Source organism: Melospiza melodia, chromosome Z (genome assembly GCF_035770615.1).
Source record: "Melospiza melodia melodia isolate bMelMel2 chromosome Z, bMelMel2.pri, whole genome shotgun sequence".
NCBI lineage: Eukaryota > Metazoa > Chordata > Aves > Passeriformes > Passerellidae > Melospiza > Melospiza melodia.
Window position 1 is genome coordinate 18,855,845 of NC_086226.1, and position 61,601 is coordinate 18,917,445.

Consider the following 61,601-nt stretch of genomic DNA (forward strand, 5'->3'; position numbering starts at 1 on the left):
CTAAGAAAGCTGAAGGTCCTGTAACAAAAACAGTGTACCAGAGGCTTGTTCTAATCACATATCTTACAATCTTGACCTAAAAATAATTTAAAATTTATGTTTAGAATACAATACAGCCACATTTAAACCTACTGTTTTCATATAAAGAAGAAAGGTGAAAAGGTTACAGTCTAATTTCATGACCATATATTTACTCTTTATTCCGTCAGCAAAATGTCTAATTGAAAAAAGCAAACTAATACTTACTTATAATAAAAATATTTTCGTCAATACCTAATTTCTTAATATTGATTACTATTTAGACATTTAAAATGTACTCTACAGCAGCATTTGCCATACAATTCTTACCCGTGCTTGTAAGCATTTAATATATCAATTAAAAGCAGTATTTTAAAACACATTTTGTTTAGCCATCTAAAAAATAGAATTTGATTAGCAAGCAATTTAAACACTTAATAGTTACATATGCCATTTAAATACTGCAGATTTCTATTACAAAATACATTTAAACCTAGACTTGATTAGACATTATGAGTTCTGATTTCTCTTTCAGGGACTTATTACCGGAGGGGAAAATGGCCAGGGTTGGTTTTGTTGGGTTTTAAGGTTTTCTTTATTTTGGGGGTTTGGTAGTTTTATTGTTGATTGTTTGTTTGTTTTTCCTTTCAGTGGCAAGGGACATTTGTCTCTTTAAACCCAAATTTAAAAAAAAATACAAAGATTCATTCAATGAAAAGGGTCATTTAGTGTCTCATTTTAAATTACTGGCATCATGCCATATGAAACTCACCTATATTTCATTATGCTCTGTGGTGGGTATTCAGAAATATAAAATCATTAGCTTAGTGAATGAAGGCAAAAATTCAAGCAAGTATGAAACATTGCATTTTTCTATGAGTTTGTGTCTCCCTTATGTAAATATTGGGCTGTATACTATGCACAAACCCTTGGCAAACCAATCTAATGAAGAAATTAAGATAGATATGAGAAAAGATTTTTAATTACGAATTTTCAATAATGACCTCAAAGAGTGGGTATTGAAACAGTAGCTTGAAATACTATCAGACTGGAAGTCTACATGGCTGTGTATCGGTCCTCTTCCTTTTAACTATTCAGCCTATTTTAACTATTGAGCCTATCTTAACTATTCAAGTTGGGTCTTCTCTGTAGGCGTAAAACACACTCTTTCTTTTTTTTCTTCTTTAAAAAAAAGAGACTTCTTCTACAAAATTACAGAAGTACAAATAAGCCCAAAGACAAGGTTTTGGGGAGAATAGGGTGTGCATGGGGGAAGAAAGAGAGAAGGGGAGATTTTTGTTCATGGGCTATTGAGGGTCACTGCATGACTGATAAAATTACATCATCCCATTGGGACATACTCTGCCCAGGGGGAGGAGCCAAGCATTCCTACCTGGATAGAATCTGAGATTTGGAGCACCACAGGCAGCCTTTTCCCACTGAGTTCCCCAGGGATCAGCCTTTTCCCTCTGGATTCCCAGAGGAGCAGATCTTTTTCCCATTGGATTCTCAGAGGAAGACCAGGCCCATCTACTTCACCACTGGACCTTCAGAGGAAAACTACATCCTTTCTAGAGGCTTATTGTTTCAACAGAACCACATCTGTGACTCCAGGAGGACTGCAGCCACTATTGAATTGGACTGCTACCAACGCCCTGACCAACAGGATGTCAGGTCATATTCTGACTCTGTCAGTGTTGTTTTGTGTTATTGCATTTGTATTTTTATTGTATTTTTATTTTTCCCAAGAATGAACTGCTATTCCTACTCCCATATCTTTGCCTGAGAGCCCCTTAATTTCAAAATTATAATAATTTGGAGGGAAGGGGTTTACATTTTTCCATTTCAAGAGAGGCTCCTGCTTTCCCTACCTGTCTTTTCAAACCAAGTTGGAAGGGATCTTAAAGATCATCCAGTTCCAGCTTCATTGTCATGGACAGGGACACATTTTACTAGACCAGGCAACTCAGACCAGCCTTGACAGTTCCAGGGATGGAGCATGCACAGCTTCTCTTCACAACCTGTTCCAGTACCTCAGCCCTCTCAGAGTAAAGAGTTTCTTCCTAACGTCCAACCTTAACCGGTCCTCTTTCAGTTTTAAGCCATTATCCTTTCTCCATAAAAATTTCCTTTCCAATATTCTCTCTCCACCTCTTTGGCTAGGAGCCCCTTTAGGTATTGGAAGGGGTTCTAAGGCCTCAGGCCTTCATCTTCTTCAAGCTGAACAGCCCCAGATCTCTCCAGCTTGTCTCCAAAGCAGTTGTGTTCTAGCCCTGTGATCAATCTTCATGACTCTCCAGAGTTGCACCAACAGGTCAATGTCCTTCCTGTGTTGGAGGCCCTATAGGTCCAAGATCTCCAGGTGGAGTCTCAGCAGAGCAGAGCACTAGAGCAGAATCACCTCTGTCGCCCTACTGGTCATGCTGGTTTTGATGCAGCCTGAGACACAAAGGGCTTTCTGAGTACACACTGCCAGCTCATGTTGACCTTCTCATTCACCAAAACACCCAAATCTTTCTTCTCAGAGCTGCTCTCAATCCATTCTCTATCCAGTCTGTTCTTATGCTTGGAGATTGCTCTGACACAGTGCAGGCCCTTGCATTTGGCCTTATTGAACTCCTATGAGTTTTTCACACACCCAAGTCTCAAGCCTGTCTAGGTCCCTCTAGATGGCATCTCTTCCCTCAGCATGTGACTGCACTACAGCTTGGTTTGGTCAGTAAACTTGCGGAGTGTGCACTCAATCCCACTATCCAGGTCACCAACAAAGATGTTGAAGGGCTGGTCCAAATACCAACTCCTGAGGACAAGCACCACTGGTAGCTACTTGGACATTCAAACCTGACCACAATGCTTTGAGTGTGACCATCCAGCCAATTCCTCACCCACTGAGTAATCTATCTCTCAAATCCATACTTCTCCATTTTAGAGGAAGGGATGTTGTGCAGAACTGTGTCAAATGTTTTGCACAACTCCAGATGTCTCTCTTTCCTCATCCACCTCTGCTGAGGCACCATCACAAAAATTGTCAGCAAATTTGTCAGGCACGTTTTGCTCTTGGTGACGCCATGTCAGCTGTCATCAATCACCTCCTTAATTCTGTGTGCCTTAACATACCTTTCATGAGAGTTTCCTCAAACTGTGTCATTGCTCCCAAGAGTGCAGAGGTCCCTATACTTTCCCTACTGAAGGCATTGAAGACATGATGAAATCTCTGCTCAGTCTTCTGTTCTCCAGCTTGAACAGACCAAGTGACTTCATCCGCTCTTCATATAGTTTCACCTCAAGGTAATTCACCATCCTCATGTCTCTCCTTTGAAAAGTGTCTAAGAGCTTAATTTCTTTGTTATATTGCAGTGCCCAAAACTGGATGCAATGTTCAAGGTGAGGCTGCCCCAGTGCAGAGCAGGATCCCCATCTTGCCCAGATGGTGATGCTGGGCCTGATGCACCCTCAGGAAACACTTGGCCCTCCTGGCTGCCAGGGCACTGCTGGCTCATGTTCAACTTGCCACTGACCATGGCCCTCATATCCGTTTCCATGGCACTGCTTTCCAGCATCTCATTCTCCAGTCTACACACACAACCAGGGCTGTCCTTGTCCCAGTACCATTGGCAAACTTAGTATTCCCTTAAGTCCTCTGTCCAAATTGCTAATGAGGAGCTGAAGTGCACAGGGGTGAGGATGGAGCCCTTTTGGAGCCCCATTAGTGACCAGTCACCAGTCTGACGACACACCATCCACAATAATCATTTGCACCCAATCTCTGACCCACTTGCTTACCATCAATTAGCATGGTTATTGAGGTGATATTTTGTCCAGAAGGAAACTGTGAGAGCAGTTGTGAACCCTGAGATTAGCATAGTTGGTTAAAGTGTGGTATTAAGAATGCCAGGGTTGTGGGTTTGATCCATATTCACTGTAGGATTCAATGATCTTTGTTAGTCCCTTCCAACTCAGAAGATTCTGTGGCGGCAAATTCTGTGATAGATAATTTTCTGTTCTTTTTTCAGCAAGTCAAATGCCTGTACATAGGGTTACAAAAATGTCATCATGTAAGTACTGGGTCTTCAAAGGCCATAGTCATAAAAACCAAGCCTTTTTATGAAAGACACATCTTTAAAAATACATATAAAATGTACATACTTCATAGAAAATACATATATATGTTGCGCAAAGAAGTCTAATGCATATTTAGCAAACATGAATTTTGCTTGCTATGTAATAATACCAACCCAAAAAATTCTAAATGCTTATTCTTATGTATCAAAGTGAAAAGTCATATCACCAGACTAATTTTAATCAGCTAAATATATCTTCAAGTTTTGTCATGGTATCTTATTCTCTCAGATACTTTTATAAATAGGTCCATTTAATTGCATTATATGCAGAACACAAGGAAGATTCACAAATATTCAAACTTTTTTTTCATGTAAAATACAACACAGAGTTGGAAAGGAATTTGTATTCTTTTCAGGATGCCATGCTTTATTTCCAATTCCTGCTCATATGAATTTATGTGTCTCATTATAGAGAATATCCTCAAATACCATCAGAATGACTCTATAATGAATCGTTCTCATGGTATTTGGGAATATTGAACTGCAGTCATTAGTGATTTCTTCAGATGAGACCAACTGTGACCCAAAAATTCAGACTGTAAGTAATAACTTTATTTTTTATATATATTCAATGTTTTATTTACAATAAATTATTCTACTTATCTATTAAATCGATCTTTTTGAATCTGATAATTTTCAAAATATTGACCTAATACTGGTTGTCTAAGTTTGAATAAATCATGTCAAGATCTGAGAAACTTGGCAAATACACCAATGATTTTATATCTGGCCTCCTACACCAACTACATATTGACAGAATGAAAAAATTTTCAATTTATTTACCTTGTCTCATTAGTCATTATGTGGTGATGGATGCATAACCAAGTACATACAGTCTGCAGCTCCCTTGCCAGCTAGAAATCCAAAATTCTCATAAAATTCATTAATTGTTTGCTGCGGTGATGATTATCTTGTGCAAAATTTAATAAGATTATTATCTCTGTTGGAAAGTGTATTTATAAATTACTGTCAGTGAGAATATTGACTTGCACTCTGTCAGCAGAACCTTCTGAAGCAACAGTTAATGTAGGGGTAAACTTAAATTTTTAAAAGCACTATGCCAACCCTAAAATCAAGGCACAGAAGGCAGCAACAGTTATTTTGCCAGTTCTGTGTCCACAGGTGTTTTTCAAGTAGCTGTCAGAAAATGCTGCATACTAAAAAGTCATCTAGTAAATTGAGTTAGATGAATTTGATGTTTCCTTCTAAAGTCATAGAACAAATCTTTTTAGTATAATTAATGACCTAGGGTATTAAATTACTGCAAAGTTAAAGGTTACTTTTTCAGTTGTAAGTCAAAAGGGTTATCATGGATTATTATTTTCAAACTGTAAATTTGAAAATAATTTTTACACATATTGTGTTAGTCAGATAATTTGTAAGCAGAGAGTTCACTGAGATCAATCAATATCTTGGAATGCCTTCCCACAAGTTGAATCATAGAATGGTAAGTGTTTGGAATGGACCTTAAAGATCATCTAGTTTCAACCCCCGCTGCGATGGGCAGGGACAACTCCACATAAACCAGGTTTTCCAGAGTTCAAACCAGCCTGGCTTTGAACTCCAGCACAGATGGGGCATTCACAACCTCCCTGAGCAACCTGCTTCAGTGTCCTGTCTCCCCCATAGTAAAAGATTTCTTCCTGAAGTCTAAACTAAATTTTCCCTCTTTCAGTTTGTACCCATTATTCTTGTCCTATCAATACAGTTCCTAATAAAGAGTCCCACTCCAGCTTTCGAGTAGGCCCTCCTCAGTTGCTGGAAGGTTGCTAGGAGGTCTCTATACAACCTTCTCTTTTCCAGGCTGAACAGCCCTAACTTTCTCAACCTGCCTTCTTAGGAGAGATGCTCCAGTCCTCTTATCAACTTCTTGGCCCTCCTCTGGACTTGCTCCAACAGTTCCACATCCTCCTTCTGTTGGGACACCAGAACTGTACACAGCACTCCAGGTGGGTCCCACAAGAGCCGAGCAGAGGGGCAGAATCATCTCCTTCCTCCTGCTGGCCACGCTCCTTTGGATCCGGCCCAGAGCACGTTTGGCTCGCTGGGCTGTGAGCGCACACTGCCAGCTCATGGTGAACTTTTCATCAACCATCACCACCAAGTCTTTCTCCTCAGGGCTGCTCTCACTCACTTCTCTGCCCAGCCTGTCGGTGTGTTTGGGATTGCCACCACCCAAGTGTAGGACCTTGCACTTTGCTTTGTTGAACTCCGTGAGGTTTGCATGGACCCAGTCTCAAGCAAGGCAAGGTCCCTCTGGATGGCATCGCTTCCTTCCAGCATGTCAGCTGCAACACACGGCTTGGTGTTGCCTGCAAACTTGCTTGGGGTGCACGTGACATTCTGCTAAGATCCATCTGCTAGAGTCACAGTCTAATGTGTTTCAGCTCATAATTCATTAATAACATGCATGAAAGTGCTGTCAACTGGCAGTGGGTGCTTTCCTGGACTCCTGGGAATTTCAGCTCATGCAGAAATTCTGCAATATCAAAGTATGAGACTACTTATTTTCCCTGTTGTTTTACTCATATGATTTCTTCTAACTCAACTCTGTCAGTGATTGCTTACCACTGAAGCTAATAAAATACTGCAGAAGTCTCACATTTTAAACTTCAACAAAATAAACTGCAATGAAAAGATTTTCAAATGAAATCCTTTTGTTCCTTTCCTGTCTCTCCTTTCTGGGCTGAACTGGACAATCACCGAAATATTCTATCCACAGCCATTGCTTAAAAGTAAACTGTCAAACACAATATTAGGTGTTTGTATATAGTCACTTTAGAAAGCAGGTTCAAAATTCATATATCTCTCATGAATGTAATCAGAATGTCTTAATTCAACCAATGGAAAATTTTAAATATTTTTTTTTTAACAAAACGAGTACTGGAAAGAAATCTTAAAAATGTAAGATTCATGAGGAGAAAGAAAATAAGATTTTTAGAATTGTTTTTCTCAAAGACCAACCTTGCACATGGGAGATGCTAAAATACTCAGTGTGGAAATTTCACGTATTTGTGTTTGCTTTGCATTGTTTTCTGTCTGCTGAAAGAAATGGAATTCTGTCAAAGAAGATAATAGGATGTTGCTAAAGACTTAAAAGCATTTTCCCATAGGGAAAAATGGGCCTCCTTCTAGGGGTGAAAGAGAGATAAGAAGCTTGGACATTGTAAAACACAGCCTTATGACGGATTGTGCCTGCCCCAGGCTTTTCTGATATGTGAGGCCAGGAACTGCCTGAGTGCTCTTTGCCCATGCTAAGATAGAATAAGCTTAGTAGTGTATGCGTCCTCCTTTTGCCAGCATGGTAATGGAATAAATCTATTCTTCATATTCAGCCGTGGATTTTGGCCATCTTCATTACCTGTACACATTTCTATTCACACAATAACATATTTGAATCTCTACAGTATGGTGGAATTGCTCCTTTTTCTCTTTTAAATGAAATAACATATGTTTATTAATATATATATAATGTATTAAAAAGTATAATTAGCATTTTTAATCATTAACACTTATTTAATTCCTACCCACCATTAAAAGGAAAAGACAAAAAATAAGCTTTCTTCATGATTCCCATAACAATATAATAAAGTATCCTCTCCCTCAATTTTGAGAGAGAATATTTTTACATGAAAATTAAGGAATAGTTACTTAATTCCTTTTTACTTCCATCTGATAGTAGTATGGGTGGTTTACAGGGCTTTTCATAAGATAACTGATTTTTATTAATGCAATGTCAGAACAAAATCTATCAGTGTATTTAGTGACAATTTCAGGTTAAAGAAAGAAATACTCGGTATGATAAAGGGCAATAACTACTATCAATAATGAGGGAAAAGACAGATTTTTAAACCCTACGTTTAATGTTCTCTAATGCACTTAAGTCAGTCATCAGTATCCAAATCCATTGAGGTCTGTGGGAGCTCAGAGTGCTCAGCAACTTGTATAAGTACAGAATAAATTGCTAGATTAAGCCTTAATCCTACAGACAATGTTATGGGTGAGAGCAAAATCTAATTGCAGCAAGATTTTTTTTCATGTTTATTTACCATATGAGTTCAAAGCAACATCACACCATTAATCTTGAACTATAATACAATCAAATTCAAGAAGGAACTACAAGCTTTGTAGGTCTAATCTTCATAAAAGCCTTTTATGAGTCAAGAAGATACAATGAACATTTACACATCTCTGAGAATTTTAAAAAACATTTTTCAAAATAAACTTGCATAATTGTGATTAGTGAGACCATTGTCACACCCACTAGCTGAATGCAGGAATGGAGTTGGCTAAATTTCCATGATTCACAGGTGTGACCATGCGTCAAGGCTGATTGTAGTCTGTCACACAGATTGAACCCAGCACCTTCATACTGCTTGAGCAGCAAGTTTTCCATGCAGTTTCCCAGACCGGGTCCTACTAAACTGAGTCAGCAGTTGGACAAAACTCATCTGTGCTAGATGTTTTCTTTTGCAACAGTAAAAGTAAGAGGACCTTATTGCTGAATAAAACACACATAATGATGCTCCTAGTTGTGTGTGCTGAAATGAAGCCTGCTCTTAAGACTTTTAGCCTCTTCACTGAAAGAAAGCTTCAAAGAATGTGAAGCAACTTGTCATGGTGCAATTGGATTTTCAAATAATACAAACGTCTGGTAGTTTGCCTAACAGAATGAATGAATTAGACACAAACACAGAGGTTAAAGTACTACTAGAAGGAGCAGAACTTATATATAATTTTTTTTTTTGTTTGGCATGCAAACCGTAACAAATAAACTGAGAGCCTGATTCAGTTACTTTGCTAACCATATGAATACTCCTCTATTATCAAAATCTGAAAAAAAAACCCCATTGAGATGAATATGAAGATAGTGTTCCTTTTTACTAACTTAGCAGCAGTGTAAAATTGTATTACTGAAACTACTAACAGAAGCTTCACTTTGAAATTTGAAGGAATAACACTTTTTGAGGAAAAAAGCAGTCCAAATGGATAATGGCTTTTAAGAACAGATTTTATTTTTTTTAAGTTCTTGCTAGCAAGTCCAAATCCTTACATGAGGCTGAGTCGTTTGCTGGTCCTTGTTTTTTTTTTTTTTAATTTTCTATACATGGCTACATTTTCTTTTCTTCTATAGTATCCCAAATTTTAATGGCATAAACTCGGAATGAACTAGTAATCTATGAAGAAAAATCTCCTTGGAATATAAAACAGTTTTTCTTTTCAGTCTTTGAAGAATTCCATTCAAAGATCCATAGTATGGTTTGGGTTGGAAGGGACCATTTAGTGAGTTCCATCCTCCCCTGCCATGGGCAAGAACACTTTCCACTATACCAGTTTGCCCAAAGCCTCATCCAAACTTGCTTTAACTTAGCACTTCCAGAGAGTGAGCAGCCATATCTTCTCTGGGAAGTCTCTGCCAGTTGATTGAGAACACAGATATTTAAAAATATTAATGTAGACCTGAGAAATGAAATTTAAATGCAAATAAAAAACAACTAGCCAAATTCTACCATAATTTAATAAAACTTGGAGAAGAAAAGCTTCCCTTTTAGTTCACAGTTTGGAAAACATCACATCTCTTCTAAACAAGTACTACGGGATTTAACACGGTAATCTAGTTGGATTTTAAGTTTCTTATTTTCAATGAACTTTCATGCTGACTAGGGTGAAGTATGTCATATGTGATAATCAAAATGAGACTTTCAAAAAGTATCAGTGCTCAGTGACATCCTTCTGACATGTGGCTATTAAAAAGCACCTGAAAAAATTGGAAAACCCAAGATATTCCCAAGTCACTGAAAGCAGCTTATATTTTTTGTAAGCAGGTTTTGTCTACACCATTTTTCAGGGTTTCAGGAATCAAAATATGAATTAAACATGACAATAGGTACTCTCAACCAGCAGGGATGGCCACCAGAGATTTTGCAACCTGTTTCTCAATCCATTTCTCCTGCTTCTAAAAAGCATAAGAGTTATTGCAACAAAAGAGGCAGTAATGTTTCAAAACAAATCCCTTTAGAGACTTTAATCTGAGGAGAAGATATTCAAGGTCTGTTGTCAGCGGTAGGAGATAATCTGGTAGGGTTGCAGGAAAAACTTGCCTGAGCTGTAGATAACAGACTAACTCCTGCTGCAGAACTTCATACAAATGCTGAAGATGCTGAAAAGATGCCAGAGCTCCCGGGTGATGGAGACTGGAGACATGAGGCACACACCGCTGTCCTGCCAAGCAGCAAAGGAAAACAGTCGCAGGATTCGATCAAGCACAGCTACAGCAAGTGTCAGAGAGGACCTTTCCTCTGCAGAACTGTCAGAAAGCCTGGCCATTTGTAGAGAGCCTTCACTACAGTGAAGCCTCCTTTGTTTGTCAAGAGTGAGGATGACTTAGAAGGGGAAGAAATACAGGGAAGGGAAGTAACAAGACAGTATGTGTTTATTTAAAAATCATCTGACTAAAGAGTGAATTTAGCCCATCAAAAATAGTTCTGTAGCCACAGGCCACAGTTCAGTGACTATGTCACCATCAGCTTTGCTCAGAAACATTTACCATAACTGATAGAAAAATAAAGAGGTGTAAAACATCACACATTTAGAGAGCAATGCTGAATGAAGAGGCCACTTACAATTGTCTAATACAGGTAAAAGACAATTATGTATAGTAAATTTGCAGATAAGGAAACAAATAGGTAATAGGAATTGATCAAAAAATGGAAGAAAGTGACAGAGAAATTGTTTTAGTAACAGTTTGCTAGCTTTTTAGATGTTCTGCCCTTTCAACCTTGTGCTAGTCAATGTGCCAGAAAAACAAAAATGGAAGAAAAGCATGGAAAATGTACTAACCTCTAGAAATCTCAGCAGATTCATAGCATTAAGGCCTTGTGCTCCAAATGAATCAAAATAACTGTGAGTTTATTTAAAAAAAAAAAAAGATACCTTTTGAAATAAAGTAAGGCTCAGACTGGCAGTAAAGTTATGCTGGTGAATATAGGGAGATGTTAATTATATTTATCTTCACAGAAAACAAATATGTGCTGATATATTTCATATATGGATGAAATAAACTCTTTTAAAAAATCCCAAAATCCAACCAAAACCAGAAAATACAATGCCTGCCAGCACACAGTCTCATTCAACATCATAGTGCTTAGCAAGGCCAAGCACTAAAATCAATATGTATCTTCCTCTTCTTTATTACTATGCCAGTAGTAATCAACAGTACCTATGGCTCCAGCAAGTGTTTCAGCTTTGTCAGAAACTGCATAGAGAAGCAAAAGATATGATACTGAAATATGCATCAAATATGCATCAAATATGCATGAACATGATATGGAAAAGCTTTTATATAAATTTTAAAATCACATTCAAGTACAATACTGTAAAAGCCATTTAGGCTCAAACACCTCATTGTTTCAAGTCCTAGCAGTGTTCCTGTTGAAACATATTAACTCCACTTGAGCACAAAAAGCCATTCTCTGGGCAGTTCATTAAAACCTACCTTTTTTAAGCTCAAAAGGGACTTCTGACTGTTTAGTTCCCATGGGAAAAATTTACAAAACCAACAAAAAAACAAACAAGCAAACAAACCAAAACAAAAAAGCCTACAGAGAAAAAACATAGCATGTCACAATACTTAATAATAGATACAAATGCAGTAATTTTAAATAGTTTGCATTAGCTTGCTGGGATAAATATTCTGAGGTATTCTACACCCTCAGGGAGAAGTATCACAGTGATAAGTCATAGTATGAAATTGCTATTTGAGTGCTGAATACCAATTATTTTTTATTTATTGTAATTTACTTTTAAACCCAGGAGTTTACCCAAAGCAATCTGTGTATATTTTAAATGATGCATCAAGGACTTGAGATGTGAAATGTCCAGGAGCAGCAAGAGAAACACCCTCAGACAATGTTCTAGTTAATTCCATCCACCATATGTAAAAAAAAGAAAGGGGAAGTATGAAGAAAGAGGCACTGAGCATGATACGTACCCAGATAATTCTGCATCCAGGAAATTGCATTTTTGCAAACTAATAAAACTGCATTAATTATTTTTGAATGAGTTTACACTTGCAAAGAGCTGAAGTGCAGGTGGACTTAGACCCCACTCAGTCATGCTCACTACACGATTGCTGCATATATTCAAGACGATAATTTTTTTCTTGCTAAATGGAGCTGAAAACAGACAGTCTGGTTTTGGGAACAGTCTTATGCTTGGACCTCTTCATGTCATTGCATCATGGCCTTTACCAGCATTCTCATGCATGTGGGCCAACCACTCACCCTCCTCCAATCAACTTCCTGAGCAAGGAACTGCAGCATGGCTGTCTTGCCCAGTCTTTTGGAGAGCAGACATTATCTTGGAGTGGGACACAGTGCACACAGCTTCAGTCACCCGAACATTAAATTATGCCGCCAAAGCTGGCTGCTATAGGCACCCAAAACCATCGGCGATGAGAGAGGGGTATCAGCAAGAAGTGATGCGCTGCAGCTCCTGATTATAAGCTAGAAGAAAATATGCCTTTCTCCATAAATTATGAAGGTGCATCAAGAATTTTGGCGGGTAATCACTTGATATATAGTTGTTTCACTGATTTGAAGTTAATCTAAATCACATGAATCTAAATCGCAATCACGTGCTTCCATGGAGGCAAACCAACTCAAAAAACAAGGTATTACTTATTTAGAATACACATACCTGTTATGTAACAGACTGTATTTGCAAAATTTCTCCATGAAGACATGAATAGTTTAAGGCTAAATCCACACTGCACTCCAAATAGAAATTTCTACCTATGATAAGTCTAAATCTGTTCTGCTCCCATGCTACAAGACAACAAGTTGGAGTCAATCCCTATGTGTCCTTCCAACTTGGCATAATATGAGATTCTGTAAGTCTTACACCTGGTCCTTCATACGATATAGTAATGCCCTTTGCAGGTGTAGATCAAAAGCTACAATATTCCCACCCTACAAGCTTTTGTTCTGGTTGTGGCCCCAAAGTCTTTCTCAATTAAAATTCTCTCATGCACAACTCCGTACGATTTCTGCAACAACTGAGCTAATCAGTATTTTTTCAGTACTGCTTGTCTGCATTGAAAAAGAAAATACTCGCAGAAGTTACCCAACACAGACTTTGTGTTATGAGAAAAGCATCTTTTACCTGATCCATATTGTCAATAATACAAACAACCAGCAAAGCTAACTATAATACCTGCAATACTTATACAGAAGATCCTGAAAGTCTCACAAAGCTTGCTTTCATACCTCACTATTACACATTGGTATCTTCTTTTATTTAGTATGCCACTTGCACAGTCCTGTAAAAATAAATGTCCTCTGAGTGATTTTAAATGCCCAGTGCTGAAAACTAGAGTTATTGTGATGGAAGAACTTCACTTTAACAAGTTCAAGGAGCTCATGCTACATTTTTAAAGTAATGGAAATTTTGAACTGCTAGCCATGAAGCAAAATTATTTAAAAAGAACTTGATGAGTGAGTGAACAAGATGAACCAAGCCATCAATGTGTTGCTGCAAACAAGACCACACATGACAGGGGTTGTCAATCATTGGTGCAGGCTGGCCAGCACAGTGGCAGAGTCACCATCTCTGGAGGGATTTAGGAGGCATGCCGATGTATCACTTGGGAACATGATTTAGTGGTGGGCTTTGCAGTGTTAGCTGGACTCAATGACTTTGCAGGTATTTCCCAACCGGAAAACTCTAATGATTCTATGTATTACTGAGGTAAAGGGAGAGAGAGAGAGGGTGGGAGAGAGAGAGGGAGGGAGGGAGGGAGGGAGGGAAGGATGGATGGATGGATGGATGGATGGATGGATGGATGGATGGATGGATGGATGGATGGATGGATGGATGGATGGATGGATGGATGGATGGAAGATGCATCTGAAACATGGTGTCTTCTTTTGCACTTCCCAAGCACAAGATAGAAACTGACATTTTGGAGAATCCAGGGGGAGGTGACCCACTAAGACAGGGTGCTGGAGTAGAGTGACCATGAGTAAAGGCTAAAGGATCTGAAACAGTTTACCTAAATGTCCTGGTTACAGGAGTAGGGTGCCAGTTTAGCCAGCATTCCATCCCACCCCACCCCTGTCATTTCTGGTGACCTGCCTAGTGCACACCTGACACCTCAGGCAACAAGCTGGGTATTAGATGAGGTAAAGAAAAAGAGGCAACCCTTTGAGGCAGTGTAGACTTTCTTTTTTCTTCACATCAATGACTCAGCTGTGACAACTCTCCTCTGGGGAAGTATAGGCATATTTATACCCAGCCTGAGGAGTCATCTCTGCTAATGGGCCATAATAGAGTCAATGGCAATAGCATGATAGGTAGCTACAATGATTTAGACCATCAAAGATTCCCAAAAATATCCCATGACTCACAGAATTATTACACCATCAACTGTGAAACATCCCACCCAGGGAAAGTACTGAGCAGTCCCACCTGAACCTGAACATGTATAATCTTTGCCTTGGGCATTTCAGGCATCACTACTTGACAGATCCAGAGGAGGACCAGAACTTCAACAAGACTGTGACCACAACTTTCACAAGACCATGAGCACTGCTTTTGCAAGACTGCAACCATCATGTAAACAGGACTGCAATCATCACTCTGACCAACGGGGTGCCAGGTTGTACTCAGTCTTTGTAGGTTAGAACCAGTTTACTCTGTATCATTGTGTTTATTGTAATCTTTCATGTAAATTGTAATTCTACCTGTAATCTCTCTTGAGATAGAGTGGGGTTCATTTCTCGTGACCGTTCACTTTTAAAACAGAACACTGGAGAAGAGAAGGCTTGAGGAGCACCTCTCTGCTATATTCCAAAACCAAAAGTGAGTGACAGAGAAGATAAATCCCAGCCAGAGGTCCACCAAAAGTGGGCAAGAGTCACTAGTCACAAGTTACAAAAGAAGTAATTCAAGTTGTACACAAGAAAAAACCTCTTCCCCTTGTGCTTGGTTAAGCATTACAACAGGTTACCTAAGGTGGCTGGAGATTCTTTGTCCCTGGATAAAATATAATGTGAAAAAACCCTGGTACCTTGGATCTACTGTTGAAATATAAAAGGTGATTGGAATCAATGGCTGAAAGTGATTTGTTTCAAGCTGAACTTTTAAAGTTATTATTTATTTATATTGTCTTTATGTCAAAAAATTAGCACATCTTTGTATCTATCTCCCCTCAGTTCTTACATATATTTTTCAATTTCTAACTAATTTTGTCTAAAACAAAAGGCACATTCCTGTCATCACAAACTTCTCGTGCCCTCTGGTTTCAACATGCCATTAGTATTTCCTCACACTTTGGAATAGAGGACACAAAATTCAGGTTGTGAGAAGAATAATCTTCCTGAACACACTATCCTGCTAGTGAAAGAGGAGAGAACCTGAGGAATCACCATAAGCCTTTTCTGGAGGAACTTCTTTAGCTGCACATAGCAAAATGCCTTTCAAAATGTTATTTTTAGGTTATATAACATTGAAGAGATACAAACAGGATTTTACAATCATTTTCATGTAGCTTTGACTAATTGTAACAGGAATGGTGGAGTAGGAGTTCTTTGGTAGGGCATTTCTAGCTCCTACTGCAACAGTATATGAGATAATAAGTTAATACTTTTCCCCACCAGATTAATATGAAATACCAAAATTAATATTAAAGTTTTATAAATTTCACGAATTCTTTTTGCCTCTTATAGTGGAAACTTGAGGGGATTTTTGATCTACTTCTTTTGATTTATCTACTTCTTTTGATTCAACTAAGAGGCCAGAAGTTCTCCCATTCCACTTTTTTTTTTTATTTTTCTATCCTATGTATGAGCAAATGCATTTTCCCCTACAAAAATCAGAGAATCACAGAATCACAGAATCTACTCAGTTGGAAGTGACTCACAATGATCATTGAGCCCAACTCCAGACCCTGAACAGCACCATCTCCAAAAATCACATGTGCTCATAAGCATTGTCCAAGCACTTCTTGAACTCTTTCAGGCTTGCTGCTGTGACCATTTCCTGGGAAACCTGCTCCAGTGCCCAACCACCCTTTGGATGAAAAACCTTTTCCTAATGTCTAACCTAAACCTTCTCTGACAAAACTTCAGGCCATTCCCTCAAATCCTGTCTCAGATTACCACAGAGAAGAGATCAGTGTCTGCCCTCCTTTTCCACACATGAGGAAGTTCCAGACTGCAATGAGGTCTCCCCTCAGTCTACTCTTCTCCGATATGAGCAGACCAAGTGACCTCAGCTTCCCCTCAAGGGCATTCACTGCCCTCATGGCATTTCTTTGGACAGTCTGTAACAGCCTAATTTCTTTGTTATATTGTGGTGCCCAAAACTGCCCCCAGCACTCGAGGTGAGGCTGCCCCAGAGCAGAGCAGGACAATCCCTCCCTTGCCTGGCTGGCAATGCTGGGCCTGATGCCCCCCAGGACATGCTTGGCCCTCCCGGCTGCCAGGGCACTGCTGGCTCATGGTCAACTTGTCACTGACCAGGACCCCCAGGTCCCTTTCCATGGTGCTGCTTTCCAGCATCTCATTCCCCGTCTGACCATCCATCCAGGGTTGCCCCATCCAAGAAGCAGAATCTGGCACTTTCCCCTGTTGAATGAATTTAATATGGCCAGTGATTGCTCAGTCCTCTAATTTTTCAGGATCCCAATTTTGTATCATCTGTGTACTTGCTTAGTATCCCTTCCAGACCTGTGTCCCATATCCAAGCCATTTATGAAGATGCTGGAGAGCACAGGGCCAAGAATGGAGCCCTGTGGAACCCCGCTTGTGATAGATCACCAGTCTGATGTCACCCCATTCACTATTTGTGCCAAGTCCCTGAGCCAGTTGCCCGCCCATGATGTGTTTATCCAGCTGTGTGCTGCGCATTTTATCCATAAGGATACTATGAGAGAGAGCACTGAAAGCTTTTCTGAAATCCAAAAGGATTACTTCCACTGGCTTCCCTTGATCAGCTAGGTAGGTTAGCTTCTCATAAAAAGAAATCAGGTTTGATAAGCAGGACTGTCCTCTCATGAAGCCGTGCTGGCCATGACTGATGACTGCATTGTCTTTGAGGTGTTTTTCAATACCTCTCTGAATTATCTTCTCCATAAGTTTACCAGGCTCTAAAGTGAGACTGACAGACCTGTAGTTTCCAGGGTCCTCCTGCTTGCCCTTCTTGAAAATTGGGGTAATATTGACCCGCTTCCAATCAGCTGGACATCTCCAGATTTCCAAGATCTATCAAAAAGCAACTAGAGAAGTTTTGCTATGTTAGATAGCTAGATCTGAGGATACTTTGATAAATCCTATCAGGCCTCATAGATTTGTAGAGATGCAGCTGATCCCACACCATTTCAGAGTCGACTGAGCATTTATCAATCTCACAGCCATGGTTCTCCAGCTGAGGAGAACACCCTTGCTTCATCATCTGTGCTGAAGACAGAGGTAAAGACTGCATTGAATACCTTTGCCTTGTCCCTGCCCCTGCTTGTGAGGTGACCATCCTCATCCTGTAATGGGCTGATGCTAGTTTTACACTGCCTTTTGCCATTATAATATTTGAAAAATCTCTTTTTATTTTCCCCTATGGTTCTGGCCAGCTTTAATTTCAGCTGAGCTTTGGGTATATGAACTTCCCCCCTAAAGTGGCAACAGCATCTCTGTATTCCTCCCATTTCACCTGACCTTGCTTCTGCTGGGCATACACCTTTCTTTTTTGCCGTATTTCCAAGAGAATATTTCTCTTCAGCCAAGCTGGCCTTTGCCTCACCTCTAGCTCCTTCACCTCGTGACACAGCTCCTCAGCCACAGCACACCTCCTGCAAACGAACAGCTTGTCAGCGGCAGCCTCCTGAAAAGGCATCAGGCACTCCTGGCAGCTGTTGAGAGGGCCACTCCTGGCACTCTCTGATCAGCAGGTCTGTCTGTCTGTCTGTCTGTCTGTCTGTCTGTCTGTCTGGAGGCCTTTGACTTGACTGGTTCAGTGACCCAGGAAGCTACAGGGCATTGGGTTTTACAGAGTGTCAGCAGCACCGTAACTGATGAAGCTTCTGTAGTACTCTAACAAGACAGCAGCTAACAGGAGCTCTCTTTCTCCTCCTTACCAGCTACTGAGCCTCTCTGTTGCCTCTATTGCATGGTCAGAGATGAGACCTTCCCGCTTGATCCACCTGAAGAAACCCATGACAGCACTGCTGTACCACGCCCCTGTTTGTCGCGCTCCAAGAGGCTCCCTGGAGCTGTTCCATCACCTTCAGCTGCTCCCAGCACTGCGACCTCCTTGCCTGGTTGGCTGCCCAGGGCTTCTGGTACCTGTAATACATAAACTGATCTTCAGCCTGTGAAAATTTCTCTCAATTTTCTCGAAAAAAAATCTAAAATATTTTTAAATGCATTTTTCAAAATTTCAGCACTTTTTCTCATCTTTCCACCTTATTAAAAAGGCCATTTTTATTTTAAAAATGAAATTCAGCTGTAATATCTTCACTGAAATAAGTTATCCAAGAAAGAAAGAAAGAAAGAAAGAAAGAAAGAAAGAGTACTTATTTAAAGAAAAACTTTGTCTTGTAGGACAGAAATATATTTTTTAGGATTTGTCCCTGCTCCAACTGGGTATAAAAATTCAATGCTGTATCAATTAATTAGTCTAGCACCTTCACTACTTGTATCTCTAGAACTCAACAGGTCCAGCCAGTACTCAATTCCTCTTACTCTTTTTGTAGACGATCATATTATATTTTATTATTCCTTTAGAAGAAAAACCAGAAACTCCATGAGACATCCTAATTTTCTCCACTTTGTACAGTCTTCTAGAGTTCACAGTTGCAACATCTCTAGGTCTTAATCTGTGATAACAATTTTTAATGGCAAATTACTCATATTTTTTTAAAAAATGCTCAACTCGTCACATTCAAAGATTTACAATTACCACAAATGGAGTTGATGAAGGGTCTTTTAAATGTTGCTGTGTCACATTCATTAAAAGAAAACACATATTTAGCTGTGTTCGACTTTTGCAAATAACTGTATCACCATTTTCCACAGCATAAGTAACATACTTGCTATAAAAACCTTCTTCTAAGATATTTAAAATCACAGTAAATAAAAAGCTTTAGCTTATTATCTGTTTCTTGTTTATTATCTGTTATTACTGTACCTGTAATGTAAGACTGTTATGTAAGCTGTTATGTTATATAATACCAGTGACATGCATATGAAATCAATATTTTAATTCTCTACTGATGCACTTTAAAATTTCATTAATTTTATTCGAGAACCAATATTCAGTGGTCTATCATGGTTTAGGAATGGTATTCCTCAATTTAATGTTCCCAGTGAAACACTCCAGTTCATGAGCCACTTGCTCCTCTCCATACTTCCTTCCCTCCATCTCTCCATCCCTCCTTTCCTCCTTCCCTCCCTCTTCCCCTGTGGTGGGACGGAGAAGAGAATTGGAATTACAAACAGTAAAGGTCATGGGCTGAGATAAGAGCAATTTATTGGAAACAGCAATGGAATAGGGCAACAAACAGTAATAGCAACAATACTAATGACAGAATGTACAAAAATGTGTACAGAGTGTACATCTTGTACTGAAGCTCCAACATGTTCACCACGGCACCGCTCAGGGATGGTGTGGCTTCATCCAGATCATGATAGCTCACTGTCACTCTCCACTCTCCACTGCACTTACACACTGGCCATAAAGGGCCACTAAAGGGTGAGTGAGCCTTGCTGGCCACTCTCTAGTTCTCCAGAGCCCATCTCATGGCTGGGGTTCACAGTCCTGGCTAACATGGTGCTATCAATGGTGCACTGCTGTGGTGGTGATTGGTACCTGATGTTCTTCAACCCTCAGCAGATTCTTCAGCTCTCCCAGAGTCCCATAGCAGAAGGGTCCTCTGAGAGACCAGGCAAGGCATTCAGCTGTTTAATTTCCTTTTGTCTTCACAGCAGCTCTCCCAAAAGACCAACAGTGTCCTTTCTGGACACTTGAAATACCTGAGATAATCTTTGCCAAGGAAGCACAGGGCCTCTGGGCCAGTCACAGTGGGGGTGTTTTCCATTCGTTCCCAGACAGGGTCACTTCAACTTCCAGTACAGTCAGCTGTCCAGTTCTCCCTATCACCCCAGAAATGGAAATGGATCCTGCCCCTGCGTATCTTGATGGCATAAGGTAAATTGTGCTCTGGGGTCAACTAAAGTTTTACACTCCTGTGGGTCTGGTGTACCAAGCCACTGGATCCACACAGTCCAATAGATTTGATTGTCCCTTTTCTCCACCTGGCTGGAGGCTGGAGGCAGGGCCTCTCTAGTTCTGGTCATGGTATTCATTGATATTTCTTGTAAATATGAACTGGAGATCCTTTCAATTGGACCAGAAGAAATACCAGCCCTTCTATTCTCTCTGAGGACTCACCCACTGGAAACTGGAGCTGCATTTATCCTTGAAGAGCTTCCTCTGATGTTTGTTCTTCCTCCCAGCTCACGTACCTGTGCTGCCAGCACAGAGGTGGGGCTTCCATCCTACTTCCTTACATCCCCTCTGGGGTCACACAGCAAAAGCCACAGGTCACCTTGTGGTTTGTACCCTCTCTCTTGAGCAGGAGGGTACTTGCTCCCACTAGTTTAGACTCTGGTCCGCACTGGAGGGGCATGGGACATTTCCTCTCTAATCTGATGAAGTCTTTTGAGTCTGTCTGCAGTCTTGGACAGTCTTTCCACAGACAAGGTGCAGGTCAGTAGGGAGAAAAAAAGATGATCATCACATGGCTGTAGCTAGGTAATCACGTAAAGCACTTTGTTCCTCCTCCTGTCATGGAGAGTTGGTGTACGATGATCATGTGCTCCGTACAAACTTCTGCCACGTGGATTGTGCACTCTGGACCTCATCCAGATCTACAGGGGACTGCACCTTAACTGAATCCCTAGAGACTACCTCCAGAACACTCATTCTCCCAGGTACTGGATACCTTTCTCCATGGTGCCCCACCTGCCTGGGTGCACTACTAGATCATCCCTGAGAGAGAACCTTTCTCTCACGCTTGAAAGGAGTCACCTCCAAAGGCTGAGAGCTTCTGTCCTCTTCCCAATGCCCTCGTCAGTGCCAGATCCTGGGACAGGGATCCCAGCTCCTCAGCCTCATTACCACCTAGTTTCATATCATGGGCCATGATATGGCAGCGCTGGAGCAGCCAGGTCAGACTGGCAGCTCAAATCTTCTTGCACACCCTGCAGCTCACCCAGGGACAGGGATCAGTGATTATCTCTGGATCTGCCTTTTCCTCCTGCTCCATTGGCATGGGCTGTTCCTGCAGCTCAGCTGCAGCTTGAGTGGCCACAGTGGCTGTTGGTGTGATTTCCTCTTTCTCCCCCTGAAGGTGCTATCAAGTGTCTGATAAACAGTGGCCAAGGCCCAGCTATAGGCCACAGATCATCTAGATCTACTTCTGCTTAGAACATGTGAAATATTGAAATACTTTTTGTTGTACCAGTTGGTTTCATAAAGGAACAATTTCCTTTTTCAGAGTTAACTAAATGATGTGCAAAATACTTACAGAATTTTGATTCCTTTAGAGTTCTTAGTTTCTCCAATTTTTAGCTACCATCTTCTGGTTCTATTTTCCTTTCTAGTATCATGAACTAACAGTTAATGAGGTTACAATTGAAATTCTTTTTGTGAGGATCAAGAGGACTGTTAGACATTAATGCTGATTAGAGGAAAAAGTTGGTAAAAGCCCAGATCTAAGTTTCTCTGCAAGGTTAGCTAAATAATTGACAACTGACATTTAAAACTGATTGATTTAGACTCTCCATGGAATACCACATTGTAAGCAAGTCACTTAGGGGTATTATCATACCCTTAGAAATTGTGGCCATGAAAAAATACTGCAATTGAAGATATATTTTGTAAGACCCTATGTGTACTTCTGAGTCCTCTCAAAGAGGCTGCACTCTAAGCTGGCATATTAAGAAAAGAAAACTCTACATGCCTTGACACTTTAAAGACTTAGTGGTATACATTAGATTATCAGGAACAGGTTTGGTTTTAAATTACAACTAGAAACACAGCAGTGTAACTCTGAAGTCAATGGACAGCAATTTCTGATTTTAAAATCATAAATATTTCAAAGTGATTTATAGCACAGTACTGTAAGATTTAAAAACATAATTCTTAGGAAAATATACTGCTGTACTGAAATTCCACTTACATGATACCCTAGTCTTTAAATGCCACATATCTAAAATTTTACTTTCAGCTCAATAAAAAAACTAGAATGATGATGCACGTTGTCACGAGTGCCACATTTTTCTAAAGCTTAATAGAAATTAATTGTCTTTGTAGCAGTTGTCTTCAACAGCAACTGTGTTGGCACGTTCGTCAACCATCACCTTCAGCATAAGGGATGGGAGTTAGCTCTGAGGGTCTGGACAGGACCTGTCTTGGACATATGGGAGGCATGACTGTCATACAGCTGGCTAGCGTATTCCTACATCCTGTCAAATGTTTAAGGTGAGAAGAAAGAATTGCCAACTTTGTAAATAATTTAAATCCTTGACTCTTTTTTCTGATCCTGTGGAGGGGGAAAGTACATACATGTGTCTGGTATCAATCTGACATGCTCTGTTCTACATAAAGAAAAACAAAGCTCCAACTCACAATTTGGATGCCCTCTGCTGAACCTTCGCACAGATGGTTCCTGATTACCAGTGTTCACTGCACACTTTATTTTTGGGGAAGAATGACAAACCTAACTTAGTAATGGACGAAAGGTCTGTGAACAGCTGATTGTGGTTACTTCTTGCCAAAGGAAAAAGGGGAAAAAAATTGCAGAGCTCTGTTACACAAGCTTGATGCATCATGTTTGGATCAGATTCCGGCACAGAGGTGGCTCTGTAAGTATCACAGTCTGTGTATAATATCTACCGTTAGGATTATATTTTGAAAGTTCTGAAATTCTGACACACAGAGTGGTGACTGGGGGAAGAGAAAAAGGTATATAAATGCAATCTGTGACATGGCTTCCCCTGCCTGCTCATGTCAGAAACCATTCATTCCCGATCTAAGCTAAGGATTCCTTTATTCATATACTGCTACCTCAGAAATGAGTATCAGAGCTACTTTCCTACATTATTGTTTATAAAAACACCTCTGGCCCCAAAAATCTTGAATATCATACTCAGATGAAAAAAAAAAAAACTGAAGAGAAGACAACTCCTTCTTGCATCAAAGGGTAAATGGAGCCTTTTTTTTTTTTTTTTTTCCAGCAGGAGAGATGCAAGTTTTGCCATTCTTGGGTGTGGAGAGTACACTTGCCTTGGGTGAAGGCAAGTGGCGCGTGCTCTAAAAAGACAATTAAATAGGTGGAAAAACTACTCATTATGAACAAATGTAAAGACTGAACTCTGCCATGTTTCCAAAACTAATCCACAAATTTCAGAACACATATACAAAATGTCTTTTAATATGCTTGCTGTGTCTCAAATCCCATCCCTTTCTATGTCAGTCATTCTTTATGAACTTGCTGCAGGTAACTCAAAATTTTAGAATTTACAAGCCTTTCACAGAAGCTTGCTCTACACTCCTGGATTTTACAAAGGCTTGGTCTTGCTCTCCTGTAGAGGCATGAAGAAGTTAAACATTGCAGCTCTTGCTGCTGGGGTATCACAATAAGTCTTTTGGATTTAGTCCAGACACAACATATGTGGAGATGAAGAGTAGCAGTGGATGGCAGAGAGACAAACTATATTGTTGAGACAGGAGGAAATGGAAAAGATGAAGACAAAAGTAATGCTAAGAAAAATACAGAAATACAGTGGCAGCACAGGAAAAAAGCCACAAAGGAAATCCCACTTCAGTAATAAATAAAAGAGAAAAGTGAATGGAAAAAAACAGAAAACTATAAGATAGCAATAAAAATACATAGACACTGAAATGTTTCCCAAGGGACAGTGTGGGTAGAAAACACTACAACCTAAAACAGGGTAAAAAACCCATGTCACCATTCATGGGAAAATCACACTGACAGGTGGAAGAATTGTTGAACATTGTTAGCTGTAAAATAAAAATAACACATACACCAAGAAGGATCCTTTCTTCCATTTCCACTACTAGACCAGGACTGGCAGTGTGAAGCTATATGCATACAAGATGAATCACAGCCTCTTTCTCTGATGAGCTTTCTCTTTAATTAACTTGAAAGAAGCACAACATGACAGAGACAACTGTGGCTAGAAATAAAAAAGTATCTGTTTTCCTGCCTTCTGTAGTGTACTCATACACTTCCATCTCTGCATATTTAAGGCTACTGCTATGGGCTGTACTGAAGTTCCAATCCCTCAATGAGATATTTCTGGTACCTCTTCTCCCTGTCTTCTGAACACTTTTAAATTGAGGAGCCAGCTGCAGTTCTTGTGCAAGAGCCTGCTCAGCAAGGTCTTGTTATTGGAGAAGAATTTTAGATCTTTCCAGATAAAAACTACTGCACCACACTTGCAGCTTGCGAGTTTCAATAATTCAAAAGGAACCTTTTTTAATTTTCTGAGATGCAAAATTATCCTGCATATAGAGGTGACATCCACACCTTAAATTAGGCAAAGCAGCAACCTGATGCTAGAATTCCTTTCATGCTTTCTCTTCTATGACACCATCTAACTCAGCACAATCTCTATGGTACCTCTAACAGGCCTTCAAAAACCTTTTTGTTGGCTTCTCCTCATGAAATGAAGGATATCAGTTTAGGGCAAGGAGTAATGGGTAAAAGACCTTAATGGCAAAAAGACCCTAATCAAAGACCTTTTTGAAATATGTTTCTTATCTTTTATCTGGCTTATAGGTGGCAATTTCTGTTACAAACTCTGTCTTTTATTGAACCTAGACAGCAATAAAAAAATGAATGCACTCAATATATCTCAATATTTTAGCTGATACCTAGTAAATAAATTGTGGAGACATGAAGAGAACTTCAAAAAAACCCAGTTATCGTTGAAACTCAGGTGTGCCATAAACAGCTGTAGCAAATCAGACTTGTTGAGAAAGCATTTGCTTGGAAAAGCAACCTGTTCCTCTGCCTCACAGGAATCATCAGGGATTTCCTTCAGGTAAGGCTCCATAACAGTGCAGCCTGAGAACACATTTAAACTGAAGTGATAACAGTAGGAAGAGTGTCTGAAACCAAAATAAAATAAAAGCTTACAAATCATGAAATGAGTATACAATAACACATCAGAAGTAGCTAAACAAAGGAGAACAGCATGTATAGGAAAGAATCTGAAAAAGTTCTAAATAAATGATTCATACTCCAAGCTTACTATTACTGATATGCAAATAGCAGCACTACTATTACACATTTTCTGAAGGATTCACCCAGAGGTCCTAGCTACCTAACTGCTGCTGCTGACAAATGCCAAACATGGGGCAAGAAGGTTTTGCATATATTAAAAAATATATATATTTTGTCCATTGGAGTTACTGGCTCTTTAGAGCACAGAGCAAGTCAATAACTGTTTCGACAGAACCCTGCAAGCATTGCACTAGAAGGGCAACTGAAAATTGCTTTGCGCTTTGGGCTTTGAGGCACTGTTTGCTCAAAAACTAGAACAGTTTTATTTGCTTTTTCCTTTATATTGTGTCTTCCATTCAAAGGACATAATGGACTTTACAAACACCTGTTTCATTTCAAGTATAGGTCCCACCACAGGTTATTTGCTTTTGCATTTTTATTCTGGCTTCCATGCCACATGTGCTTTGCAAACATGTTTCATTACAACCACAGATTCACTGTCAGTCCTTATTTAGGGTTCATAAAAGTTAAAAAAACACCAAGTAAGCTTGATGTTTTGCCCAGGACTTTTAGTGTCCCTATCATGACAAAAGTAATGTTGACTACAAATATCATGGCCTATAAGAATTTGCTAACTTTTTTGCCAAGCTAATTTCTTGCTCATTTTACATAACTAGAAGACTAGAAAAACTGATAAAATTTTGAAAACCTGATAAAATTTTGCTTTTTGATATCACAGGGCTCCATTTTAATACTGATGCATTTTTCCTATAGAGTCTGTACTGAGAAATCTACTGTAAGCACTTTGAGGTTGCACAAAGGTAACCACCTATTTTCATTGACAACAGTATTTGGAAATTTAATTTCATTCTCTAAATTGCATATCTATGAAATGCCTCTAAAGAACTGAATATCAATGTAATAAAGCTACAGGACAGTCCAATGTAGCAAACAGAATAAATCAAAGTAGCACAGTAAGACCAAGAAAGATTTTTGCCCCATATGGCTTTCTGCAGGGAAATTAGACAAAATGTGCTTTGAGAGAAAAATCTGTGTGTGCACGTGTGTAATTTTCATGGACTCTGATGATAACTAAAAATTTACATGGACTTAGTTTATGAGATCATTAGGGAGGATCTGCAATTAAGGAAGGAACCTTAATGATCATCCAGTCCTAATCTCCCCTGCCAGGACACCTCTCACTAAGCCTCTCACTAGGTTGCTCAAGCCTTATCCAACCTAGCATTGAACACTTCCAGATTTGGGACATTGACAACCTCCGTGAGCAGCGTTTTTCAATGTCTCACCACCACCACAGCAAAAATTTCCAATACACAACCTAAATCTCCCCTATTTCAATTTTTACCCATTACTCCTTGTCCTATCCCTACAGCTCCTATTGAAGAGTCCCTCTTTGGCTTCCCAGCAGGCCCCCTTCAGACGCTGGAAGGTGCTATGAGGCTTCATGCTCCTCAGTAACACTGAAGACTTCTATTGCACCACAGCATTCTGGATATTTGCCTATTTTGGAAAGTCAAGACTTAGAGGCTTCTTTGTTCTCTGTAGAACTTCAGTCTCTCTCAGGAGTGCTGCAGTTTATTGCAGCCCCGAAATATATGAAAAGTGTCTGTTTGAGCCCGCACGTTCGAAGAATGAGTCGGAGTTCTTCAGTTTTTGGTCTCAGAGTTGTTTATTATATCTCATCTATAAAAATTTTTCTCCTGTCCAGCCGAGGTCTAATCAGCAGGACAGCCAGCGGCACTCTGACCGCCCTCGGGGCGGTGTTGTCTCTTTATACTACAAACCACGTATAAAAAGTTTACAATTACTTTCCAATACCTACCGCCTATGTTAGACAGTGAGTTTCTATTCTGAACCAATCCCAAAGTGCCAGCATCACAGCAGAAAATGGAGGTAGAGAAGAAGAAGAAGAAAGGCTGAACATGCCCAAGTTCCTCCCTCTTGTCCCCAAAAACCCCTATTCTAAAAATCCCAAAACCTACTTTTTCACCCAGTGATAATTTTGTTATTACACTACTTAAACTTCTGTGGCTTTCGGGTCTTCATACAAAGCTGGTAATTTGCTCCACGGGTCATAATCAAACCCACACGTGTTCTGGGCTGTGTGTGAGGGTCCCCGAGCCCCCTGGCAGAAGTCCCAGAAACTCTGGGCACTCAGGGGATGAACTGAGTTCTGACAAGTCTCTCTGAGCATTTTAATAAATTTTATCTTAAAACAAGGACTCAAATACCATTAGTTTAATTATTACAGGCCATTTTAATTCTGCTATGGTCTCCTTACTGATACCTTGCAGCAGACAGTTTTGTCACCTACAGTAGACATTTTCTCAATAAAACTCTTTCTTTAACAGGATTGGCACTGGAAAATTCTTTCATAACACTGAAGAGTCATCTAAGAATTTTTTTTCCTTCAATCTCACATTGTAAGTACTATAAATGAAGGGGTTTACATAAACTCACATTCAAACTTCCTTGTTCCACTTAACTTCACACTACCACCCATTTCCAAGAACAGCAATGCTTCATTGGGCCTACAATTCTTCTTTGAGTTTTTGGTACACATCCGTGTTATTTAATCCCTGAATGAATGATGGAATCAGGAAGCTTCTTCTGGTCCTCAGAGAGAAGCGGGCATCTGGATCTTTCCATGCTGCTCTTTACAACCTCTTTAGTACCCACAACTTCTGTCATCATTGTTTGGGTAACAATCTCTAGTGTTATCCTAATTATCCTAAATGGTTTTAGTCTATCTATCTATCTATCTATCTATCTATCTATCTATCTATCTATCTATCTATCTATCTATCCATCCATCCATCCATCCATCCATCCATCCATCCATCCATCCATCCATCCATCCATCATCTCTCCTATATATCCCAGTGTATATCCTCGTCTTCAGGAATTAAAAACTCCCCAAACCTGAGCATTATAATTAATCCATATATCCATGTTTGTTCCCTGGGCTAAAACTCCTAAGATGCTCACTTTCAAATGGCAAGCAAGGTCTTACTATATTTTGTTCAAAATATATCTGCTAGCATTAAAGTTCCTACAGATGTTCTACCAGCTGGCTGATAGTGACTGAGCCAGCTCCTCAGCTGAGGAGCAGCATGACCTCTAGGTATTAAAGGCCACAGCAGCACGAAAGTCTTGCTTTTCACTATGATGGAAGAGGGCACTGGTTTAACCCCCATTGTGCTGGTAAATGGGACTACCATAGATCTACAGAGTCAAGCTGGGAGATACACAACTACCCACTTGTTAAGGTCCAACACATTAATTAATACTTTAACATTTAATTAATTACTTATACTGCCAATACCCAGTGATGGACTAATTAACTTAATGTGTCACTTTCGGGATCAGTTCAAATATTTATGTAATGTGTCACGATTGTACTTTGGGCTGTCTGCTCTGACAGTTTTTTATCTCATATAATTTATTAGAGAAATTATATTTTTTTCTCTCCCCCACAAGTGATTAGAGTGACTCATTCCTCTTGTGGACAGAACCTGGACATAGAAATGAAAAGCCTGATATAGCAGGTACTCAGTCCTGCTCCTGGTTTTGGTTAGGGAACATTCCAGGCAAGACCTGAAATGCAAGGGCATTTTGCACATTTCTTTGTTTTTAACAGAAAAAGGGACCATCCCTAGTATAAACACGAAAGGACCCTAATTACCAATAGCCCTGCTGCTTTCTCCAAAAGTAAAAACAATAGGAGCCCAGAGGCATTTCATCAAGCAGTAAAAAGAGATCTTTCTAAGGATGAACAACATATACAATGAGCTACACAAATAAATTCTGAGGTGCCAATCAATCTCTGCCATGGTGAGGGGGGCAGAGTTGAGTGGAATCCAGCTGGAAGAGGCAATCCTAGTGATGATCCCCCCACATCTAGCTGCTACCAAGTTCCCCACTCAGCTGAGATTGTGCTGAAGGTGCTGCTCTTGGAGGTTACAAGATATTGACCCTTCTGTAAAATACACAGTGAAAGGAGTGAAAGGCTGGGTTTTAAACCAGTCATTTTTTCTACATTTAGAGAAATGCAGACAATGTTTTTAACCCCATCTTTATGACTAGAATGAGATGCATAAAGGGAAGTTCATAGTAGAGAAGAAGATTGCAATTTTGCTGGCAGTGCTGTGTGATAGGAAGGTGTATGCTTTAAAAAAATTAGCAGGAAAAGGCCAGTTAGAAAATGTTTCAAATCTTTCATTGTTCTGGTAATAAATTATTAGGAAACACCAAGATACATGGTTTTGAAGGTTTTGATTTAATAACAGCATCAGATATGCATCAGCTTGGAAAAAAAACAGAGACCACTGTTTCTTCTAGCAGGTTCCATCTTTATTACTTCATTAAAGACAAAACAGCCATACCACCAGGCACCAGCAGAGCAGATCTTTCTGCCCTTATCAATCATTCACTCAAACATGCCACAGCCCAGCGTTCCAGGTAAAGGAAAACATCCACACATGGTGTTTATGGCTGGAGTGCATATCCTTCGGTATGCACCTTTCCCAAGAGAACAGAGAGCTTTTATCAAAGTAGAGATAAACACGACAGGCTGCTGCTCCTACATAGAGCTCTCATCGAGGCTGGGATGGCAGCAGCAGGCTGATGCTTCTGTAGCATTCCTTTTATTTCAGTATAGACTGAAGATGGATGACAGTCAAGAAGACAAAACCAAAAGACTACAGCTGCTGATGCTCACAGTACCAAGCAGTTCAGACAGCAGCAGAAATAAAGATGGAAGTTGGCACAAAGGAAAACCTGGCAGACGATAGCTGCAGCGCCAGAGCTGGGAGATAAAAACCCAACAAAAATGTATCACAAGCCAAAGCAAGAGCACAGCAAGAATGGTAGACATGGCATCAGCCCTATAACTGAAGAGGAAATGACCTTCCATTTATTTCCTACTGTCCAAACAGAGATGCATGTCATGGGGCAGGCATAGGGAATTAAAATAACATATAAATTTGTAAACATACTTTTAGATTTGTCACTTTGAGAAGGGTCTTCCGCTTTTGTTATCTTCCTAAAGATGTTCCTAAAAGATCTTCCTAAAAGGATGTTTACTTTTTTTGCTGAATCAAGGATCATGTTAAAATTTCATCCAAAATTTTCTGTAAATAGAAATGGGTACAATTGTTTTCTGAGTTTTCACTGAGACTTCTTTTCCTTCCCCTCTCTAAAATACACTTGCATAAAACCTTATCATTATGATGATTTAAACATTTTCCTGAAGGATTTTCTCTTACAAACACATAGAGTAAATAAGGTGGACTACAAATAAGCTATCTATTATTACATTTAACAAGCCATGAAAAAATCACAAACATTACATATGAGTTACTTATTTCGGCCTATGAAGAATGAAACTGAAATCTCAAGGTGATACCTTTAGTTACACTGAAACTTACACTTTTGATGGAAGTACCACCATGTATAAAAGTAATAGGCATAGTAAAAGAAACAAATGTATCAATGAGATTTTAAAAATAGCTTCTCTTACTAGCATTCAGGTGCAGGAGACAGGCTAGCAAACAAACATGTTGAATTAGAAACACTAGTTGAGTTTTAGGAATAATGTACCGTATATAATCATAGATTCATTAAGGTTCCACAAGTCCTTTACGACCATCAAGTACAACCGTTAACCAGGTCCAGTATCCTCATATAAAAAAGAACTAATTCAAAGAGCACATCAAGATTTCAATTACCTTCTTTCACTTTATGATTACTGAAAATTACTTTTGGCTCTTATGCTACAGTTCTAGAGAATTGTAAATATCTGACGCTGCACTTTGTATTTTGATGACTATGGACAGGACTTTTAGGCTGCCTTTGTTTATGTGTGTCCTTATCTCATAGCACCTAAATCCTAGAGGAAAATAGAGGATATTTAATAATAGACCATAGAGGATATTTTTAATAGACCATGTTATCTAGTTAATATCAGAATATTTTTAAATGTACTCAATACTTTTTATACAGCTGCTGATTTTATGCCATCTTTTTGAAATCACATGAATACTAGCACACAAAATGAGAATATATCTGCACTGTCTGAAATACATAAAATAGCCACCAGATGGCAATGAATCCCAACTAATGCATGAAACTGTGGCTTCACTCAATATTCAAAATCACTTAATTGTTGCTTTCCATTCTTACAGCCAATGGACATGTTAAAAAAAAAAAGAAAAAACTCACTTTACTCAAGGCCTATTCAAAATTTATAAGTATCTGAAATGAAAATTGACAGTTTTAGCAATATTACCACGTTGCCTCAATATGAATGAGCTCAGTGAAACAGCAGTTTACTACAGCACACCATTGGATGAATGTGGCCTGGAAATTATAAGTATTAGCACAGCTGCCATGAATTGCTATAAAACTTTTCACAGTGTCCCATTTGCACCGTATCCTCATTCATTTTCTTCCTCTGTCATTCTCCTTTAAGTATTTGCTGAAATGTAATTAAATTAATAACACAAATCACTGTGAGCAAAGACCAATTTACATGCTTCTTTTCCCACTATTTTGCAATTTCAGATGCTACCACTATAAGTGTTTGCATTGGGACTTACAAAAAAACTATCTATCATCTGTTTTAACTGCTCTCCCTTAATAACAAGAATGTCATTATTTTAATATATAGTCAAAAAAGCATACAAATTTTTTTTCTCTTTAAAGACAGTTGCTGTTTTTCTCTTTAAAGACAGTTGCTCTTTGTCCCTATTACCGGTAATAACATCAAACATGTTTCATTTTAGTTATTTAGTGGTCTTACTCAGGTACATATGCTAAAATTTATTCTTGGTGCATGTATTGTCATTTATATAAAAAATTTCCTTCAGATTAAAAAGAGGGGAAAAATCCATCTATCAAAAAAAAAAAAAAAAAAAGAGAAAAAAGGCTGGGACAAGAAAAACTTTAGAATTTTCTCAGACTCACTTTATTAAGCCACAATTGCTAACAGAAAGGAACTGAGCTTAAAGCCCCTGCTGAGTGCTCACGGTCCTGTAAAGGCTGTCACTTAACTAACCAATGTCGCTCCAAGTATGAGTCCGAAGGTCACTCGATCCAGGGAAACAGGAACCGGAGCGCAGGATGGCGCCGCATGCAGACACAAATGCCTCAGCCACCGCCACACACCCTCAGTGGAGGGGCTCCTCAAGTCTTCACCCAGCAACCACAGCCAGTGCCCGACTGGACCGGAAAACTTCTGTCACAGTCACATTGCTTGATTCTTCTGTTCATTTACTCCCTACAGGAATTTTTGGACCACCAAGGCCCCAGAAAAGTGCTTTACTGTTGGGGAGATCTTCAAATACCCTTTCAGGACTTTTTGCTCTCCCCAGGGTCATAGATTCTAAAGATGAAATTAAGATTATGGCTTGGACTCCTTTTCCATCTTGTACTGTCCCTCAAAGGACCCCTATCCTCTAATTTATCCCTTTCCCACATATTTTGCCTTCCTCTGTAGATAAATGCAAATGAAGGCTGGGAGGATTTGGCTCTACAGGAGCCCCACAAATATTATGGGTACAAACAATTTCTGATAAATGCCCTACCCATAAATGTACCCTGTCATTATGGGGATAACTGATAACACTTACCAGCATTTTAGGTACTGGAGCTGATGTGACTGTTCTCTCCAGCTAAATGGCCTACCACATGGGCCCTCATAGAGAGACCCTCACTGGGACTGGGGGAAGCAGTCGCAGTTATCAAAGTCACCATCTAATTCTGGTGATGCGACCAGAAGGCCACTGTAACATAACTTCTGTACAGCTGTTTGTTTTACCTCCACCCATTTATGGGGATGAGATGTACTTTCTCAATGGGGTTTCAAGTTCAGTCAGATTTTTGAGAGGAGCCATTGCAGTGCATGACACCCTGAAGTTGACTTGGAAAACTGATACACCTGTCTGGGTGGATCCATGGACCCTGCCACTACCTGAGGTGCGCATTCACTGAACTTGTCCAAGAACAGCTTCAAAAGGAGCATTTAGTCCCCTCCTCCAGTCCTTGGAATTTCTCCGTGTCTGTTATTAAAAAGCCCACAAACCATCCTGAAGACAGAGGAAAGTCCTTTCTTGCTGATGCATAACTGCTGAGTTGATGCAGCAGGGAAATGAATCTGCTTGCTTTGTATCCAAAGCCTGGAAAGGGGAACATTTTAGATAGGCTGGAAAAAAAACAAAGGGCATTTTCTGGCATATCAGGTTTCATGAAAAGATGAATTGCACACACGTTTTATCACACATGTGGAATTGTACAAATATTGCTGCACAAATGACATTTGTTGCAATTTTACTTGTCTCCTGTTGTTATATGATCCTTCTATGACAAGAATCCCACACATATGCAAAAAATACCCCAAAAACCAAAACAAAAAAACAACCCTATGAAACTCTCCAAAGTACTATAAAGACTGGTCTCTTGCTTTTTAAAAACAGAACACTTGAGAGGAACCCAGAAGTAATTTTGTCAACTACAATAGCCTACAGACATATGCATGCATACAGCATGCATACAGCAAGCAAAAATCCCTTCTGTGGACCATACTGTGCATCGCTGCACAGTGATGCCTGAACTCCATGAGCACCCAGCACTCTCCACGGGCTGCCTCCTGAGTGGAAAGCACTGATGAAGTGCTGTCATCTGCCAGACATTTGCTATGAATGCAGCAGAGGAGTAGCCTTGCCCTTCAAACTGTCCCCAGCAGATCTGACACGTGCCCATGGACACTCAAATCATGCAAACAGAATGCCATCAAGGCACGACTGTGATATGTTTTCAACTTCAGTCCCATGAGTTGGTTGGTAGCCAACAAATGATGGTTGGTAGCTGGAATAAGGAAAAAGAATGTTTTGACAAAGGCATATATTGATAGGCTTCAAACTGACATAGGGTAGGTTTAGATTGGATATTAAGAAGAAATTCTTCCATGTGAATGGATAAGGATTTGACACTAAACATTCTTAAAACAGTCAGCAGACCATCTTGCACTGTCCTATTGTGTTTGAGCACCTTCACACCTGCTGTCACTTCTCCTGAAATTTTGGTTTTGGTCTGGGCATGAAGGCTGACTTGAATTAGTGACTACCCTGCATATCACTGCATGCCATGTAAACCACCTCCCACACATCTGCTGAGTGAAGAAAGTGCCCATGTCCTCATCTTTTAACAGCATACACTACCAAAAAGGAGAAAGGCATTGTTTCCACTTGTTTAAGGGAATAGGAATAAAGTGAGAAGCATGGCTATGCCATCTGTATTTCAATCTCTCTTCTTGTTGAAATGCTTACCTCACTAATAAGGCAGGTTAGATGTGCTTATTAGTTCTGCTCAGAAAAAGAAGTAAAACAGATGGCCTGAAACAGAACCCATCTTGCTTCACAGTCACTTTATTTCTAAAATATTGCTCTAATATAGGTGGGAAACCAAGCTAAGGAAGAGTCGGTGTACTGAATGCTGTCCTGTTCTTTTTCCAGACTACAAATTAGTCTAATAAAAGATCTCAGCTCTCCTTGCTTAGTAAAAAGAATAACAGCTTACTTCTGGATATAAAAATCACAGTATATATCTTACCATTTTGAAATATAGCATAAACTAAAGCATAAACCTTTGATAAACTAAAAGAAAGTATAATGAAAAAAATTCTTAGTTTTTTTTTAGAAAACTCTATTTCAAATACTTTAAACCTCTTTCTAGTGTTTTTGCTGGGTCACAGAATGTCAGAATAGTATGAGTTGGAGGGAACGCAGAAGGATAATTGACTCACACTTGTGGATGTGACAGCCTGGTCAGAGAGCAAGAAAACTTCCTAAGTTTTCCCAGAATCAGCCTGGGAGGTTTTAGGGAGTCGGAGATAAACAATTATATCCAATTATTAAAAACAACCCACAGGGGTTGTCTGATTAATATCTGTTTTCTTGTTATTCTCATAAGATTGTTTATAAATAACCATCTTGTTAATTTGCTAATCAGGTGAAACGTATCGATTAAATGACCAATCAGGTCCACCTGTATCGGCTCAGAATATAAAAGAAGCGGTTCTGAGTAAAGATGTGCACTTATGCCACTGAGCCTTCTGACTGACTCTTTGTCATTTCTTACTAATCAGTGACACCAACTCTTAAGTTAATGGCCAATACGAGGATTGAACCCACTATCTTGGCATTATTAGCACCTTACTCTGACTAACAAAGCTAATGTCATGGCATGCTGGAAAGTTCCTGTAACAAAAACACACAAAAAAGGGACTTTATATAGCCATAAATATCACAGGACTTCTTGGCAAACTGCTAGTAAGAAGGAGAGATAAACATGAAAAGAGGGGATACAGAAGCATAATGAGGGCATATTCCTCAGTACCACTGTGAACCAAGCACAATGCCAAGTCCTTCTTCTTCTGGCAGGATATGGTCAAACCTCATCAGAAAAATTGTGTAATATGTTTGCTGCTAGGCTCCCAGTACAGTTTGTGGCCTACTTTATTTTTTAGCTTAATGACTCCTAGGTCATTTGGACTTCCTAATCCTGCATTTTCTCATAACCTTTACAATGGCACTGACCATCCCCCATTTTTAAACGTGACCATGTGCCTGAGCCAGGTATGGAGGCTCTGCAGCTATGCAATGGACCTAAATGCCACCTAGCTTCAAGGCAGGCCTGCCACTGGCCAAGGCCAAGACTATCAGTAATAATAGTGCTGCCTCTGAGATACTGTATTCAAGAAGGGGCAAAACCTGCAATAGCAACTGCAGACAGGGAGAGAAATTAAAATCTGAGCAAGAAACCGCTCTGCAGACACCAAGGTCAGTGAAGAAGTAAAGGTTCTGCCTGCACCTCACACTGGTGCAGAGATTTCCCTCTATCCTTTGATGAAGAGCATTATGAGGCAGACTGCCTCCCCACAGTCCATGGAGGTACACAGCAGAGCAGGGGGATGACCAAAGGAGGCTGTGATCCTGTGGAACACCTGCACTGGAGAAGGCTCCTAGTAGGGCCAGTGGCCCTGTAGAGAAAGGAGCCAAAGCTGGAGCTGCTTTGCTGGAAGGACTTGTGTTTTGGTTTGAAAGACAGGTATCTGCTAAGGAAGGCAGGAGCCTGCCTAGAAATGGAAAATGTAAACCCCACCTCCTCCAAATTATTATAATTGAAATTAAGGGGCTCTCAGATATGGGAGTAGGAATAACAATTCTTTATTAGGAAAAATAAAAATAAAAATGCAGTAATACAAAACAACAATGACAGAATACGACCTGACACCCTGTAGGTCAAGGTGACAGCTGTGGTTCTGTTGAAGCAGTGATCCTGTAGAAGGTTGTAGCTTTCCTCTGAAGGTCCAGTGGTGGTGTAGATGGGCCTGATCTTCCTCTGGGAATCCAGCGGAGAAGAAAGGTGCTCTTCTGGGAATCCAATGGGGAAAAAAAGCCATTCATGGTGTTCCAAATCTCAGATTCTATCCAGGTAGGAATGCTTGGCTCCTCCCCCTGGGTGGAGCACCTCCCAAGGGGATGATGTAATTTTATCAGTCATGAAGTGAGACTCAATGGCCCATTAACAGGGGATACCTCCCCTGAGGGAGGATGGGTCGTGGAAGAGATAAAGAAAACTGCCCCACCTGGTTTTAACAGGCGGCCCAATTAACAGAAGATAACTGCCCCACCTCTAACATATGGCAATAGAATACACAGCCCCAGTCACATCTTGCATTTCCAGCCTAAGACAACTTGTGACCCCACAGGGGACTTGCACTGGAGCAGCCTGTTCCTAAAAGGCTGACCCAGTGGAAAAGACACACACTGGAGAAGTTCATTAAGAACTGTAGCTTATGAGAAGGACTTACATTGGAGAAGCTTATGGAGGACTGTCTCCCATGAGAAAGACCCTTACAGTGAAGAGCATAAGGAGTCCTCACTAAGGAAGAAGGAGCAGCAGAGGTATTTCCTCAAATCAAGCCTGTTTTGCCTGTGACAGTAATTAGTGTGTGATCCCTTCTTGTTCTTTAGTTCACATGTGAGCCTTTTGTTATATTTTGTCTCCCCTGTTCAGCCGAGGAGTGATAGAGCGTCTTTGCTGGACATCTGCAATCTGCCCAGGGTTCAACACTGCTGAATACTGAATGGCTTTGAATCAACTCAGCACTGGCTTAGGCACACTCCTCAGCTTAATCACAGTGCCAGCCCTTTTGGCACAAGGTGAAGGACTTGGGAGGAGCCTACAGATAAAGTAGCTGCAAGGCAAGAAGGGGGAAAAGCCTCAAGGGGAGCAGAGAGTAAGAACAGGGACAACCAAACCCAGCATAGATCACAGCCACATACCTTCTAAATGTTTTACCTCTGTTCTTTGTTTGACTCTCCATCATCATTTCTGAAGCACATGCTTAGGTATTACTGATGGCAGCCATAAACATGTCCTTTGGTCATGCTGTCCAGAAGAGATCTCTTCAAGCATGCGTTTAACTGTTTTCTCAGTTTAACAGCACTAGCAGTTATTTTTCGAACTAAACGTGCAGTGTAACATAATTAATAGTTATACGATGTTCTGATTTTAATAGCAAATACATCCCAGAACTCAACTTCGTCTACAGTATTTTAAAGAAAAAAACCCCAAACTAATAAACATTTCACACAACATTTGAGTTTTGAGACTAAATACTTTTTTTACAGTATGCATCTTCTGAAAGCAGAAACATCAGAATTACAGCACATTCTTTCTCAATCATAAATGCATACAGATATTACCAGAAAAAAAGCTGCTCCCAAATCCTGGATTTTTCAAATCCAGGAAACAGTTTCACAAACTCCAAGTTTCTTTCCATCACTGAGAATTTCTCCATTTAAAAAACAAGCCCAAAGGAAGCCTAATTAGCAGAATTTTCTCTTCTTTCTATAGCTCTGACAGTTGAACAAGTGTTCCAATAGAGAAAGTCCAAAAGAAAGGTCTGTAGATATCCTTCTGAATCCAGCATTTTGGAAACAATTCTTCAGTACATAGATCTACTATACTCAACATATTAATCTCACCGCCCTACATTTTAATGTGAAAATATTTCACAAATGTAGCCTCACAACCAGTATGATGAGGGCAAATCCTACTTCTCTTATTTTTTATGAATGGATTTGGGATCAGACACAACAAGGATGAACAGAAATGAGTCCATTAGGAGAACATTTCACATTTATCATTCATTCACTGCACAAAATACAGAAACCATCCTGGAGCATGTGTTTACTTTTCAGGATTGTCCCTTTGATAAGGACACATTAACCTTCAGAAAGCACACAGCTTCTCTTCTGACACTCACTCTAGCCCATTCACTCCTGTACAAGGAAACAGCTTCAGAGGGAGGGCAAACGCTGTCTCCACACCAAACCAGGCCTAGTCTCAAATCAGGATGGTCTGTAAGATGGGATCAAAGCCTGGATCTCCCTACTAACAGTAGTTTGTTAAGGAGTCAGGAGAACATTGCAAGCTGTTCTGGCTTTGCTTTTAGAAAAATGTGATGACTATTGTCAAGATCATCATGCATTACACCCACCATTGTAGATTTATCAAGTGCACAGTGAGAGGGCTGATTAGCTACAAAGATGCTAAATGAACTTAACCTCTGAATTTTGAATGGTCTTCAGCATGAATGTACCATTAGGTCACATGGAGGTTGGGAGAGTTCTAGGCAAGTACAAAGGTGCAAAACTAGGCACACAACAGACTTTAAAAAAAATTATCAGAAAAAAAAAGAAAATAATTTTAAAAGGAGAAATAATTTTAAAAGTTCCAAGAAAAAAAATGAAAGAACAGACAAACAAGGGAGAGCTTGCCAGTTTCAAGAAAGGGTTTGTAAAGTGAGGTATAATCTTTATGCCTTTATGGAGGCTGTAATATTGCCACCTTCCTTGGAGCTACTGACTCCAATAGCAGACAGCATCATCTTCATGGGTTTTGCCAGTTAAAAAACCCCCAACAAATTAGTTAATTAATTTAATAAATAATTTTCTAAACTTTATGTGAATTTTTGTGGTCTGCATCATGCATAAGGCCTGTAAAAGGTTAGTGAAGGCTCCTGATACTTCACATGTGTATGAAGTCTTCACTGTCTATTGTTGGTCTAAGGTGGTAAGAACTAATCATCTTTGCAACCAATTTTTAAAATCTCATGTCAGATTCTATAAAACTTTTAACATTTAACTAGACAATAGCTCGTTTGACAAATGCAAAAACTTAAATCCTGAAAAATAACTAATATTTAGTTAACTAAACATCTGAAAAAACCCTACTAAATATTTTTGGCTAAACCTCATAGTATGTTCTCCATTTAAATAAAACCAAAATTAAAGTTTTAAATTTTTTTTCATTTTAAATTTTTTTGATTCTGACAAAAAGGCTTCACAGAAAAATGTCAGTTTTGCAGAAATGCAGAGGCCAGAGACTGGTGGAAGGCAGTGTTGGCACTCCCGCCCTTTGCCACAGGGTGGCATGAAGTGTATACTTTAGGAACACAAAAGTAAAATGAATACACTATGGGAAGTATTAAAAAGACCAACAGAGGCTGAATGAGTGTGTGTTTTGGTAGGATGTGGGAAATGCATACATATACATACACAGATTCTTCTGCAGAACTGCGCATCTGAAGTTTAGTGTGCATAACACAGGATTAACTAAATCATGTCAGCCCGTTCAGTGGTCCAGATTTAAATCACATATAACCATACACAAAGCGTGGTGATCTAGGAGATGGCTGGTGAAAGGGAAGGTAGGACAGGGCTACGAGGTCTGCAGGGTACATACAGAGGATGATTTGCAGTAACTTAGCAAAGTATTTTATTCTTCCTCAACCAGTCTGGAATAGGCAAATGCAAGTAGGATGATTCTCTTCCTTACCCATCTTGATCTTTAAAAAATTTAAAATCCAGATGAATATCCACTGGAATAACAGATTTATATCTTCAGCTTCCTCGAAAATGCAATTGCTCTTTCTCATGTCTGCAGATTTGTCCCTGGGCAGGTGAACATTAAGAACCAGCTGCATCCCACCTGGCTGCCAGCCTTTCTCAAGTCCTATAGCAATTAGAGACCATGGAATTGTGGCTTCTATGACTAATGGAAAACACAATTATCTTTTAAATCACAGAATAGAAGAAAAATGTGCAAATAAACACGTGCAAGAGACCACCTGAGTCTGAAAGCATGAGAGGAAAAAAAAAAAGCATTGTCAGAAGAGGAATTAAATCACCTCTGCTTCTCTTGGACGTATTCTTTTTATGGTTGGATTTCAGGATTTTGAAGGTCTTTTCCAGCCTCAATGATTCATTCTGTGATGTCGTGAGCTAAGGAAGTATGAATGCTTACCACGAGATGGTGTAAAAGCACAGAAAGTCCTAATTTACCCACAAAAGACTTGAACCCCTTTGGCCACAAAAAATGCATGAGAATATCCACCAGGCCAAGGAAAATGTGACTTTTTTTACTTGAGAACAAAGCAGCAGGAATAGGCAAACACTTTCAAAACTGAAGTGTTGACATGAAATGTTAGCAGTGTATCTCAGTTTAGGCTCCCCAAAGCATGGTGTCTTGGGGGATGTCATCCACCATCATCATACTTCTCACTGAAAATTTTGTGTCAGCAGGGAAGTGTGCAAGAATTAGCTAATGTAGCATTAAATAATGAAACCCAGAGTGTTTACCAGAGAAACAGAACTACCAAAGTAATAATAATAAAAAAAAAAAAAAAAAATCAATTGTTGGAAACACTTAAAGGGAGGATCTGCAGCAATGTAATTTGTATTACTGGGACAATCATTGATACTAGAATATTTAAATTCAGATGAATCAGTACTGATGTTCAAAAGTTTACAGAGAAGATTCTCCCAAAAGCCAGGACTGCTTTTTATTTTTTTACCATGTTTTTCTATAATTTTTCTCTGATTCCCTATCAAGCTTTGCTTAATTCTTTCCCATCTTTAGATACACACAGACAGAGGAAAAAAAAAACAAAAAAAAGCCAACCCCCCCCCCCCCGCCAAACTTAACCAAACAAACGCAAAAAACCCCAAAGCAGCAAAATCCTACCAACCGAACAAAACCGAAGCCAACGAAACAAACCCAAAACCCAACAACCAAGAGAAGGGAGAATAATTTGCCAGTTTCAGAACAAGGTCTGTTAAGCGAAGCGCAGCTCTCATCTCCTCGCAGAGGCTGGGTACTCTGCCATCCTCCCTGGGGCGGCCGCCCGCGCCAACCGAGCGCCCACCTGCGGCGCGCGCCCGAGGAGCGGCGGCGCGCGCCCGGAACGCTCCGCGCGCCCGAGGAGCGGCGCTTCCCGGAGTCGGCGGCGGCGCCGCGGGGTCCGCGCTGCCCCGGCGGGGCGGGGCGGCGCATGCGCGCCCGCGCTTGTTTGTCACCCGGCTTATAAGGCGGGGCCGGCGGCGGCGCGGCAGCGCCTTTGTGGCGAGACGCCGCGTCGGCACCAGCGCCGCCCGCGCCGGGGCCGGGGCTCCCCGCCGCCCCCATGAGCCGCCTGTAGGGTCCGCGCCGCCGCACCCCTGCGCCCCAGGGGCTCGGGGTTGGTTGTTTTTGGCTTCCCCCTTCCCTTTATTTTTTTTTTTCTTACAGTCTATTTTTGTACACTTTGCTATAAAACCATGGTGCTGGGGAAGGTGAAGAGTCTGACGATAAGCTTTGACTGTCTGAATGACAGCAATGTCCCTGTGTACTCTAGCGGGGATACAGTCTCAGGAAAGGTCAGTCTAGAAGTAACTGGGGAAATTAGAGTGAAATCCCTTAAAATCCATGCAAGGGGGCACGCTAAAGTACGTTGGACTGAATCGAGGAATGCTGGATCCAACACTGCCTATACACAGAACTACACCGAAGAAGTGGAATATTTCAACCATAAGGACATCCTCATCGGCCACGAGAGAGGTAAGGGCTGCGATGATTTATTTTTTAATGGAAAAAAAGCATGTATCTTTGTGTCACCCCGGTTTAGCCCTGTCTTTTAACGGGTGCTTTGGAGAGCAGGACATGCCCAGGGTCGTATCTTGGCGATAGTTACATATAGGAGATGCATTTGCAAAGTACCTGCAGCCAGGAGAACTCTCTTGCCCTTCAATACGGCCATATATTAATAAATGGGGTTTCTTGAGTGTTTTAGGTTTTTTTTCCCTGGTGATAATTAGTAGGATTTGCCGTACCATGGGGAAAAACAGCTGTAGAATCACAGCCTGATGGGCAGCGGACTTTATTGGCAGAATCCTAGTTGAAACACAGTGAAAGCATAAAAACCATCCTTTTTGACACATGCGGGGTTCTGCTGATGCTGTTGGGGTGATAATACAATGATTTTTTCAGGATGGCTGATTGTTGGCAGATAAAAGAGTCTCCCTGGCTTATTTTGACATATCACCACCCCACGTGTAATTTTTTCCTCATTTCAGTATTGCCCTCGCCCTGGTAAAAAGCTTTCGTTTCCTTGGGATGCCCCTACACGCCGCTCGGTAGTGGGGGTTACGGCGATGTAAGGATGTGTCCGAAAAGCCCTTGATGAGGAGCAAAAGGAGGGGGAGGAGAGAGAGAGGGGGGAGTGGTGTTGCGTAATGGAAGCATCTCTCCCAAAACTGGGAAGATGAGGACCTCCTGCTCCCCACTTCCCACTGGAGCCACCCTGGTGTCCCCACCAAGTGCGGACCCCTTCGCCGGAGGCGTGGAAGCGCTGGGCCTCAGGGTTGTCTGGGTTTTTTTATTTCTTTTTCCTCCGAACTTCGCAGCCTTTGTTCGAAGCGGTTCAATCCTGTTTGGGACCGGCTTTGGAGGAGGGGGGTGGGCCGCCCGCTCCGCGCAGATTGGCCGCACGCGTCAGGTGGTGGCGATGACTTAATTCCCCAGCGCAAGAAAATAATGTTAAAAACCGGTTATGTAATTTTTTGTGCTGCTTGTCGCCTTTTTTTTTTTTCCCCTGAATATGCATTGTATACTCTGCAGCAATGCGATGTTTCTCGTTCTTTCCGGAAAAAAATGAATGTAATTTTTGAACAACTCCGGGCGGCACCGAGCCCTTCATACAGTATACCCGGGCTCAAAGCTGTAGCAGAACTCGGGACATTTTTTATTTGCTTCAGGTATCGCGCACACCGCGCTAACGAGGTGACTTGCGGCTCCCACCCATCTGCTGCCACCACCTCAGGAATCACTCGCCCGAGCATAACTTCCCGCACCTCTGGACGGCGGGTTCCCAGAGCTCGTGGATCGGAGTCTGCAGCAGGAGCCTCCCGTGTTGGGGGGAGCACGCGTGGGAGCGGGTGGGACAGGGGCCCCGCGGAGCCGCTGCCGGCGGCCACCTTTCAATGACTGCCCCGAGCGCAGACCCGCGGCCCGGCCGCGCCCCCCGCCGCCCCCTGATTGGCCGGCCGTGGTTTGTTGCCCTGTTGCTAAGGCGATGCCCGCCGCTGATTGGCGGGGCGCTGGCGGCGGGGGTGAGGGAGCAGGTTTCGCTGCCTGCCCCCGGCGGACAGGGGCCTCTCCCCGAGGCGCTGGCTCGGTGCAGAGCACTTCAGAGAGAGAGGGCAGGGGGATGCGCTGCCCTCAGTCTCGTCCTTGCCGCCTCCCGTCGCCGGTCCCATCACCTGAGGGGTCTAGGCCCGGCGCGGGTGGCGGAAGGGTCCGCCCTCGGTGCGGAGCCGGCGGGCGCAGCGCACGCAGCGTGTGAGGGAGAGCGGCGGGGCTGGCGGCGCTCCGCGCGCGCCGGTTCAGGCCGGTCGGCTCCTGCTCCAGCCCGCGCTGATTGACAGCTCAGCACTTGTTTACCGCGGCGCGGCGGGACTGCTGAGCTGGCAGGAAGGGGGGGCCGGGCCCAGAGCGGCGCAGCCACCGCCGACAGCGGCGCTCCCCTCCTCGGAACAGAATTAAACAAAAAATAAATAAATCAAATAGAAGAAATAGTTATTGAAAAAAATCCCTAACGCAAAGCGACAATATAGAAGCCCACCCTCACTCCGACGCATTGTCTCGCTTTTTCATCACATTTTCCTGACCCACGGAAAATGTTGCGTCCTGAAGGTGTATTTATTTCCGCATCTTGCTGCTGGAGGGTGTTTTGGGGTTTTTTTTGCTTGTTTTTTAATTTGTTTTTAAAATTTCGGTATTTACACTGTAGGAAGTAGAGCATCGGCTCTTCTATAGGACAATAGAAACTTAGAACCCTTCTGCATGCCTCCATTAATGCTTCAGCGAGTCACGCATAAGCTGTTCCCTTTCACTTTGTCTCACTATAACCCCTTTTATAATTCCAGCCGTTTTTGACTGCGAGGTGAACAGCAATTTTTCGCTCGACTTTTATTTTAACCAAGTCAGCATTTTTCTGGTTTGATGTCAGAATGAACTACAATTTTCTTGTGGCATTTGAAGCTGTACAAATAATCGTGACCATAAACAAGGATTAGCATTCCTGGCATAAAACCAGAAAGTATCTATGCTCTGTCTGAGCAAGATCAAGTTAATCTATTAAAGAAATGAAAGGTTTAGCTCTAGATACCATTAGTTGGGCAGCTTGCCATTTCCTATGCCCCTGAATCTGTCGGGTACTTTCTGGGTGTTGCTCGTATGCTCTTACTCCTTTCTCGCACGTTTTGTTTTTTTTTTTTTTTTTTGTGTGTGTGATTAATGTGTGGACACTGTTGCCGGGCAGGAGATACAAAGAACCTGAATTTCTAAATTTAATCTTAAATAGCAGACTTGGTACTGTTAATACTGGTAAAAGCCAGTTCTGGTTCATTCTGACTAGCAACTGCCGTGGAAAGCAGCATGATTTCCTTTACGAACCTTGAATGGAGGCCTTGAAATGGCAGCAGTTAAAACTGTGTCACTGTTCAGAGGCAGGATTATATTAAAACATTAACCTCTGCTTCTCTCTAAGGCCTGCAGTCTTGCCTACCTTTCTGTCAGTCAGAGTTGGCCCTGAATTCCAGCAGTTAATAAGTAATGGACTGGGAGGCCCTTGTTCCTGGGACATCACATTCTTTAGGTCTTGTAATGTGTGAGGAAACTGCTTTTTTTCTGGAAGAAAAGCCTACACCAGGTATAACGTGTGCAGCAGGATTAGCATGTTGGTTTTTTCTCTTCTAGATGATGACAATTCAGAGGAAGGCCTTCACACCATCCATTCAGGAAGGCATGAATATGCATTCAGCTTCCATCTTCCACAGACGTAAGTACCCCCTCAGAGTCCTCCTCCACACAGGGCTCTGCTGCCCACCTGCCTGACCAAAACTCCTGCTGTGGGTGGAGGGGAAACCTTTTCAATGGTAGTAAGAATTGTGCTCGTAACATGCAGTAGAGAACATAATCTCATTAAACTGAAGAGGTTGCTTTTACACTGATATACTCATCCTTTTTTTAAAAAATTTTCCATAAAAAAGGAGCTCACTGCTGCCCAGTTGCTCACTTTCTTTTTACCAAGTGTTACTGACTGACTAGATATTCCAGTCTATTTCCCCTTCCCAAGAGGAGGGAGAGGAATTTGAACTGTCACTGAAGTCCTGCAGAGTGGCTGAAATACCTTCTAACTCAACCATTTACTGGAGTTATGCAGACCAGCAGAACTAGAGATAACATCACAGTGGAATTGAGCCTTGTTTGGTCTCAAGTCTGGAACAGATGTGGCTGGTTTACTTAGATTTCAACAAAAGAGGAGGTTGTTCTTAATCAGATGTATGTACCCGGGGTGGCTATTTATGCAGTAAGCCTGGGTAGAAACAAACTTAAGAATGAGTGGTTAGAGTAAGAAGAATTTTCCTACCAAATCCCATTTGGTTTAGAAAACAAAGGCAAAGCAAGAGTAAGAGCAGAAGTTTGTCCTGGTGAGATAAAAATTGGTGCCCCACTCCTGTCTGAAATATGTAATGTAGGCACTGTGGATGTAAGATTGGACATAATAAGAGTTGGAAATATGGAAATGAGCTAAAAATACAAGTTCCAGTAAAATCAGATACGCAGGAAAAGAGGGAGTATGAGTATGGATAAAAAATGAGCCTTTTGCTGTAAAAGGCAAGTTTAATTAAATTAAATTAAAAACTTTAAAGTTGCTGAAAAATTGGCAGTTTTATGTGAATAAGCTCACTGCCTAATATTAAGGTTGTTTATTAGAGGTACTTGTTTTAGCAAAATGTGCAGGTGGCAAACACTTCTACACTTTCAAAGTGAATGCCACAGGACTTCTACATAGTTTCAGTAAGATTTTCTGGAAAGACCTGTAAACATGGAGATTTTTAAAGACAATTTAGCATTTTGTAAAAATCTCAACAGTAAGGCCAGTACTGATTTTCTCTTGAATTTAAAGGGGCATTAAAAAAAAAAAAATCCCATACCCAAAACATTAAAAACATGAACATGCAAAGCTTAGCTTGAAGTGAAACAGCCAGATAGCAGGCATTGGTCAAATCATTGGTTCTTTCTAAGTGCCATGAGAGAATAGCTGTTAAGCCAGTTTTTAATAATACTGGAAAAACAAAGACTGATATTAAAAGCCTGAACTTTGCCACTGCCTACTTACTTGCTATTTTGTGTTCATAAAATATTTCTAAAACTGACTTCAACTTCAGAGCATTAGTGGAAAGAAGTGCATCATCCTTACTGATTTTTCCTTTACAGAATATGGGACAGAATGAAAAACTGAAGTTCTAATTGCATTATTAGGGGAAAAAACTAAACATTTCAAATGTGCAAATAGTGAAGTCAGACCTGTAACTGAAAGAATAATTCTAGTTAAGCACTAGCATGGCTAGTATTACTCTCTGTGGAAAATATGAAAATGTTTCAAATACTTTATTTTAATGTATATATAAGTATGTATTCAGAACATAGTGAAATACAAAAAAATTTCTAAATTATTTATTAAAAAATACAAAAATAAAGGGAACAAGCTACAAAAACTACTGTTAATTTGAAATAATTGTACTTTAAAGATACTTTATGATACTACAGTAAAAAAGGCAGTGTTCACAGGTCTGGAAATACTACCTGCATCATCCTTCTTCCAGCTTCTAAATAGGCTTCCTTCTTTTGACAAATTTCAGAGTAGTCTTCATGATTTTATATGTGTGTGTGTATATAAATACATATATGGGTATATGTGTGCATTCTTAAGTATTATAAATGTTTTAAGCTGTCTCGTCAGGGTAGAGAAAGATTAGAAGGTGCTCAAAATAGCCTCTCTTCAGAACTCCATGTTGTAATATTTACTCTGCTTAAGGTGAACCTAACTGTGGAAGTGCTGAGTTACAGCTAAAATTAACCTGATGTTGAGCTACTGACCAAGTAAATATACACAATGGTGACATCCAAAACTATAAGTGGTTGGTGCTAATGGTAATACTAAATTGGTAGTCAATAGGGCATACTTTACCTCAGATGTGGAAGTGGCCTCTTAAGCTTAAAGAAAATCTGTGCTCTCCTGGCATTTTTCTAGTACAATTCTCTAATTGATTCCTGAAATCTATGAAAAACTACAGTAGGATAAATTTGAGATTATTTTTTTTCTCCCATCTTTAATTACTGAATTTTTCTGAGATACTCTGCATTAAGTACTACAGTGCATTAAAAATGCAGTTCTATATACTACTAATTACTGACTTGATCAATTGTATCATTATTAGACAGAAAGACTTTACTCAGTTTTGACCTTTGTGTCCTGCACAGACCACTTGCTACCTCATTCGAAGGCAGACATGGCAGTGTGCGCTATTGGGTGAAAGCCGAATTGCATAGGCCTTGGTTTCTACCAGTAAAATTAAAGAAGGAATTTACAGTCTTTGAACATATAGATATCAACACTCCTTCATTACTGGTAAGAATTGACAGAATTATTCATTTTTTATTTCTGGCATAAAAAAAATAATGAAGTTTAATAACTGAAACAATATTAATATCTAATTTTACCTAATACATTACCTAATACTTACTTGATACTTAGTTACAGCCAATCTTTTAAGTATTACATTAGTTCTGCAACTCTGTAAGTTCTTCCATTTTGAAAGCTATGTTTTCCTGTACTTGGAGTTGCTTTACTTTTAAGATATGTAAAATGTTTTTGTCAGATTAAAATAATACTAAATTGTTAAGTGTGAGTAAAAAGGAAAATTTTGAGAACTGTTCTTCTTTGATTCTGAAGTAAAAACAGTGACACTTAAAAGAATTAATGTGACAGACTGCAAACTTAAAAATGCAAAGTAAATAATGTACTAGTGTGCATAATTGATCCATTTCATATGGATCGTTTTCTACCAATGGGGAGAAATTATCACAGTGCTCTATAACCTTTTTCTGAAGTATCATTTCATTAAAATAATTTCAATGTCACAATTCCTTTCAATGAGGATTTGAGTTCAATCAGACCTAAAATTCCATTCCCCACCACCCTTCTTCAAATTCACCCCCCATGGAGAGGGGAAAAAATTCTCAAAATCCATTGAAATAGGTTTCTTGTGTGTATGGGTGAAAAATCAGATTTGCACGGAGATGTTGGTCTTGCACAAATTCCATTAAAATCAAAAGACTCTCATTTGACTTTATTGGGCTTTGGATCAAGTCCTAAATCCTGGTGTCATGTAAAATAACAAAGTCTGTTTAATACAGATGAAATGGGATCATTTTGAAACAGGAAATAGCAGGAGTCAAGGTTACTGTACTTTACCTTAGTTACTGTTTCTGAAATACTATACTGCATAGAGATAGACATTTTAGTTTACTGGTAAATTAAAAGCTCTTCAGCAATATGGTGGAATATGTAGACTTAAAAGCCTTTCTTAAGCTGTGCTAAATTTATTTATGTATAAAAACTTGTTTTAAGTGTAACTGCAGTATGAAGTGTAGCAAAAAAGCAGTGTTAATGAGTATGGAATTAGACTAAAGCTTATAGTTTGCATGGTGCAGTTTGCTTGAGGTTTTCCCCTGTAAATAAAACTAGATATGCCTATCAAAATGCATAGAAGGTATATAATAAATATTTTCTGTGTTGATTAGAACAGATTAAAAGATTCGTGGAGCACTCTATTAAATGGAAAATGTTCTTTTCTTGCAGTCACCCCAAGCAGGCACAAAAGAAAAAACTCTCTGTTGTTGGTTTTGTACCTCAGGCCCAATATCCTTAAGTGCCAAAATTGAAAGGAAGGGCTACACCCCAGGTACGTAACAGAAGTAATTATAGGAAATGTTTTTCCTTCCCTTTTAAAATGTCAGTGTGTGCTTAGCTGCTGTTATATATAAAAGAAATACTTAAACTATTCTTGCCATTTTGGTTTTCTTTCATCTGTCTTGCTATTTTAAATGACTGATTTTGTTTGCTTGCTCTGTCTCCATATTGTTAAAGGACATTGCTTTTATTGGCCTGTGCATTTTTCTGTTAGATTTACCTCATGGTGACCTTACTCCTGCTAGCATCAGTGGATATTGTTCAAAGTGTGGAGCACTGCTAGCAGCATCCACTGCCTTATAACAGTCCACAGTATGTGCCAGCTTGTTTCAGTTGCCTTTCAAATACATAGAAAAAATGAAATGTTGCTTTTTTTCAGGTGAATCAATTCAGATCTTTGCTGAGATTGAGAACTGCTCTTCCCGTGTGGTGGTGCCAAAGGCAGCCATTTACCAAACACAGGCATTTTATGCCAAAGGGAAAATGAAGGAAGTCAAGCAGCTTGTTGCTAGCCTGCGTGGGGAATCCTTGTCATCTGGCAAAACAGAAACTTGGAATGGCAAACAGTTGAAAATTCCACCTGTTTCTCCTTCAATTCTTGACTGTAGTATAATCCGTGTGGAGTATTCACTGATGGTATGTTGGATTGTTTAATTGGAGCATGAGTAGTTTCCATGATTCCTTGCAAATTGTTAACAAAGGATTGTGAACTGCTAACTAGTTACAAAACAAGTACATAGCCTAGCATTAGGTGTCCTAACAGGAATACAGGAATTCTGTAAGTAAATTCAGTTTAAATCTTGCATATTCTAAGGAAATGTGTTACAAGTGTGTGACATTTCCATGTGAGGACTTGTGTTAAGAGTATAGAACTGCCTTTGTCTTGAAGAGTTGTTTGTCTCCTTAGGGACATTGACTCTAAAATGAAAAAAAATGAAATTTCAGACACTTGTGAAAAATTACATGGCTGGAGATTTTAGTCTAATAATTTGGAAGTCCTTATACAAACCTATTTTTAATCTTTCATTTTTATGTTGTTCTTTAGGTATATGTGGATATTCCTGGCGCCATGGATTTATTCCTTAACTTACCACTGGTCATTGGCACCATTCCTCTACACCCCTTTGGTAGCAGAACATCAAGTGTAAGCAGCCAGTGTAGCATGAACATGAATTGGCTTGGTCTGACACTGCCTGAAAGACCAGAAGGTAACCTGACAAAGCAAGTCTGTTTCGATTTCTGTGTGCTTTATTCATTGCTGTCATGCAAACAGACAAAAACTACATTCTTCATAATAAGGTCCGTAGAAGGTCCTTTGTGGATGCTTCCTTGCTACCTGCTTGCTCTGTGTAGAAGAATGGAGTTCCCCTCTTTGCCTTCTTCTCTCAGATGTGCAAGCAGTGGAATTCAGCTGCTTGGAAGCTGGTACAAGTGAAGGCACAGAGTGCCATTGTACCTGGGCAGAATTAATTCTGCCTCCAGTATCCCGGCTGTATCCTTGGTTGTAAGTCACTGTAACCTGTCAGAATAGCAGTTAAGGTGATCTTTATTAGTAGCCAAGACATTGTGAAAGGATAATGTAATCCATTTCAGTGGGAATCTCTTTTGTCGAAGGAGAAGCTCTGTAGCTAAACATATGGAGTTTTAATGTACAGATCCCAGACTGATGATGGAGTCCAGAGAAATGCAATGTTCTGTTATTCCTGCCTGGAACAGTGTGGTGGGTTGACCAGGAAGAAGTGGGAATTCTGGGATGTTGTGGTCAAACCAATGGGTGCTTGGATTTTGATACTGGCACCTGGTGTAGCCAGTGGGTTTTGGATACACCTCTGAGAACACACAGGGGTTAAAAGCAGAGCTTCGGCCCTGGGAGGCTCTCTTGGGACTCCGAGGGACGGAGGTCGGATCTCCCTTCCCCCGTCCAGCCGCTGCTGCTGGGCGGGGGAGGGGCAACCATGCGGTAGGCCTGGGCCTGGACAGAGATGGGAGTAAGGAGGCCCTGGAGGATGGAAGGGTGGAGGAGCACCAAGAGACATCGGGCAGCCATTTCCCCCCCCCCCCTTGGAGACAGACAGAGAGAGAGAGAGCGCAGCCTGTGTGGTTACCTTGAAATTCAGTAAATATGTGCTGGCAGCAGGCAGCCCGGCTGAGGAGATGGGGGGGTGCAGCCAGGAGTCCAGCGCCTGGAGGAGATTTTAACCCATTTTGGACAATGAAAACCTTACAGAACATTAACCCTTCCTAGACAAGTGATAAGAATGGAGGAGGACGAAGGAAATGAACGAGTGATGGAGGTCTGGACCAGAGAGAGAGTGAGAGATGATCAAAGAATGGAGAAGAGGGAGTGGCATTTTATGCTGGACTCTTTCGTGTAGCTATGGACAGAGCCATGTTTCCGTGTGATACAGAGACTGAGTCCAGGGGGAGAAATGTCCCAGAGCCAAAGAAGATTCAGTGTGGGTACCCCTCGGCCCCAGGGGGTATATAAAATATAGGGGGGACAGATGTCCCAAAGGTGAGATACTGTGCTTTTCTGGAACTGGACTAAGCATCCTTAAAAAGACAACCCTGGAAGCAGCCCTGATCCCTGTTCGGTGGTGAGAGCACCGGAACATGGACGGAAAAGGCCACCACGACACATGGAAGGACTCCCTCTCCTCTTGAGGAACTGAAAGTTTGAGCAATCTAAAGGGGTGGTGTTGGATCCAGAATTGGTGATTTTGGAGGATGTATTGTATTGGGAATTTAGGGGGGAGGAGGGGGAGAGTGTTCTTTGTGAGGTTTTCATTTTCCTCGTGTTTTCTTTTTTTTTTCTTTTGTGTGTAGTTTAGTTAATAAACTTTTCTTTATGTTTAAGCTGGTGCCTGCTTTGCTTATTTGTGGTCACATCTCACAGCAGACACCGGGGAGAAGGTGTACTCATGGGGGCTCTGGCTTTGCCAAGCCAAAACCATAACAAACAGAAATTCAGTGTTCTGAGTATGCTTTAAATCCGAAGGTGATAATTAAACCACAATGAACAACGGTCAGTCTGCTGTTGGATTTGAGCATAGCTGTAAAATAAACTACAGCAGTCTACCCTCTTTTTCATGTTCAATAACTGTGTAAAAATCACGGAAGTAATTTATCTAAATGCTGGTGCATTTTACAGTATAAAAGTTTAATATTTATCATGTTATGTGTTTTGACGTGCACAAGAACTTGTTGTTCGAACGGCGTGTGCCTTTTCCCTGCAGCCCCTCCCAGCTATGCAGAAGTGGTGACGGAGGAGCAGCGGCAGTCCAGCCTTGCACCCTTGGGTGTTTGCGATGACTTTGAGAGAGCGCTTCCAGGACCACTGTTTGCATACATCCAGGAGTTCCGTTTTCTGCCTCCACCCCTCTATTCAGAAGTAGGTACCTCAAAATATAATTATGAATGTGCTGTTGCTTTGAATTCTGTCATGTGGAATAAATATAAGAAACTGTTTCTACTTTAAGAAAACTAGGACAAATAAGCAAAAATATGAAATGTAACTTAGTTTTAGCAAAGTGCAGGTAAATTGCATAAAAAAATTTCCAGGTTTCTTCACTATTTTAATGTTTCATAGAGATTCTGAAATTGTTTTGCGCTCTCTCAGCAACTTACTAAAGTTATATTGCATTATATATGTAATACATGACATTAGTGAATACCAATGTTCTGAGTCTACAGATGCGCAACAAACTGTTTTTCACCTCTACTCTCTAAAAGTACTCTGTATTTTTAGCTCTTTGTATGTATTACTTTCAGAATTTCCATGCAGAGAGGATACAGAGGTGCTCTTTCTGGCTTAGGTTTCTCTAAATGCACAGTTCAAACATTTCTGTCTGCAAGTTTAAGTTCTGTGAAAGTCACTCAATAACTGGGACACAAGTTCAGCTTCAAAAGCCATGTTCATATTTTTCAAAGCAGTGCTATAGGACAAAATGAAATAGTGCCCTTTGGCTAAATCTTGCCTGGATCCACCCACTCGTGATTGTTTCTTTTCCTCTTGAAGCACTTAATCTGCTAGTGAGTGAGTGGTCTGTTTTTTGTGTCTTTTCTATAACATAAGCCTAGAATACAACTCTGGGGCTTTTCATTTTAGGTGCCCTAAATATTTAGAAGTAAGTTTTTCCTTTGTTCTAAATAATGTATTTTTAAAATAACTGACCAAACTATGTAATGTCCACTTAAACTATATTTCCTATTGAGTTTTGGAGACCTAAGTTAGAGTCCATGTTCTTCACCTCCTTCCTTTTGTTGAAAAGAAGAGGAGATAATGTGTGGTACACATGAACTTCTGAAACATTTTATGGGTTTTTTCAGGATTCATTACTTAAAAATTAGATAGAAGAACTTTTTACTAATAATTTTGTGCCTTTTTAAGTCAGATGTCTTCCAAAATCAATTTAGTATTTAAAGTTACATGTTAAAATGTTGAGTCCAGTTGTCTTCTTACTATGCAATAAATAATTTAGAATATTTGTGCTACTAGCAGATTTTTTACGATTTCTTATTCCATGTTTGTGCTTATTCTTAAGCTACCATCAACATGCAGTTTAAAGTGTTTCACTGTACTTAGTAATGTTCAATTCAAAGTTTAATCTAATTTTTAGAGATGCTTCAGTTACCTGAGCAACTTTTGGATTGGGAATACCATTTATCTCTGACTGTCTTGGACTTGAAAATGTTGGTGTTTGGATTGATTTATTTTCTAGCAATCAGTTCTAAAAATACCTTAGGTTTTTGTGGTTTTTTTCTCTTTTGTTTAGATTGATCCAAACCCAGATCAACCCACAGACGACAGACCATCTTGCCCTTCTCGTTGAAAGAATCCATAAGAAGCTGACTTGACTTGGGTTTGGAATCGTACCTGCCATGTTGAAGGTCAAGGCATCATAGTGGAGACACACTTTCAGAGAAAGTGGGTTTGCTCTTGCCTGTGTGGTGAATAAATGAAAACAACCTGTGATCATGCTTTGAAGCCTACAGTAACGTTGTAGGACTGCTCCACATGCTTGAAGAACTGAGCTTTCCCCCCTCCCTCTTAAATACTGGCACATACTAGGAGCAGCCTTACTAACCTACAGTCATGTGTGTCCAAACACTCAAACCACATTAAGAGAGGTTTGGCTTCCTCTTACAATTTGGAAATTTGCACATGCTTATTGCTTACCTTGTGCGGTTCAGTGTCACTACAGCTTTTTCTCATTTACGCCGGACAGTTGTTACCCCTTTCTTATGTCTTGTGGCCCGCACAATAAGGAGCAAAAGAAAGCTTTGACAAAAAAGAAAGAAAGAAACAAAAAAACCCAACAGTAAGAGACTTTGACAAATGCACTGACTTTTCTTTTTTTTTAATTTAATGTAGCCTGGACTTTACCTACATATGCACATGCTCAGAATTGTCCTAGTAGGCTGATCATGTATCACCTCTTCAGCTTGGATCCTATTGTGGATTTATTTTACAAACATCAAATGCCTTCAAGCCAATCCTCCTTGCTGTATGTTTTGCAGCCTACTGTAGTAGATAAGCAACAGATATGGGGATAGGGAGGGAGGGTGAAGAGTTAATAGAAAGAAACTAATAAACTTTGTCAAGATTGTATACTTTCTTGATTTCTTTTAAGAATTTGTTGCCTTTCTACTATTATCGCAAAGCAGCATTTTGTTACAGACTGCCTAAAAATCACTTAATCTCAGGTGAACTCATCACTTGCCAAACTGTTGGAATGCTATTTGTTTTTTTACGTTGCACTGTTGAGTTAGTTCTTTTTTTTTTTGTGTTTGTGTTTCGTTTTTTGTTCTTAACTTGAGAGGGAGATCTGGAATAAGGACATACACAAAAGTTACAAAATCCTCCTCATTCCCATTTCTCTTTCTGCATTTTAAAAAAAACGTTCAAGTTGTGAAGCTCTAAAAAAAAAGGCATAAATGAAAGCAGCACCAGCAGACACCAGCTGTTTCCTCAAAAGAGTATTAGAAGGAAGTGGTCATACACTGTTTGGATTCACAGACAGATCAATATCTCAAGTAGTAGGGATAGGAAGGGAAAGTGAATTTATTTTTATATATAGCTACTTAATCACCAAAAATTCTATATGTGATGAGTCTAGAAGAAAGTATATTTCAAACTGCGGGAAAAGCTTCTTTTATGCTAAGAGCTCAGTTTGTGCACTTTGTATTACCTTCAGGGTTTATGATACTGTACAAGATTAGAAGTGTAATTAAAGTGAGAAAGATCAGTGTTACCAGCCATACTTAAATATGAGTTAGCTGGAAGTGCTTTGATAACTGCATCTTCTGTGGCACTCTCAAGAGCTTTAAAACAAACAGAACACGGAATTATACCATGTATTCATGCAGAATGCAAGAAACCGTATGGAAAGAGCACTTGTCCTTGAGTGTGCTACAGGAAAAAGAGGGCAATGGAGCCATTACCTGTGCTAACAAATGCCAGCGCTTACATGCTAGAGATGTACAATGAAAGTCAACTTTGCTCTTCAGAAGCCATGGAACACAGATCACTGACAAAGGGACACTTTTCTGGTCTTGACTATTTGAACAAATAAGATCTCATCCATCAAATACCTGTCTCCCTGTGCAATAAAAAAGCTCCGAAGAGAGTCAGAGAGGGGAGGCTGGTGTTTCTGCATGGCGCTCATTTTTAAAAACCTTTGCCTTGTTTTTAAGGCTTCATAAATGCGACAAATAGGCTTTTCCATAAGTGGCCTTTATGAGAACATGAAAGATCATTCATGTTTCAAAAATGACAACAGGGTGATAAAATACAAATGAGTCGCGTTTTAAGTGATTCAGTTAAAAGGCTTGGGCTTTGAGCGGGAATATTGGCAAGAAGGAAATTGGATGATGTTACTAGGCCAATTTTGTGGATGTCCCTTCCCTCTACCCTCTCCAACCAGACAATTTTTAAAGCTAATGGGATTGTTGGTATAAAAGGGCATTTGGTGGTTTTACTTTTTTTTTCCTTTTTTGTTCTTTTTACAGACTAGGGAACAATTGCTGATATACATAGCATTAAAGTACTTACTGCAATACAATGGAAAATTGCATATGAGGCGGGATTGACCAATATCATAGTAATTGACTTGGCATTTCAGCCTTTGTGATCAGAATGAAAAATTGTATAATGTTATCAAATAAAGACTTCCGGTTTAAATTACTCAGAGGCATTACTCTCCCACAAATATTGGTCAGTTCTCAGCATTATAAAACTTCAGGTTCACAGTTGAAACCCAGTATTTGATAGAGAATTCTGATCTGAATTAGGAAAAAGTAAGTAAAATCCAAACATTAGAGAAACAAAGTGCAATATTAAATGTTTGCTTTATAGATTATATTCTATGGCTGTTTGTACTTTCTTTTTGTTTGTTTTTAGTTTTGGTGCTGAATATGTCCTTGTAGACTCTTGTTTTAAGAAAACAATATGTGGAGAACAGTTTAATTTTTCCTATTGCTCTTCCTTGTGGAAAATAAACTTTTTTTAAAAAAAAGGTTTTAAATGTTGTATCTATGTGTAAAATTAAAAAAAAACCCCACAAGTATCACATAATACAGGAACTTACTGAAAGAAAACATGTATTAGCTTTCTCAAAAAACAGAAAAACTGGTTTTAGAGCTATACTGCTGAGTACCACTGGAGTCTAGTTTAGGGATCCTGTCTCTTTTATTTACATCACTGAGCTCCTGGGTCCAGATCCCACATGGGAAATGCCTTTTTAGGACTGTATCACATTACAGCTGCAGTGACCCTGTTTTGAGGTGTCTGGTCCTTTGCCTGAGGATGTGACACAAATTTGGGGGGAATAGTAGGAAAGAGGGGAGTCACTTCAAAGGTCTAGTTTGCAGATAGAACTTTGACATGAAATTTGTTGACTTGGGATGTAGAAGATGTCCTTTGCTGTTCCATTGCAAGTAAGCAGATGTGGAAACATGTGCCCTGTGCAGCGTTGTTGAGTCTCTGCTGTGTGCCAGCAGGGTTTCAGTGCTGCAGCATGTCCTGTGTGCTGCGCAAAATGGATTTGTCATCGTCCTTCAGGATCAGCATGTCATTTGACCTGTGAGAAGATCAGGGGCTTGAGTGGCAGGCCTGCCCTGTGCACCTCTGTTGGTGGTTGGGGCACTGGGCCACAGTGTTCCCACAGTGCTCTTACCTTCAGGGAGGCAGCTGCCGACACGCGTGACACAAACATTGATCCCACACCCTACGTAATACAAACCATAGGACCTCCTCTCTAAGCAGAGCATTTCAGCTTAGTCTTGAATTTGTTTTTGGTGAAGAATTCAGACAGACTTAAGAGTTAAGTCCCTTCTTATTAATAACCCCGTTAATAATACTTGCCTAAGTTCAGGTTAAAACCAATAAGAAATGTGAGGGTTGTCATTTTGCTGATCTGCTTGGAGATGTGTTACTGTGTATAACCTCTGCTAGCAAAGAAGGACCGCACAGCTTCTCCCTAACTGCCCCATCACTGGGCTGGGGAGAGGAGTCAAGTGACAAGATTCATAAGTGGAGATAAAAACAGTTTAATAAAGCAAAAGCCACAGACACAAAGCAAACCAAGGAATTCATTCCCCATTTGCAGTGGACAGGCTTGGGTTCAGCCATCTCCAGGAAAGCAGAACTCCATCATACCTTAATGGTGACTTGGGAAGACAAACTATCACTCTGAATGTTCTCTCACTTCTCCCCCACTTCTATATGCTGAGCATGATACCATGTATCCCAGAATATCCCTGTGATCAACTGGGACAGCTGATCCCCTCCCAACTCCTTATCTACCCCCAGCATACTTGCTGATGAGCTGATTCAAGAAACAGGAAAAGACCTATATACATTGTGAGCTCTGCCCAGCAGCAACTAGAGCATCTCTGTGTTGTCAGTGCTGCTTTCTGTGCAAACCTGAAACACATCCCTGTAATTGCTGCTGTGACAGAAATTAACTATCCCAGTCAAAACCAGAACAAATTCCTTCATAGCTAAGTGACTATGTATGCATATATATATATATATATATATATATTTCTTTTTTTCATACCTACACAAACCTTCTAGTGCTACATGACAGAGTAAGAATTTAAATTAGCACCATTAAAGGGACACTGCTAGCACTTCTATGCAACATGTGCAACATCTTGAAATACTACATTTTCACACCAGTACCTCTCCTAACAAACTTAGCTGTATTGTCAGTGTTATAAATTTGAAAATTATCAAAGTTTTGTTATTTGAGACCTTGAGAATTTTAAAATGCAGATGGCTATTTCTTTATATAAATACTATAAATATAAATATATAAATATGTACAAAATCCTGTTACACCAAGATGTAAAACTAACCTCTCTTCCACCTCAGCCATCCATTAAAGTGGACAGAACAGCAGCAAGTTACAACTGCTTAAGCACTTGAGCTTTGAGAGGCAATGCTGCAATATGGATCAAGATTTTCTGGGAATTAGTTTGTTAAAACATGTACCTAGTACTTTTTAACCCCTTGCTAGATTTAAGCCCTCCCTTGTTTTACAGAAATGGACCACTACCTTGCTGTGATCTTCATCCACCTTACCTATCCACAGCAGAGCTACAAAGCATGAAGTCCAGCTACTGCAGTGATGAAGGGTCTCCAGACGTAGCTTGTGAAGATGGGCAGCAGCACAGCAATGCTTTTCCACAGGAAAACATATTTGCCTGGGCTGATGCTGCTGATCTGAACCAATTCCTGCAACTAGGTACATGGCTATGGGCAACTATTGCAGAGAGACAAATGCCCAGCAGAAATTTTTCATAGGCTAGTACTGCGGGAAGACATCTGTTCCTGAGGCCACAGAGGCCAGATGTCCCACATGTTGTGGATTTTGAGTGGAGTCCCCCTTCAGGGATCCACAGACACATTAAGAGTTACCACCATTTGCACTGTATGACCATTTCTGTGGATTTTAGCTCCTGGATTTTTATGTTATTAGTGAAAGTCACTTGCAAAGGCACATTGTCAAACACATTCCACCTTGACCTTCAGATCATATCCTGGAAATAGCAGAAAAGTAACCTATATGTTCTCCCAGCAGTCATTCACTCACGGAACTCCACCTGGATACAGCATGCTATTTCTAGAGCTGGATCTCCCTACCTAGTGGATGTCATGACAGAGCAGTAGCTTCTGAGTAGAGTCCAAGTGCTGCCCTGAAATCCAAGTTGAACAGTGCACCTTTCACCTAGTACAGCTCCTAATGGGGGATTCAGAGTTCACAAGGACACTGCCTGTTGAGTTTTCTTCAGGCACTTTGCCTGAAATGTTTGTCATACTTGGATGAACATAAAAATTGAATTATTTAGATGTATTTTAAGGGGGAGAGGAACGTACAATTAAAATATTAAAAAGCACATCCAGAAAGTTAGCCGGGCTCTGTGAGATAATTCTCCTGTGTTTTACACAGGAATAACTCATCTCTCTCTCTAAGGCAGTGCATTCCATCTGCCATGCAGCTCCCTGCATGATCTCCTGCTGGGGCTCTGAGGGGAATAACCAAGCACCCATGCATTCCTCTTAATCCCATATGTCACTACCAAGAGTCTGTTGCCTTCCATCACGAGTCTTTTCAGGCTGAGCCATGCCTTTGACTCATCAACTCGCCACCAAATGCTTTGTAATGGTGAGGCCAAGACCCATTACCTGTTTATTGGTTCAGTTAATGCTATTCCTGAAATGAACTGATGAATGTGATGCAGTCAATCTTTCTCAAAGGAGAAGTGATACTTTTGTTTTCAGCTAAATAGTAGGTTGGAGCATAGGAGGAGGGGAAAAATTATTTTAAAACCTGGTTATTATTTATCTGGAAATTAATGCAATTTCCCAGAGCTATAAAAGACCTTGCTGTGATTGGCCTGCCTTGAATTAAAATTAAACTCCCCACCGCAGATGGTCAGTATTCAAGGCAAAGCTGTCATCGTTGCCCATCAGCTAAGAAACAGAATTTAAGAATACCTTCTGTAAAAGGTGTCAAGTAATCATCAGGTAATGACATTTAATTAATAAATTGCTTTTTTATTACTTACACTCTTGCTTGGCAAGAGTGTAAATAATAAAACCTACCCTAAGTCATTTGAAGTCTGTTGAAACTGGTCCATTTCTTCTGTAAGTAGCCCATTTTTCCTAGTTAAGAATGCCAAGAAAACAGATCATGATAACAACTGCAGCTCTAATTAAAAAAATATAAAGAAAAAAATTAAATATGCAATATAAACAAAGAGAAGCCTGCAGCAATGTTTTACAGCTATATAATTATCTGCTATAAATTAAACTAAATGGTCCCCTTCCCTATCATTTAACAGGATAAGATAGGAATGCAAGTTTTACTGTTGGCCATTATTTTTTAGTCCATCAACGCTGTTTATGGTGACAGAGTTGCACAGCTCGAAAGTAACAAAGCTTCAGTTGTACCGTCTAAAACTGACCTCCCAAACAAAACAAAGGAAGAAAACAATACTTGGCCTGTGCAGAAGAAGAACAATGTAAATTAATTAAAATGTAAAGCCACAAAACTTCTACTTTTTTCCTGATTTTCCCTCTTTTCCCCCAATAGTTGAAAGTAATTCAAAGAAAGTAATAATCTTCTCTTAATATTAATAATTTGTCTTAATTTATGTCTTCCTCTTCCTATATTTTATTTACACTTTTTAATGCTTCAAAATATCCCACTTCTTTTCTGTGCATATAACTTATGCTACCATAAAGCCTCATATAAGCCTGTATTTCCTCAAAGGAAACCCATTTCATCCAACTTTTTGACCCAAAATACCTTCTCAGAGTAAGTTTGTAAATACCCTATAGTCTTTCTCCCCCAATAATATTTTATGGAACAAAAACCTAGAAGTACTAACTAGATAGACTTTTGAATTACTCGTG

At 40.2% G+C, this 61,601-nt stretch overlaps 1 protein-coding gene across 2 annotated transcripts; it reads left to right on the plus strand.

The window, feature by feature from the left end:
• The first annotated feature begins 41,990 nt into the window (after positions 1 to 41,990).
• Positions 41,991 to 56,821, plus strand: ARRDC3 (arrestin domain containing 3). 2 transcript variants are annotated; one of them, XM_063181145.1, is made up of 8 exons: positions 41,992 to 42,414; positions 45,613 to 45,694; positions 48,184 to 48,331; positions 49,565 to 49,667; positions 50,055 to 50,311; positions 50,721 to 50,883; positions 52,912 to 53,066; positions 54,451 to 56,821. In XM_063181145.1, the coding sequence occupies exons 1-8, from the start codon at positions 42,135 to 42,137 to the stop codon at positions 54,505 to 54,507; spliced, it is 1,245 nt and encodes a 414-aa protein (XP_063037215.1). In that variant the 5' UTR covers positions 41,992 to 42,134; the 3' UTR covers positions 54,508 to 56,821. The 2 variants fall into 2 exon arrangements, with proteins under 2 accessions (XP_063037216.1, XP_063037215.1); XM_063181146.1 differs by lacking the exons at positions 52,912 to 53,066; positions 54,451 to 56,821 and adding an exon at positions 51,921 to 52,501 and having other exon boundaries at positions 41,991 to 42,414.
• The last annotated feature ends 4,780 nt before the right edge of the window (positions 56,822 to 61,601 follow it).

Coding starts and splice junctions, on each gene's coding strand:
- ARRDC3 (XM_063181145.1), top strand. CDS start 42,135: ATGGTGCTGGGGAAGGTGAAGAGTCTGACGATAAGCTTTGACTGTCTG. Junction 49,668..50,054: donor AAGGAAGGGCTACACCCCAG/GTACGTAACAGA, acceptor GCTTTTTTTCAG/GTGAATCAATTCAGATCTTT. Junction 50,884..52,911: donor ACTGCCTGAAAGACCAGAAG/GTAACCTGACAA, acceptor TTTTCCCTGCAG/CCCCTCCCAGCTATGCAGAA.